At 29.3% G+C, this 72,089-nt stretch overlaps 2 protein-coding genes across 2 annotated transcripts; both read left to right on the plus strand.

Annotated features, from left to right (window-relative positions):
• The first annotated feature begins 33,553 nt into the window (after nt 1-33,553).
• On the plus strand, nt 33,554-34,276 carry LOC127241639 (uncharacterized). The gene is made up of 3 exons (XM_051260782.1): nt 33,554-33,616; nt 33,891-33,948; nt 34,131-34,276. Exons 1-3 carry the CDS (start codon nt 33,554-33,556, stop codon nt 34,274-34,276), a joined length of 267 nt encoding a protein of 88 aa, XP_051116739.1.
• A 4,101-nt stretch (nt 34,277-38,377) lies between these two features.
• LOC127241782 (glycine-rich cell wall structural protein-like) lies at nt 38,378-39,061 on the plus strand. The gene is made up of 2 exons (XM_051260993.1): nt 38,378-38,560; nt 38,673-39,061. The coding sequence occupies exons 1-2, from the start codon at nt 38,461-38,463 to the stop codon at nt 38,867-38,869; spliced, it is 297 nt and encodes a 98-aa protein (XP_051116950.1). The 5' UTR covers nt 38,378-38,460; the 3' UTR covers nt 38,870-39,061.
• The last annotated feature ends 33,028 nt before the right edge of the window (nt 39,062-72,089 follow it).

A 72,089-nucleotide genomic window follows, 5' to 3' on the forward strand; every position in this document is an offset into this window, starting at 1 on the left:
AAAACAACACTTATTGTTTCTAAAAGACTTTGTGCTCTCACAATACAAATAATTAATTAGATTGATTTATTATAAAAATATTGTGATTGAATATTTATAAATACATTATAAAAAAAACACGACATTATTATTTTTATAAGCTCTGATTGTACAATCTAATATTAGAATTTGTGCTCTTACGGTATAAAAAATTAATTATATTAATTTTTTTGGGCAACACCACAAACTACAACCCACACACCACATTGATCTCCCTCTTTCACGAAATACCTACAGATTTAATCAACACAAATGAAAAATCACAAAGTCACAGTTACTCTATCATCTTAGATAGGTTTACAGACCTTTTTGTTTCCTCACCAATCCGCATTCAATTCGCAGATCAAATACAGAAACAAGGAAACAAAACAAAAAAAACAGAAAGTAACTATTGAAACCGTTCTCAACAACGTTCAACCCTCTCTTTCATTTCTGTAAACTTATATTATCTCTACAGCTCATCTCACTTGCATCCTGGCTGTGAATCTGAGCTCAAATCCTATCAATCTCCACCTTTAGCTCATGATGAACATACTGTGATCCTCTTTTTAACCGACTCAATCGGTAACTTGACCAGTTTGCCTCAACTCTACCTTGAGCTGAAGCTGCAACACTTTTCAATCGTACTACACCAATCAATTTAAGGCACATCTAAAAATTTGAAGATGGAAGTGCCTTAGTGAAACTATCTGCAGGATTTACATCGGTATGAATTTTCAAAATCTTTACTTCTTCCTTTTCCACAAGGTCTCTCACAAAATACAACCTCACATCTATGTGTTTGGTTTTATCATGGTAACCTTGATACTTGGCCACGTGTATGGCACTCTGACTATTGCAATGCACTGTCACACTATTTTGTTTTACTCTAAACTCAGCTAAAAAACCTCTTAACCACAAGCTTTCTTAAATAACTTCAGTAAGGGCCATAAACTATGATTCTGTAGTTGAAAGTGCAACCACATTCTGGTGAGTGGTCTTCCAATTTATGGTTATACCATAAAGATTGAACACATATCCTGTCAATGACTTTCTTGTATCTGGATTTGATGCATAGTCTGCATTTACAAATCCGACTAGAGGCTCTGAAATTTCTTATGTCTTCTTTAACACTAAGCTCCTTCTGGTTCTGCCCCTCACATACTTTAGCACCCACTTAACTGCTTTCCAATGAAGCTTACCTGGATTGATCATAATTCTGGTGATAACACTCATAGCATGAGCAAGGTCCGGCCTAAAACAAACCATGGAATACATGAGACTCTGAACAGCACTAGAGTATGATATCTGTCATATACTTGCTTTCTGACTCTGTCTTAGGCTGATGATCTGCACTTAGCTTTAAACCTTGCTTAATTGGTGTACTTACTGACTTTGACAAGTTCATATTGTGTCTCAACAACACCCTTTCCAAATATGAAGTTTGAGAGAGTTTAGTGATACTCTGTACTCTGTTCCTCTGTATCTCAATTCCTAGGATTACCTTATATTCTCCTAAATCCTTCATACTAAACTAAGTTCTTAGTATGTCCTTAGTGTCCAATATTCCTTCCATAAAATTACTTGCTATGAGCATACCGTCCACATATAAAAGTAAAAATACAGATACCCTACTCTCATGCCTATAGTAAACACAACTATCATGGCAGCTTCTCTTGAAACCAGATGACGTGATATAGTGATCAAACCTCAAATTTCACTGTCTTAGTGATTGTTTTAACCCGTATAATGACTTCTGAAGTTTGCACGTTTTCTCTTCTACATCATTCACTTGAACCCCATCTGGAATTTGTGTAAAGATTTATTCTTTAAGGTTCCCATCTAGAAATATTGTATTAACACTCATTTGGTGCAATTCCCAGTCAAACTGTGTTACCAAAGCTAGTAGTAACCTTATGGAACAATGTTTAACTACGGGTGAAAAAATCTTTGTGTAATTCACTCATGTTTTCTGTGACAATCCTTTTGAAACTAGCCTCACTTTATATCTCACTTGATCCGATTTATCTACACCAAACTTCTTCTTGAATAGCCACTTACAACCAATCAGTCTCTGCCCCTTAGGTTTGTTTACAATCACCCAAGTTTGGTTCTTCAAGAGTGACTCAAGTTCCTCTTGAATTGCCACAATCCAATTTTCCTTCTCAGTGCATGTAACAGCTTCCATGTATATTTTCGGCTCATAATTCTCCACCTCAAGAGCAACAAATAGTGTAAAAGCCACTAAATCTCCTTCTCTATGCCTCAAAGGTGGGAAAATCTGCCTTATACTTCTGTCTCTTGCTAACTGATAAATACTTAGCTGTTATGCAGTACTAATAGGTGTTGGTGTATCAGTTTCTTGTAATAGCTGATTTGGAACCTCCATTATAACTTTTTCATGAGTCTCTTCAGATGACCCTTCTTTTATAACTCCATCTTGTATCTTCATAGGATATATACACTCATGGAAAGTTACATCTCTACTCACTATGAACCTTTGTTCTCTGCAAAGCCAAAGTTTATACCTCTTGACTCCTGGAGGATACCTTATGAAGACTAACTTAAGAGCCCTTAGCTCCAATTTTTCTTGCTTAACATGCACATAAGCCATACAACCTACTGACTTTAAATGATCATATGATGGAGACACTCAAGTCCACAACTCTTGAGGAGATTTGAAGTTCAAAATTGTGTTAGGGCATCTGTTAATCAGGTAAGCAGATGTATGAACCAATTCTCCCCAAAAGGACTTTGCCAGACCTGAGCTACTGAGAAATGATCTGACCCTATTAGTAAAGTCTGATTCATTCTCTCAGCTATTCTGTTTTGTTGGGGAGTTCCCAGAACAGTTTTATGTCTTGATATCCCCCTTGATTTACAGAATTCAAAAAACTTTTTTTAGAGGAACTCAAGTCCATTATCCATCTATAATGTTTGACTTTCTTCCTAGTTTTGTTTTCTACATTTACAAGGCACTCTTTGAACCTCATGAAAGCTTCATATTTTGTCTTTAGTAGATACACCCACAACTTCCTTGAGTAATCATCAATGAAAGTCATGAAATATTTTGCCCCTTCTTTTGTTAACACCTTGGATGGGCCCCAAAGATCCAAGTGAATGTGCTCTAGTATGCCTTTAGAAGTGCGAGTTGCCATGGGAAATGGCTTTCTTTTCGATTTCCCAAAAATACATTCCTCACACACTTCCATTCCAGAGGGTTTGCCATCTTTTAGCTTCCTTTGTTTAATCAGCTTTATCAAACCTTTTTCCCTTATATGGCCAAGTCTTGCATGCCAGATCATATTAAGATTCTTGCAGTTAGTCACATTACTTTCTACAGTGACTGAGTCCCTCAGTAAGTAGTATAATCCATCTTTTCTATCTCCTTGAATTACAACTTCATCTCTTTGTTGTACTGAAACCTTTCCATTCTTAAATTTTATGACATATCCTTTTGAATCCAAGGACCCAAGTGATAATAAGTTTCTCTTGAGTTCAAGAACACATCTAACTTGCCTTAGAGTCCTTATTCTGTCATCGTACATCCTTATCTTTACAGATTCAACCCCCTTAATGCTGCAGGTCTGATTATTACCCAATAAAAGTGATCTTTCATCTTTCATTTTTAAATTGAAAACCAACTCAGAACTGGTGTCACATGTAGAGAGCACCCAGAATCTATAATCCAATCTCCCTCAGCTTGCTTGAGTGTAGTACACAATGACATTGTTAACTCATAACCTTCTTCAAGCCTTGTGTTATTAATTTGGTTCACACTATGCATATTGTCCCTTTCTGCTGATAACTTTGCAACCATCTCTTTCCATTTTGGACATTGCCTCTTCAAGTGTCCCTTCTGATGGCAATGGAAGCAGTTAGAGTGTGAATTCTTATCGCCAAACTGATGTAGATTAGGCTTCTGATTCTCTTTTGTATTAAACTTTCTTTTCTGGAATTTGTTTGCGCCTGACTTGTTTGCGTACAAGCCTTCAACAACCACTTGGTTTAGATCTTTAGCACAAAGATTTCGTAGATCTTTTGATTTGATTGCCATCTAAACCTCATCTAAGGAGATGGTTTCCCTTGTTACATATAGGAGTGCATCAGTAAAAGGCTTAAAGGACTTAGGGAGTTGTGAGATTAATAGTAGAGCTTTATCTTCTTCTTGGATTTGAACACCTACACTTTCAACACTTGTAACAAACTTGTTGAATTCTTCAAGTTGTTTGAGAATTGGATGATCTTGTGTCATTTTGAATGTAAAGAGTCTTTTCTTGACATATAACCTATTCACAAGTGTTTTCTGGTTATATATTGACTCTAATCTTTCCCACACCCCTAGGGCTGTAGGTTCATTTAAAACTTCTCGCAAAGCTTGATCACTAAGACAGAACACTATGAAGCTTCTAGCCCTCTTGCTCATAGACATTGCATCTTCAACTTTCAGCTTCCCTTTATCCCCTTCAATCGATTGAACCGCTGACTCTAACCGCTGTTGGGTAAGAAGAACTAAAACTTTTTCCCTCAATATAATGAAATCTGTCGTATCTGAGAGTTTCTTCACATCAAATTTCATTGTAGACATGGTTGGCACAATCTGAACTCAATGACTCAACCTTCTTGTTGTTTTATCTTGAGTTGGGAGAGAGGAAGAGTGATTGTCTAGGTGTGTGAGAGGTTTCCCACAGACGGCGCCACTTGTTGGGCAATACCACAAACTACAACCCACACACCACATTAATCTTCCTATTTCACAGAATACCTACAGATCTAATCGACACAAAATGCACAAATCACAATCAATTGAACAACTAGAATGAAAAATCACAAAATCAAAGTTACTCTATCATCTTGGATAGGTTTACAGACCCTTGTTTTTGTGTTCTCATCAATCTGCATTCAATTCGCAGATCAAATACAAAAACAAACAAAACAAAACAAAAAACAGAAAGTAATCGTTGAAACCGTTCTCAATAACGTTCAATCCTCTCTTTCATTTCTGTAAACTCATATTATCTCTACAACTCATCTCACTTGCATCCTAAGTGTGAATCAAATCCTATCAAATTTATTATAAGAACAATATGATTGAATAGTTAAAGTATGACATGTATTTATAGAAAATATAATATTATTGTTTTTTTAAACTCTTTTTATACTCTTTAGTATGACGGTTTATATTCCCGCTAAAAGAAAAATCAATTATTTTAATTTATTATAAGAACATTTTGATTACGGACAATCGGATAAAACTACCTAAACTTATTTTGATATTTAAATTCAGTCCCCACTGAAACTTCACACACACTGCATTCCACACTTTATAATAAATATTAGTATTAACTCCCTACCCTAATTCCAATTACAATATTACCCTCATCTCCTTCAAATTTTATCATTACGATATTTCTCTCTCCTCATTAGGGCATTGTTGCACGAAGAGCTCTCGTTCAGCGTTCAACTTTCTGTTTTATTTGTGCGTGATCTATGACAATGTCGAATCCAAATTCCAACTTTAGGTTTATTTCACACGAGGAAACCACTGGTGAAAGGAAGTTTCGATTTTGAATGTTCTTTTGTTGTTGTAATTTTATTGGTTGATTAAAATGGTGTTGTTAGGTTCACGATCGATCCTACCCACGTTCCAATGAAGACGAAGATAGAAATTCCGGTATGATCGATCATCTTCACTATTATTTCACTAATCTTTTTGTGATTATGCTTTGTTCGAGATGATTTGCACAACATGTGGTATTTTTTTACAGTAGAGGATAGTATGTATAGAAAAAAAATTAAGGAGGCTGTTACGATTTCATGGGTAGTATGTGTCGCCATTTTCGCATAAAACTTTTTTCTGGTGGAGCATACCTATATTTATTAATCTTATACCTATGTTGTCTGATATTATATGCTTTATTTTTAAAGAAAATTCCTTGGTTTGGTTTATATGTACTACGAATATTCATGTATGAACCTTGGTATATATTCCATATGCTTTTAGATTGTATGTTCATAACATCTTGTTGCTATGCAGTCGTGTTTGTCGAAAATAATGAAAATTGGGAATAGTTTTGTTGGAGGTTAAGGTTGTTTCTTCACGTTGATATTTAGTAAAATCGGAAAGAATATATTTTTTAGATAGACACTCAGAACTTCTAAAATTTATTCCCGTCGTATTTTTCGGAGCCACCACGTATATTGTCTCTGGCACTTAGTGGACAACTTCCACACACATGTATATGTAGAATGTATGTTTCATTTTTTATGATATGTGTAACAAGATAATTACATTTCTTCTATGGAATGCAGAGATATCCGATGCACCACAAGAAACAATGGACGTCCGTTTTCAACAAAGTTACTTACGAAGAACCCATTAACCCGGTGCCGACTCATGATATGGATGTGGCACAGAACAACCCCCAGCTAAAAATAATTCCTCCTACAACATCTATCCAACCAACTCGGCCAAAATAATACGGTTTAAATCACAACAGGTAAAACAATCTAAAAAATATGGTCGTTGTGGTCGCCAAGGACAGAACCGACAAAGTTGCATGGAGGATTTAGCTTAGCAATTTTTGATTTCTCATGATATGATTGGAATTTCTTTTTATTTTTTTATGATTGTACATTAAACGGAATTGTTTGTACGAGACCAATATTGAATGATTTCAAAATTAGATGATATTCCTCTTTTATTCCTCATTGTACACAACTAATATGTGTGGTATGTTCATTACGAATTAATTGCAAATTATTTGTATTATGGGGTATATGGATTCACAACAAAAATACATTAAAGTTATTGTAGATGTATAAAATCTGATCAAGAATAACAATTATCAACAACAACAATACACTAGATATAGAGCTTGACTTATTAAATTCAACGTAATAATTGAGGTCATTTGTGTCCCCAAAATACTCCTTACGATATAACATGACCACAATGTGTTTCCGTCATTTATCTTAAATTACATTAACATTGAATCATGTGTAGGCATTTAATTTTTTCGACGGAGTTTTTATAATGACAATGCAAGTATTTGACGATGTTTGAGAAGTATATTCATTAATACCAAAGGTATATATAGTACGAGTAAGCAATCGCATCTTTTTGTATGGAAGTATTCATATTTGAGTGCAAGTATTATTAATGTGAACATGGGTATTCAACCAACATGGCCAAAATTTGTCAATGATTGTTTTTAGATCAAAAAACTACGAGATGATTACATCATATCCACTTTCTGCGCAGTGTGCAGTAAGAAATTCTTCTGAGATGACATACAAAAAAAATCTATCAATGCATTCAATGGTGGATGAAGAATGTCACTTACGATATATATGAAATAAAATATGTTGAGATGATCCATAATAGTAGATATATTGAAGTCACTGCATAAATGATTATCTAACACGTTCTTTATAATGTGATTGTCCGTCCAAGCATTTCTGATAGTAAGAAGTAACACCCAAAGAGAGTAAATGGACTAAAAGGTATAGAAAATATTAATTGTGAGACATATTGGACTTTCCACAATGTAGCGAATATATTAGTCATTGATGTGGACTTGTCATCGGTCCATCGGTGTTTTTAGGACAATTTTATGAGTACACATATTCTCAATATACACCGATTCTGAGTAAAATTACTTAGAGATCACATTCCTTCATACGAGTAGATTCAATTAGTTAAGAGGTATATAAATTAAATATGAAGGTACAAATATCACCATAGGGGTATATGATCTCGCTCTAGGGATTTTTCAACACTCAATTATGGAATTTTCCTAACTGAAGTATATTATTTACTTTTATAGGTACTTGTTCCCCTCCAGTATATCTGCGCAGTGATTTGGGTGCCGAGAAACGTATAGAGGTATAAATTAGAAATTTTGGATTACCTATAATTAATAGAGATGTATACATGACCAGGATGTAAGCATATATAAGCAACCTTTTAAAATATCATTCGTTAGTTTAAAATAGTTGGTGATCAACAAAGTCTACTTTAAAATATAACATCAACGGTTAAGTACCCCTATTTAACCACAAATCTAAGGTATCCATCAATCCAACTCTAACAAATTGCATCCTAAACATTCAGATTGGACTAGACAGACCTTCCGATGCCCTTTACTAAAATTCTTGCAGGAATTTTAGCCCTCAAGTCTTGGCCTCATCGAATTCGGGTGCCAGCCGCCCGGTAGATAACGGTCTTTATTGTCTAAAGCGTAGCTCTCAGCTATGCATACAAGTGCGTACAGTCGAGACTCTTACCTTGGCATATGTACAGTCTCTTAAGTTTAGTCATCTTTATATAAAACAAATGTATAGATAATCTAGAGGTAAGATCTTTGTATTCTTTTTCGGGTCTGCCATTATTTCAACAAAAATATGTCTTCATGAGTATACCCAACACAAACACAAGTTTATGGCATACGAAAAATAAGTAATCTTCAATTTGAGACATATAAATCAACAATCAAGGCACACCAAAGGCAATGAGAGACACTCGAAAATAATATAAAGAACAAACAAAAATTTTATTAATCGACAAAATAGATACATTCATAACCCTAAACCCTAACCAACTTCATGAAAAAGGCATCGTCCAACACCTTAATACTTAAAAAATCACCCGAAAAAAAATACTTTGTCTACTGTATTTGAAGAAAACAAGAAGCTCCGCCCACCTCACATCTCAACTATTTTACTATAAATATAAATTTAGAAAAATGCAAATAAATGTACTTTTAAAGACAATAAGATCATATAAAATTTATACACATAAAAATAACTCATATTTGACCCGATGGTACAATACAATATCAAAGTAAAATGACCCGTTACAAATCTTGTACAAACTCAACTGAGACACAAATAAAATAAAAATCCAAGTACACCATGGACTAAAAAACTTGATCTTACAAAAAATATAAACTTTAACTTATTTTTCAAACTCCGCTTTGAGGTGGATGTTTTTTTCGACATCTCGAGCGGGAACGGAGCTCTGGCCGGTGAGTGGAGACTTCCAACGACGGTAAGAGTTTATACGATGAGGCTTGACGGCAATTACTTTGACGGGGGGTTTCGACAGAAAATGGTAGTTTGATAAGAGATGAGTTTTAAAAAAATAACCAAGCTACAACTTTAGATGATGGGTTTTATTAGAATTTTTTTTTTTAATTTCTGTAACAGATTTCAATATATAAATAAATAATTCCAGGCATATGATTTGACATTTTCTTTGTACGGTGGGATAATTTTGGAGTATGTAATTAAATAATGTAGGTCTATATAAAATTAACAGAAGTACGTACAATATTCGTAACATTATATTGTGATTTCAGGTGTAAAATGAGTACTAAGGAGTTAAGTGTAACTTGAAATTAAAAGTAGGGAGTGCAGTGCACTATGAAAATCAAAAGGGACTAAATTTAAATGTGTCTTAGCTCAGAGGAATTTTAATCCAAGTGACCATTTCGAGTATATAAGAGAAAATATATTCATAAAAAACACGGCACAATTATTTTCATACTTTTCTGGTATCTATTTAAACACCATACCATATAATAATAATAATGAAATCGGACTTTTAACTATTTAATACTGTAATAATCAGCACCGACGCGTTGGTGTTATTTACACGTTGTATATAGATAAGGCAGCAAAATGGAAACGCATTTAAGGTCTATAGTTGTATAAGTTTGACTGATGAAGACATTCATTATACGATAGAAGACCAATGTCGCTGTCAATTTTATATGTTACTAGTTGTTGTATCTACGTGGCATACATTGCCACGTGTTTTTATAATATATTACTCTCCCATCAGAGATTATTTTTATTTTTATTTATCCATTCTACAAAGACGCCTTCTTTTTACTTTGTAAATTTATCAATTTTGAATAAATTTAATAATTAAACTTTTACGTGTTGATTCATTCCAATTTCCTTTTTTTTTTATCGATTAACAAATATTTTTATTTATTTTTAAAATTTTTCATAAAAACTATTTTATGATAATAAATAAATTTTTTATTTATTTATATTATATTAAATTTTACTTTTTACAAAATTATATCAATATTTTATATATTTTTTTTAACATATAATATTAAAAATACTTAAACATATTTTAAAAAATTAATTATGAAATAATTAATCATCACTATCTAAAAAAACTAATCTATATTGTCTAAATGCGCGTGCCCAAACGAAAAGAGGAAGTATTATAAAAGGAACGAGCAAAAATTAAATATTTCAAGAAAAATAAATTTAATTTAATTTTAAAATTATTATTCACTTGGTCATTTATACTTAATACTTTTTAGCGTATTTTATAACTAGGATGAACTTATTATTTTTATATTAAATTATATACAGATTTAATATTTTTATAAAATAATATTTATAATTTGATATATATAAAATATATTACTCGTATTACATAAATTTGAAAAATGATATATATAATAAAAATTTTTAAAAATTAATATATAAAAAGTAATAATAATAAAATAGATAATTAAATATATTCTAGATAAAATAAGAATGAAAACTACTATAATAAAAATAAAAATTTATATATTAAAATTTATCATAATTTTGTATATGAATTTTTTAAATATTTTTTAAAAATACATATACAATAATAATAAATATATGCAAATCAAAATAAAATTTCTATATATTAAAAATTATTATAGATATGAATTTTCTAAATATTCTTTTAAATTAAAATAGTCAAAATTTAAACATAACGTACAATTGTTTTTTAAAAAATAATTAGAATATAATGCTAAAAAATAAAACAATTAGAAAAAAGTACATAACAATTACTAGAAAATAAAAATAACATCGTAGATAATTAAAAATAATGTACAGAATAAAAAAAATAGAAATGCTAAAATAAAATAAATTTTTTATATATTAAAAATCAATTTAATTTTATAAATGAATTTTCAAATAAAAAAAATTCAAATTTGAACTCATTTTAAAAGTTGAAAACGATATTCCATCTATCCACAAAAAGTATGTTCATTTTATTTATAAATTACATAGTTTTTCGCAGATAGAGCAAACTAGTATTAGAATATAATATTTAAAAGAGCAAATATCATTGTTAGTCCCATTGAAATTCTAACATTTTCATTTTTTGTCCTATTCAAAAAAATTATAAAAAATAGTTTAATACAAAATATAAATCATTAATTTTAGTCTCATCGTTTAAATTTTAACGAATTGTGCTGACGTGGCTGTAAACAAAAGTTGAAATAACAGTTGAATCAAATCGAACACGATCATGTTAAACCTTAGAATTATTTTTATCATGGCAGAATTAAACACGGGCGTGTTTATCGGTATTCTAAGATCACAGAACATATGTTTCATGTTAGATAAAATATATGTATAGATAGATGATATAGATAGATAGATAGATAGATAGATAGGTACAAGTAGGTAGCTAGGCTAGTGTTTGTTTGGGGGATTGGATTGGATTTACACTATTCATCCAATTTTTTTTTCCCCCCCAAAAAAAATATCAAATCAAACACCTATTTTTTATTTTTTATATTATACTAAAAATCAATTTTACATTCAAAATATCACATCACAACTTATTTATATCACATCATACAACTATTCAAATTCAAAATTTTTACTATTTAAATCCCAACTCAAAATCCAAATCCCTAAACAAACACAAACGATCTAAAAATATTAATTTTACAAAAATTAGTAAGTACTTAGTGTGTTATTATTCTTTTTTTTTTTCTAAATAATATTAAATAAAATATTCATTTTTTGTATTATACTATTAAAATTTAATTTTATATTAAAAATATTATATAATATATATATTTATATCACATTATGCAAGTACTTCAGCTATTATCTAAATTTATTTTTACTTTTTTTTATTGTCATTTATATTTATTCCTATTTTATTTTAGTAAAAGTATATCATTTTTTTTTTTTATTTACCAAAAAGTGTAAAATTTTCTATATTTTTTTTTAAACTTATGTACGATCAAGATTAGCACACAATTAAATGATGATGTATTATATTAATTCAATTTTTTTTAAAAGAAATTCAAAATCCAAACCTCCAGTATAACAGATCCACAAATCGTTCATCGAATTCGTCATGTTCTATCCAATGAAATGCAATCCCATTTATTATTTATTTATTTTTCTAAAAACCACATAAAAAAAAAAACCCTCCAAAAAGCCTGTTAGTGTTGAAAAAGTTTTTCTCTTATTCACTTATTTTTTTTCTTGGGTATATATACGAGTGTGTGAATAAAAGATTATAGCCATTTTTATTGACGGTCACAAATTCTAAATATAAATTTTAGAATACGGGCGTGTTTATACCAAACACGGTCAAACACGGTCGTATTCGAACTGATTTACCCGTCACTTTAGCTTTCGTTAAAGTCATATCAGCATAAACCGTTAAAATTTAAATAATGAAACCAAAATTGATAATTTATATTTTATGTGAGACTAATTTTGATAATTTTTTTTAATGAGACAAAAATAAAAATTTTAATTTTAAAGAGACTAATAATATTTTTTGATTTATTCAAAATCAAATTAATTTTTTTAAAAAATACATAAGATTGAAATTACAAATATAAATATATATATATATTAGTATAATGTTTTGTATGAAATTCTTACCATATTTTTCAAATTAAAATACTCAGAATTTGGACACAATCTACAAAATTTATAAATATACTAATTATAATATTTAGAACCAAACCAATTAGAAAAAAAATACATATACATAAAAATTAAAAATTAATTAGTAAAAATAAAAAGAACACAATGGACAATTTTAAAAAATATGGACATAATATTAATTATAATTAATTAATTAAATAAAAAAACAAAATATCATACATGATGATTTTCATCATTTATTTATCTCTTATTTATTTATTTATTTATTTATTTTTCTTCTTTTCATTCTCCTCTTTCTTCCTTATTGATTCATTCATAATAAAAATAGAAATTTAAAATATTTTGATTTGAACATAACATATAAGATTAAAAGAATATCGTAATATTATACTCTAAACTGTAATAGTTTTTTTTTTAAATTTATATACATTGTATTCTTTATTTATTTCTACCTTTTCGGCGATTTCTTTTTCTGCATCACGGTATAAACACTACAAGAAAAAATCATTTTTGTAACAGAATTTTTTTGTCTCTGAATTTACTTTTTCCGTTACTAATGACATTAGAGACAGAATTAGTAATGGAATTACGTTAGCTACGTGAAGTTTAGGGACGGAATTCCGTTACAAATATATTATTTTTTTGTAGTGAAATATTAGAGTTTATCGGTAGAACACTACAATAAAATAATATATTTGTAACGGAATTCCGTCCCTAAAGTTCATGTAGCTAACGTAATTCCATTCCTAATTTCGTCTCTAATGTCATTAGTAACGGAAAAAATAGATTTAAAGATAAAAAAGTTTTGTTACAAAAATAATTTTTTCTTGTAGTGGAAACAAAAAAAAAATAAAAAAAATACATAATAATAAGAATAATAGAACCAATATAATAGGATGGTTAATTTCTCTATAATCAAGTCTAAAATTATAAAAATTAAACAAAATATTTTACTAAAAGAATTTCTCTATATATATTAATAGAAAAACACAATCTTCTTTTTTTGCAAGAATATGAAGAACGATAACAAATAATATTCGCAAATAAAATATGAAAAAAATACGATAAATTTTAATGTGGAAAACCTTTCATCATAAAGAAAATAATTATGAATCAACCGGATCAAAAAAATGATCAAATTGTATATAAGATCTCTTCAAGTACATATAAATACGTATCAATCATCACTCAATCAACCAACTAAAATCACAAAATTAAGATCAAGAAAACGAACCTAAAAAATCTTTCACGTTCTGTAAAATTCTGGTTGAACTACGAATATCCAATCACAAATCCTATCGTTGGATTGAAACAACAACTAATCACAAATATTCCCTGAAACTTTTTGATTGATCCCACCGATAACAAAGTTGAAATCAATGTTTTCCAAATCTATGCAGTCTCGGATGTAAATTATTTTCTCATTTTTTATTTTTTTATTTTTATTTTTTTGTGAACATTTTTTAAGTTGATTATTTCATTTAATCTCTTCAACTATGATCAATCCAATCCTAATATTTTATTAGATTAAGCTTTCTATAATTTAAATTTACCCAATCTAGCCCTGTATCATTCTAACAAACCCTAATTCTATTAGCCTAGTTTTTTTTTCAATAAATTTTAGTTATCTAAAATAATTTTATATTTATTTAAAACTATTAAAATATTAAAAATAAATTCTGAAAATTTGTAGTGCACGAATTAAGTCTCTTGTCAAATATAGATATGATATGATGTATTTTTTATTTTTTTAATTCAATAATAAAAAAATATATTTGTATTTTTTATGACAACGAGTACGAGATAATAAATGTCTTCCGGGACGAGTGCAACACGCAAGTGTCATCTTCTGTACATCCTTTACATGGGACAAGTCAATCTTTTCCAATACATTAAATGTCCAACATGTTTGACCTAGCCAAAGGTGGCTATTTGGTCACACAGCTACTGCGACAACCTGATTGATGTATGCTTATTACCAAAACAGCGAAAAAGAGTTTTGGCTTTTTGCTAAATATAACAATCTCTCTCTTTTTGGCAAAGAGACAAGGCATACTAAGCAGCAAGACAGAGTACTACCCACACACATTCAAACATATAGGTATGAGAAAGAAAAGTTCAATCAAGTTATTACAAGCCATCAATAACACATGCCACAGACGGCTTGGACAAATCAAGTGAGTGTTTCTACAACCAACAATTCAAAAAATATCACCATAATAAACCAGGTAGAATAAAACATGAACCAATAAACATCAGGCTCTCCCCCTTAACACCTGCTCCCCTTGGCTTGCTTTAGCTGCACTCCCCTTTGCATTGCAGCCATAGCCAAAAAGAGTTGGGTCAGGGCTACGCCTCATCATCAACAACATCGTCATCATCTTGGATTTTCTCCAATTCCTCTCCAGGGGCACCAGAACGGGGCAATAGTCGCAAGGCCTGAGAAATTCTCCTCTTTTGCTCAATCAAGGCGGCAGAAAACACAGTATGCTCCTTCATCACATCCTAGAGAAATTCCTTACGGGCAAGTCTGCCTTTAGCATCTAAAGGGGCACTATGCAAAAAATCGTTGTGGTGTTGTTTCAGATTGGATTGAGCCAGGCAAGATTGGATAACAAACACGTCTTCCTTCGGCTCAGGGTGAATTCCGTAGGACAAGAGATACAAACTAATCAAACCCGAGTAGGGCAATCGAGTCCACTCCACTTGCGAATCCAAACAAAAATCTATCATCTTCTTGACCACCAAAAATTCAAAATTAATCAATTCAAAATAATTTTCAATGGAATAAATTAATGTACCCATGTCATGGTTGATGGTAATGTTGTTTATAGTCGGGTATACATTGCATCCACAAAATCAGAATAAACATTGATACTTCATAGTAAACATAGTTGTAGTTACTCCAGAACGGCAAAAAATAACAACATTCCTAGATGAAATTGTCTGTGCAATCTCCCTTTTTGACTTCCTAAGCAATTTGAACAACAACTTATCCACATCGTTGGCAGACAGTAATAAACAGTGGATTGAGCACTACGGGACTGAGCTCCAACATCTTTCCACACATGTAAACTTTATAGTACCAAAGAGAGGTTGGATCCAACAATTTGCCACTTAGATTACCGTAAAACATCTTCACTAATCTTGGACAATAATGGTCAAGACCATTTTTCCAAAACAACAAATGATGTTCCTCCAGAAAAGCTTGGAACCCAATTTCTGTATATGCTTTGCGAACAAATTGAGCTTCAACAATAAAGGTTCTACCGGCAAGGATTTCAAGTGCATACCTTCGTCCGGAGGCATAATAATGTCTTATTTAGGGCTTTTTCTTCCCGAACTCCAACAGGAGCTTTCGAGTTCTGAAGTCTCTGTTTCGGTGGATGAGACGGCTCCGGTTGAGGATCGGCTCTCGATGATCATCGGAACTTCCCTTCCAAAGACGGTCCAGAGCATAGGACAAACTAACAGAATCAAGGTCCATATCTTTCTCATTGCTTTCATCATATCGAACTCCGACCTTCTCTTGATGCTTAATGTGAACATCATCTCCGACTCCTTTAGCAGTCATAGCCTCAAGTTCCTCACCAACATCACCGGTCTCATTCAGCTCACCTTCCGCACCGGCGGGATGGGTCTCTTTTGGGTTATCATTTCCAGGCACAACTCCAGTCACATGCTCAGGAATCTGCTCACTTTCAGCTTCAGTAGAAACAGGGGCATCCTCTGCAGTTGTATATCATTTGCACCACCATTAGTTGGAACAACATCTCCTTCAGCACCAACAACAACCTCTTATGCATGTCCTTCTTCCTCACCAGTAACTTCTTCAACAATTTCATCAATGATCCTATCAATTTCATCTTGAGTACCCGTATTTCCAGTTTCCATCGTTGCTTTTTGGTTGAGATCGATTTGGGAAACAATAACATTTTATTCAATATACCCTTCAACTCCCTCATATATAGGACGATCTCCAGAGGTTATGAAAGTAGTTTCCTCTTCATGAACAACAGTGGTTTCTTGAACCTCAACCTCACGAACAGGTTATTCTATACTTCCACATTAATTGATGGTTCAAGAACTAGAATAGTGTGTTCAGTTCTTTATTTCCTTTCTTATAAGCACCAGACTTCTTCTTCAATGATATCTTTGGCTTAACATCTCAGGATGCACCTCCCGAACGAGTTTTCACCAATTTTGAATTTTGAGAGAAAGTTTTTCACAATTTCGAAATTTTTGGGAGAAATGAGGGATGATACACACAATTTCTAACCCTAATTGATATAGACACAGGGTGTATCAAAACCCTTTACACGCCACCATAACACACTCAATCAGAACAAACGCGTGAGTGTGTCAGAGGGTAGTGTCAATATCGATATCTTTGCCCAAGGTGCGCAGATTGCATAATTTATAAAGCCTATATAATTCCTTTCCAATAAAATCAAGCCACGTTTTTCTCCTTTCTTTTAAATATCCAATATTCCAAAATATATCCAAATAAAATCCCATGAATATTGGACATAATTCCTTCAACAATTTGAATTAGTTAAGGTATGAACACATACCTAATTTCCTTCTCGATTTTTCATACCGTTCGGAACCCAAGGCTTTTGTGAAGATATCTACCTTTTGAAAATCAGTTCTAATACGCAATAATTTGCACACTTCAGCTTCCACGAGCTCTCGAATAAATGGTATCAAATCTCTATATATTTTTTTTGACCATGTTGGACTGGATTTTTTGAGATATTAACTGCACTGGTGTCGTCACACCACAGTACAAACAACTCATTCTCAATCCCATAATCAGTCAACTTCTGCTTAATCCATAATAAATACGTATAACAGTTTTCAGCTGCTACATACTCCGCTTCAGCAGTAGATAAAACAATCGAACTTTGCTTCATTGAACTCCAACCTATCAAATTCTCACCAATGTAGAAACATCCTCCCGTCGTACTCTTTCGGTCATCATAGCATCTGGTCCAATCGGAATCAGTGAATCCAATTAGATCAAGTGATGATATCTTATAATACCATAATCGACGTTCCATGAATATACCTCAAGATTCGTTCTGCTGCCTTCAAGTGGGATTCCATTGGGGATGATTGAAATCGAGCACAAACACCAACATTAAATGCGATGTCGGGTCTACTAGCAGTGAGATACAATATACTTCCAATAATAATCTTGTAGAGCTTCTGATCGACAATTTTTTCTTTCAGTATCCTTAGACAACTTGTCTTGTTGTCACTTAGAACTCTGCATCCCAAACTTTTTAATCATGTTCTTTGCATACTTAGTTTGATTCGAAAATATGCCATTGCGCCATTGCTTGATTTGCAGACCTAGGAAGTATGTCAGCTCTCCAATCTTGCTCATCTCAAATTTTGAATGCATGAACTCAACTAATTAATCCTTCAACTTCTTTGTCGTAGATATAAACACTATATCATCAACACAAACTTGAGCAATCATAACATCAATACTTTTGTGTTTGATGAATAATGTCTTGTCTTTGGATCCTCTGGTGTATTCCTTTCCAATCAAGAAGGTAGACAATTGATCATACCAAGTATGGGGTGTTTGTGTCAATCCATACAAAGTTCTCCCCAATCGGTAGACATGATTCGGATAAAAGGGATCCTTAAATCCTTTAAGTTGTTCCACATATATTTCCTCATTGATCCAACTATTCAAAAATGCAGTTTTGATATCCATTTGAAATTTAAAAAAAGAAAAAAAAAAGTCCAAGTAATCATAAAATTGAAAGAATTAATCTTACGGCTCTCCCAACGGTGGCAAACATCTCATTACAAGAAACAATCTGAGTATATCCTCTCTGCAACCAGCCGAGTCTTATTCCTTGTAATATTATGTTTCTCATCAGATTTGTTCTTGAATATTCATTTCGTTCTAATGACATTGATGTCATCTGGTTGTTTCATCAACGTCCATATTTTATTTCTTTCAAACTGATTCAACTTATCTTTCATACCATTGATCCAATGCTCATCTTTTAGCACTTCTTCAACATTCTTTGGCTTAATGGTAGACACAAAGCAATTATATCAGTTCATCATGCATAGCACTGATGTAATTTACCTATTATTATGCAATATAAATATATGAATTTGGTATGTAAAAATTAATATTTATAAAATCAAATTATAATATAATTAAAGGTAAACTATTTTTTGGTTTTGTATTTGACCCCTTTTATCATTTTAGTACTTTAACATTGTGTTCGTTTGTAGGATTTTGCCAAAATCTTACTATTCATCAAATTTTTTTCCCCCAAAAACATCAAATCAAACACTTTTTATTTTTTATATTATACTAAAAATTAATTTTACATTCAAAATATCACATCAATACCTATTTATATCACATTATACGACTTACAATTCAAAATCTAAACTCCCAAACAAACACAACCGCAGTTGACCATATTTGAAAATAGTCCCGTAAGTAAAAAAATTTCACTAAAATGGTTCTTCGGTTTTAAACTCGCCACGCTATCCCGTTGTTGCTGACGTGGCGCTGACACGACTGACATGTCATCGCCACATACATGCCACGTCAACGACATGTGAATATTTTTTTTTTTATTTTACAAAATGACGTGGCAAACTATTTTTTAAGTCCCATATATGACCATTATCATTTTTAGGACTTTAAATGGACTTTGTCTAAAAATAGTTCTACAAGTAAAATTTGTTCGTTAAAATGGTCATCCGATGTGGAATCTACATGGCGATGACATGTCAGCTGCTTCAGCACCGCGTCAGCACCACATCAGCAACAGCGGGCCAGTGTGGCGAGTCCAACACCGGAGGACCATTTTAGCGAAAATTTTACTTACGGGACTATTTTCAGAGATGGTTCATTTAAAGTTCTTAATGATAAAGGTACAGGACTAAAAAAATAATTTACCCTAGAAATAATTAAAAAAAAAAATTAGAGGTCAATGGTGTTTAAATCATTTTGTTGAATATCAAATGAAAAACAAAACGTTTATATCAAATGAATAAATAAATCAAGTACAATCCGCTTATTAAGATATATATATATATATATGGGGGAAGGTTACAGTGCTGATTTGGAAAAATCAGTACGGTGTTGATTTTCAAAATCAAAATTAGCACTCATAAAATACAAAAACAACACAAATCTTTATTAAAAACAGCACGTGTTGTTTGTAATAATGATATTTGTTGTTTGTCTATAATTACACGTATGTTGTACAAGTATATCATGTACCGAAATGAACTGCTGCATGTTGTATGAAACTATATGATGTGTTGTTAATTCATGTAATGTGTTTATATTATAGAAATATAAATGATGTGTTGTCACTAACATTACCAAGAGTTTGTATAAAATAAAATATATACTTCGACTGCGAAGGAATTTGAGTGCTGATGTAGCTAACCAACGAAATTAATTCGTAGTATTGTGTCTCACATTGTTTGCTAGTTATTTGTGTGTTGTTAATTCATATGCTATCCTTGTATTATATTAGTATAAATGATTTGTTAACTAACATTAGTATGTGATTTCGTTGTCATATATTTATATCTCAATAATAATAATACTAATCTAATAGTTAGGACTTTGGGTCATTTTTTTAAAAAAAAATAAAAAATGGATTGAAGTGTTATTGACGAGGGGTTCAACTTTAATTTTTTCATGTCCGTGGTGAGTTATGGATTTTAAGATTTTAAATTCAGCCAAATATATGGTGGGTTACAAGTTTAATAAATAAATAAATAAATCATTTCGAAATTAGCTCTATTTCGAATTTGTTTAAATTAATAATTATAAAATCAATGTATTATATATTTTTATAATTATTTATATTCTCTTATAAATTTTTACTTTTACCATATTTATTAACAATTTTATTTTTTTTAAGAATTTTAACCATGCTTAATTTTGTTCAATGGATCCTCTTCCCAAAAATAAATTTTATCATCATATTCTCACACACATAATATATATATACACTACTCACGTGTGTGGGGATAGAGGGATATAGTGTGTTTACTTGTGTATGTATAATATAAACACACGTGTGTGAGGATATATAGGGAGATAGAGTGTATTAATGGATAGAGAATCCGGTCTATTGTTTAAGTTACTATTCTTCCGTTGTCATTTTAATCATAATGCCGATATCATTACGGTCGAAACATATATTACCACTTCGATCGGTGATTGAGATTTTTAAAATTAAAATATTTAATATCTAAGGAAATGAAACTTTGTCTGTTCAAAAACTCATTCTTTCACTATGTTTAAACGTTTGCTTCAACTTTTCTATTATATTATTTGCAAAACTTTTTAATGTGAATCTTTTTCTTCATTAATTTTGTAGGCTTCGTTACAACGAAGGTTAGTTCATCATCACCTAACCCATTGTCTGACTTTCAATTCCTTTCATCACATTTATATGAAATTAATTTTCATTTTCTGTCATAAAAATTAATAGATAGGCTTATAGAGACCCTACAAATTCATTCGACTTTAAGGCTGCTTTTCGTTACTAAATGAGTTTTAAATTGGAAGTTTGATAATATATGTGGTTTATTTCAATAATAGTCAATTCATGATAATATATATATATAGTTAAAAGAAATTAAAATGTTTTTTAATAATTTAAATACTACACTTCAATAAAACCTATACACTAAATATCATTGTGTAAAGAATTAAGTTTATATATAACACAAATAAATACAAAAATATAAATATTTTATTTATGGTTAACATAAATGAATTTTATAAAAGTATAAAATATTTTAAATGTATATGAAAATATTAATTTTTATTAAATAAATAAATAAAAATAAAAAAGTTTTGAATTAACTGTAATATAATATTTAGGATAAAAAGTTAAAAATACAGTGGCCACAGAATTTGGGAAATTTCCTAAATAAATGATGCACTAGTATGAAACAGAATCCCACTTTCCAACAAATAAAATTTAATTTGCACATGAAGATATCATATGCCCAAAATCGAAGGCAAGGGAATAAGATTCAAAAGCATATAAATCTTTTTCAATTCGACATTATTGATCGTTATCAACAATATCTCAGTTAAAATCAATTAAGATATATCCTAACTAACTGCTACTTACTACAATAGTTACAATGGCTTCATTTATATGTATAGATCTTATGAATCATTTATATACTATTTTACATACTTATGTTTAGATGAAATAGATACTCACTTACTTTGGCAATTAAGAATTTCACGATTTTAGATCTATAATTATAATACTTTGGCAATTAAGAATTTTACAATTTTAGATCTATAATTATAACCAAATATACTATGTCTTACGCCCTCAAGATTTAGACGATATCCCCAAATATGTTATTCATTCAAATCCTACAAAATTTATCAATCCAATAGCATCTCATTGGTCTTTCAATTATGATTTCTACTACCACATGACCTCAAAATACATAATTTGTCTCCCGTGTCTCGTCTCGTGTTTTCTCACTACCAACAACACTTCTGTGTATGTTAGTCACACCAGTCTTGTGTTTTTCCTTTTCCTATACCTTCATGACTTATACAACATTTTTGACTTTACATTAAATCTTATTTCTATTGGTTAATTAGTTGAACAAAGTTTTAATGTTATCTTTATCTCTTTTAGCGTGCAGATTCAAAATTTAGAGATAGATTAGATTCTCGAAGTGGGCTATAAGATAGGGCAGTTATTTGAACTTGTTTCTTTCCGTGCCCCTCATTCTTATCCATTTCTACAACTCTCACCTCTGACCAATCTATCTTCCAATGACATCTTTGCTTTGATCGTGTGTTTTCCAATATATTTTAGTTTGTGCATATAAAGATCTTTTAAGTCAATATTCCTTTTTTTGAAAAAAAAAATACTTTTTATTTGTCCATTTATTAACACTTTTCTTTTAATACACTATGATATTTTGTATCCCTTATTGTCGCGCCGTTAAATGTTTTTGATATTATGTTATAATTTTTTATGAAACTTTATGATTTACTTAAGTCTATTTTTTGAAAAATTATTCTGAAATACCCATTATATATATGTTTAGTTTGTTAAGATGATTTGCACCAAATTCTCATGTCCTGTTAATATCATGTTACTAGTAATAGTTGTGAGTATAGTGACTCGACTCTTATAAAGTTTCTCTCTGCTCCGAATACATTGTAGTTTAGTGGTCCTATCCTTATACCTCCTAAAAAAATGGGATGATAGAAGGCAAACACATTGGCAAACAAATTCACATTATCAATATTGTTCATGTTCCTCATTTTCTTTTCTGTTTTTTTTTTTTTTTTTGCTAACTGTCTTGATCATTTTTTGGGGAAAGTAGTCTTGAATGTTGTTTACAGTATTAAGTTATTATTCTCTTTTGTTGTGTATGATGTCAGTCCTTTCAAGTGATTGTATGGATAGTCCCCTAGTTATAATATGCTATATTTCTTTGGTTGTGTGTTCTTTGTTCTTTTTCCACCTCATGAGCCGAACAAACTGCATCCTATGGCTTGTCTATGTTGTTTTATGGGATATGAGATAGAATACAAAGGTTTTAGGTGTTTGAATCGTCTCTCTAATAGGATACCTATCTTAATCTTTGACATGTTTTTGGAATATATTTTCTTCTTCACCTTATCAAAATTTTACATTTCGTTTCATTTGTCTCTTATGTTCCATCAAATATTTTTTGCTAACACTTTTACCTCCTTTAATTCACAGTTCATTGATCGATCTTATTTTCCTTCGTCTCTTGAATTTGATTAGCATGCATCCTTCGTATGTTTTTTTCCTGAGTCCACTCCTAATCATTGTCGCTCCGCTAATATAAGTAGACCTACACTTACCATCTTGACTATCATTGTTATTATGTTATTTTATCTTATAATGAGTCTAGATCATTTCAGGAGGTGAGTATTATTAATCTATTGTAGCAACAAGCTATGGTTGAGAACTTGTAGGCTTCTCAAAAACACCTAGTTGGGGTTTTGTGGATCCTCTTTCTAACAAGACACTTATATGGTGAAAATGAGTTTATAAGATCATAACATAGTTTAAGGATTCTATTGAGCACTACAAAGTTCATTTGGTGGCTAAAGGATACTCACAAGAATAGTCAACTATGACGAGACCTTTGCTCATATTGCTCGAATTAGAATTGTTCCTTATCTCTTTGTAGTTGATGCAATTTGTCGTTGGTATGTTCTTCAGTCGGATGTAAAAAATTCCTTGCATGGCACTTTACTGAAAAGGTTTATATGATTTTTCCTCTAGGTTTCTCCTCATTTATGAAGGTTTGTCACGTATGTCGAACTTTATATAAGTTGAAACGGACACCCCGTGCTTGGTATGCCTCATTAATTTCTGCCTTGTTGAAGTTCGATTTCAATGCAAGTGGTCCTGATTTTGGTTTACTTAATCTTCTGTCATATTCAATTGTTAGTTTGTTGGTTCATTTTGATTATATGATCATCACGGGGATGATGTCTCTGAAATTTATGATCTACATGCGTAACTACATCAACATTTTGAGATGAAAAGTTTAGGTTTAGTTTGCTATTATTCGGTGCTTGAGGTCTCTAACTCTTCTTATGGGTTTTACTTCTAAAGCTAAAGGTCTCTAACTCTTCTTATGGGTTTTACTTCTAAAGCTAAGTATGCATACAATCTTATTACTCAGGCTGGTGTCACTGATTGTTTAACAACCTCTACACAACATTCTTACACAATACGATTTACTCTGTATGATGGTTCTCCTTTTGTCAATGCTACACTATATTTTTAGCTTGGTGGGAGTTTGATCTATTTGTTAACATTAAGCTTAATATAGCTCTTCATAGCTGCTTCAATGGCCACTCATCTCTCTACAATCTTACATATCCTTCACTATGTAAATGGTATTATCTTACATGATTTACATTTCTTGACTTGTTTTTCATTGATAGTTAGCGGCTACTTTGATGCCCAGTCGATCTTACCGATCGTCATTCCACTACTAGGTTCTACTTCATTCTAGACGATTCTCTCATCTCTTGGTGCACAAAATAATAGAATTTTGTTTCTAGATCGAGCTTTGAGTTTGAATATCATGCCCTCGCTAACTCTACAACAGAGCTATTGTGATTGCATCGGTTACTCACTAATCGTCGTATGCATTAGCCCTCTTCTACCGCTTTTTATTTTGATAGCCAGAGTTTTACGAAGATGGTCCATAATAATAGATCCATTATTGTACCAAATATTTTGAGCTTGAGTGAAATTTCCAAATATGTTAAGCTTGAGTGTCATTTCTTTCGACAAAATATTTCTCATTGGATTATGCCACTATTTCCCGTTTCCGTTGCAAATCAAAATATGAATATATAATTAATTCTCCTCTTCTTGACCGTTTCGGGTTGTTATTAGACAAGCTGGATTGATCTTCACTTTCCATCCTTGAATTCAAGGAGGGTTTTAGTTATATTGTTATTACATTATTTGTATTATTATTAATTTAGGCCTAACAAATATAGGCTCAGTTCATCTTATTTTATATTGGTGTATATATTCATTTTAGATAATACAATTCATATTTTCTCTTAAAAAATTCTCAAATTGGACTACAGCTACAATCCTGAATTTAATTAAATAGTACCCAATAAACTCACAAAAAGCACACAGCATATCATTTATATTAATATAATACAAACATAACACATAAACTAACAACATGTAATATAGACTCAGACTCCACATACAATAGTTCATTTTAGCATATGACATACTCTTATACAACACACGCTGTAATTATGAACAAACAACACATATCTTTATTACAAATAGCACATGTTATATATAGTAAAGACATGTGCTATTTTTATATTTTATGCCCTTCCACTCAAATTGAGATAGGAGGTGTATTCATTCTTGATTTTTTAGGATTTTATTGGACTTTTAAAATTTGAATGTATTCTTGATTTTTTAAGATTCAATCTAAATTTTTAAAAGCTTTTTAAAATTTGGAAGTATTCAATTTAGACTTTTAAAGTTTTTTAAAATTTAGAAGTTTTCAATTCATACATTTAAAAGTCCTTTAAAAGTTTATGAATTTTATTGAATTTTAAAGGAAAATTATGAAAAAAATTATACACTGTAAAATCTCGCTAATCATGAGAAATTTTGATGGATTCTTAAAAATATGTTATTATTATTATATTTATTAGAAATGATAAATATTATGTTAATATTTATGTAAAATTTTAATAAAATAATAATAATTTCAAATTATACTAGTGAAAAATGATAATAATTTTAAAAAATAAAATATAATAGCAAATTATACTAAAATTTTTGAAAATATATATTTTTAATTGAAAATTTTAATTTACTAATTCTTATTTTCTGTTGTATAAAAAAAATATGTAAATAAATTTTAATTAAAAACGATTAGGCAATGAAATATTATTCTTCTCCATATCCATTATATCTCATTATCATTTTACATTAAATTTTTATATTAATAATACATATACACATATAAAAAAATTATGTTGTAATTACCACAAATTAATATAATAAATGATAACATAATTAAAATTATAAAATTTAAAATATTAATATATAAAAATATTATTCTTTTATAATTATTACACGTTATTAATAATATATAATATATATTTATATATATATATTTTATTTTACATTTATGTAATATTGCCTATTATATAATATATATAACTTATAAAATATGTTTGCAAACCTAATAAAATCGCTGCCGCTGCCAGTCATTTTACATAATCAGTCGCTATGTTGTCATTGCTTTTGTGCACTATTTTGTTTTCTCCTCTTTGTGTCAATTACATTAACTTCTTTTAGCGTTGATTGATGCATCGATTTTTTTTCGTTCTTCACACTCCTCTACTGTTCCAGTAAGATTTAGATATTTTTATTTTCTAAATAAATAAATAAAAGTTAAACAACATATTACAATTCGAACCAACAGTGTACGATTTCGAGAACATAAAAACTGAAATTGAACTGGGCAAAAATCAATTTCGGTTCAGTATTTGAAATCCAAAAACCAATGCAGGTTTGAAACTTAAGGCAAATTTATTTACGATTCAATAAATACTGAAACCAAAATCAAACCATGAAAAATTGATTTTGCTTTATATTGTGGATCGGTTTTATTTGTATTTAATGCACATGTTAATCTGTTTTGATATTTTATAATTTGTTAATTATATATTTTATGTTTGTCAAATATCTTATGCGGTATTCAATTCAATATTGTTACACTATTTTCTATATTTTTTACGTGGTTTATTATGTAGAAATGATAAGAAGGAGATATCTACTTTTTATTTAATGACTTAATTATTTAATTAAATAATACCCAATAAACTCACAAAAAGCACAAGATATTACTATTGACAACATATCATTTATATTAATATAATATAAACATAACACATAAGCTAACATCATATAATATAGACTCAGACTCCACATACAATAATTCATTTTAACACATGACATACTCTTATACAACATACTCTATAATTATGAACAAACAACACATATCTTTATTACAAATAATACATGTTGTATAAAATAAAGACATGTGCTATTTTTATATTTTATGCCCTTCTACTCAAATTGAGATAGGGGGATGTATTCTTTTAAAATCTGGAGGTATTCAATTCATACATTTAAAAGTCTTTTAAAAATTTATGAATTTTATTGGATTTTAAATGAAAGTTATGAAAAAAAAGTGTACACTCTGATCAAGAGAGATTTGATGGATTCTTAAAAATATGTTATTATTATTATTATATTTATTAGAAGTGATAAATATTATGATAGTATTATGTAATATTTTAATAAAATAATAATAATTTCAAAATAGACTAGTGAAAAATGATAATAATTATAAAAAATAAAATATAATAGCAAATTATACCAAATTTTTTGGAAATATATATTTTTAATTGAAAATTTTAATTTATTAATTCTTATTTTATGTTGCATAAAAAATATGTAAATAAATTTTAATTAAAAACAATATGGAGAGGATTTGAAGCCGAATTCCTTAGGCAATGAAATATTATTCTTCTCTATATCCATTATATCTCATCGTCATTTTACATTAAATTTGTTACATTAATAATACATATACACATATAAAAAAATTATGTTAAAATTTAAACAAATTAATATAATAAATGATAACATAATTAAAATTATAAAATTTAAAATATTAATATATAAAAATATTATTCTTTTATATTAATTACACGTTATTAATAATATACAATATATAGTTATATATATTTTATTTTACATTAATGTAATATTGCCTATTATATTATATATATACACTACCAAAAAAATGGCTATTTGTAGCGGCTTGAAAACCGCTACAAATGGCCATTTTTCGTTATAAAAAGCTATTTGTAACGATTTTGTACCGGATTTTGGTCGGTGCATATACTCGAGTTACAAAAAGTCTATGTACCGACATTTTCTGTAACAAAAAGTAAACGGTCAACGCGCGTGAGAAATCTTTTTGTAACGGTTTTTGTAACACTAACAATGTTTTTTTATTTATTTGTAGCGGATGTTTCTCATAATAAATGTGTCGTTACAATAAATGTTCATGCATTTGTAATGACTTTTGTTACGGTATAATTTTTGTTACAATAAACTGATTGTCAGAAAAATATTTTAAATGACATTCATAATTTTTTGTAGTGGTATTTGTAACGAACACAATCTCGCAACAAAAAGAGTATCCTTATTTTTTTAGTAATAACAAAAAAATAGTATCGGAACCGAAAAACATAACTAGTTCGCAATACAACCATTAGTAGCACAAAGTACGCACTCTCTAGGAACATAATTAGTTCGCAATACAACCAACAAATACAATTCAAAGGCAAAGCATAGCAACAAACACATAAAAGGAAACAACATATGCAAGTTCAACCTATGTAAAGGACTTAGTCAGTATCAATCCACAAACAAAAGTTATTATCATAGAATTACAAATAACGCTGCATCGCCCCATGCAGCGTCAAAGTGAATATACAAGGCAGTTACGCGTGACGAACGAGCTGCCAACATAGTGAAAAATTATATAAGAATTTACTTGCGAGTTGGTTAAGTTATAATCTAATAGAAAGTTATAAAAATGGTTACGTACATCCTTGAATGTCTAGTCGATTGGCTTGATGTGGACAACTCACAGAGTGTTTGCACTTCAGATATCGTTCGTGAATTAACGCAGCCTCCGGAACGGTAGCAGCTGTGAAAAAAATCTTTACTATATTAATGGAATAACCTACGTACATATAAAGACAACATGTGCATATCATCAAAAACAAAATGCAACTCACAAAATTTTGGTTATCTTAAAGCGGATGATCGATACTGCAGCATTAATAAATATACAAAACAATCATGAGCTAAGAGATGGTCACATGTGGCTTCAAATGCATACCGAGAAAGTATATAAAACTATATATTATCCAGAAGAAATGCTTGCAAGCTTCTAGATTTCCTGCATTAATCAAAAACATAACCTATAATTATTTTTTACAAAATTGATGGAATGAATAAGAGAAGAGGCGAGGACAACAGAAAAAATGCAACAAAATTATTCTCACTTAGAAGTTATGACCTCTCTTTATTACCAAACCCAAAAGTGTTGGCATAAAACAGTTAACCAAAGGTAGCATCCTACCGAACTGGAGCCCTTGACTATAATGCATATAGGAGAAACCACTCAAACACATTCATTAGTTGAATAATCCAACTATAAAAAAAAATATCGCAATACTGAATAATAGACAATGAAATTATAATTCTACCTTCTTTCAGCATATTATAGATGGACACAATATCACCACCAGCTGCAAATGCCTTGTCTCTCTACCTTTCAAAATTTTCCAACCATATGTTAGGCGAAAACAAGAACATAAAATACAAGTGACTTGGGAGGTAAAAAGACAATCTTCAAAACTACAAACTCAACATCCGGGTCCTCTTCCCAACTTCTGTACAACGTCTGAAGCCTGTCTACCTGTGATGCACATAGATTTAAATATCATGTACTCATGAGAGCGAAGTATTGAATTGATTATTAAGTAGCATTTCAGTATTCAAGATATCTCAAACTTTACCGTAAGCAAATATATTATATTTTCTGATAACTAAAAGAAAGTAATTTATAGATATAGTCAAGCCAAGGTTTTAGCTTAAAAAATACGGAACCATTTCTTTAACTATTGATGTAATTAATCGGCTTGATTCTTGAGCATATACATGATGTTATTCTCCAATGCATTCAACTGAGTTCTGAGCAATATAAATTGATTATGCTCAAGTCCAAGACAAACATGTTCAAACAATACAGGTAAATACCAAACTCCATAAATTTTGAGCAGACAAATTCCCACAAACAAAATAATGCAAAAGCAAACAATTCATTGTCAAGAATCACAAAATAAATCCATGCAGTAGATTGGATTTTCATAAATCAACCAACAAACTTAAAGACCCACAAATTAGAAATAGATGCATGTAGCTCCTTTCACTTGGCCTAGCTCATGATATAAAAACAGGTCATTATAATGATTACCCATTACACTCAATGTGAAGAAACTTATGAAATCATCAATACAAGCAATCCATAAAGTTAGTGAATAATTTCTATTGTACAACCAATTGACAAATAATAAGTTGGACTTCAGCTAGCGATAAGTTCAGACATGGTTACTTCAACAAATGAAGAAAAGTCAATCTCCACAACTGAATTGTCAAAACACAAGCTTGATTACACTTTTGCTTTACTACCTATATGAAAGTAATATTTCCTAGTGATTTTGATAATTTTCATACCTGAAATAATGTCAATTATAGCCATACTGCCGTGATTAATCAAATCTGTAAGAAAAAATTTGCTATGATTAATCAAGTATTGATGTCTGCGCCCTTGTAGAAATCCAGTAATGATTATAGAATAAATCTGTTGGTAGATAACAATGCATAATTAACAGGAATAAAACATCACTTTTTTAATTGAATTTGTTGATACATCATAAGAAAACAGTCGAGGCAGTGCTTTCTTGCTTAGCAGAAACGTCTCCCTATATACCAGACGAACAGAAGCATGGCATCATGCATTACAAGTCATCGAGAGAGTTTAGAGAAAATAACAAAGAAATAATGTTTAAAAAGTGAAATTTTAGTAAATAATAGCTAATTCATACACGATAACATATTCTACACCACAAATCCACACTTCCAAAGAGCGAAAAAACGGAAGCAAATTAAATCTGGAACAAAGTAAAATAAATTCATGAGCGGAACTTCAATCAAAATTGCTCAAGTTTAGCTCAAATTCCTGTTCCAAATTAGATACAAACCTCATATACATAACCCATATCATATGCAAGGATAAACAAATAAAATGAAGAATATGAGTCATGAAATCCATAATTCATTACAAAACCTAACTGAATATGTCACAATATTATTACCAACTGAGATGCTCTCTTTGAATAGTTATCTTTTGATGCTATACAAACTTCTAAGCAATGAGTAATACATCCACTAAAATAGCCAAATAAATTTGATGCAATTGTACTGCAGTGCAAAGATCATATTTACAATCTTAAGCAGATCGAATAAGTAAAAACAACAACATGTGTAAATAAACAACAAAGACACAAGGATTTTCTTATCAACCCTTTTGAATCCATGAAAAAAATGTATATGAAATTAATTTTCCTAAATCAATTCACCAGCAGATAATAATAATAATAATAATAATAATAATAATAATAATAATAATAATAATAATAATAATAATAATAATAATAATAATAAAACTTCCAAGATGTAGAACAAATAATAATAAATTACGGATGCATTGGAAAAGAATGGCCATAAGGGGGTTGAACTAACTCATCATCCTTGCTAACAACAAATGCATAACACCCCGGTGGGCTCTCATCATCAAGTTTCTATAAATGTCACATTGTTGTAAACAACCAATGCATCAAGAAAAAGTAAACATATTGTTTTTCTTTGAAGAAAATACACCTCAGTTTAGCAGCAGTGAGTAATGGCACTTGGAAGCTATAGTTGTCTTATCATCATGTTACTTCTTGGCATAAAAGGAAAGTGGTAGCAAGCAGAGGGCGCTCGTCTGCTGCTGGAGACAGGTTTGCCTAAGATTCCAAAATTTGAATTACCTAACCCATATATTCCAGCTTTACCAAATGGTGAGCAATCGTCCAATTATCAATAGCATCAATTCATAACACCAATAGCATCAACCCAAACAATATACACCAAAACTGAATTAGAATCGAACTAATCCTAAAACCTAAATTCACATCAAATTCATGGAATTCAACAAATTCAAATCCAACTTGCAATCTCAAACACTAATCACAATAGCCCTAGTGAAAATTTTCCAACAATTGAATTAAAAGTATTAGAACAAAGAGATGAGAAATATTACCCAATCAAGGATTAAAGATTAGGTCGGTGGTCTTCGGCGGTTTACGGAGCGGCTGGAGGCACGGAAAGCGAGGTCACAACGGCATGAGGTAGCTAGGCACGGGGGCTAGCGGTTTGGGCAATGCGGCTGCATCGCTGATGGAGAGGAAGACGCTGGTCAGATGTCGAATGCGGTAGCTTGGGTTGAGCGCGACGGTAGGCGGCGTCGCTGGTCGGTGGAACACAAAGAGGAGTCGCAAGGCTTTGTGTAACTTATAAAATATGTTTACAAACCTAATAAACTCGTTGCTGCCGCTTGTCATTTTACATAATCAGTCGCTACTGCTGACATTGCTTTTGTGCACCATTTTGTTTTCTCCTCTTTGTGTCAATTGCACTAACTTCTTTTGGTGTCGATTGGTGCATCGATTTTTTTTCATTCTTCACACTTCTCTAGTGTTCCAGTAATATTTAGATATTTTTATTTTCTAAATAAATAAATAAATGTTAAACAACATATTTCAATTCGAACCGACAGTTTACGATTTCGAGAACATAAAAATTGAAATTGAACTATGCAAAAATCAATTTCGGTTCAGTATTTGAAATCCGAAAACCATTGTAGGTTTGAAACTGAAGGGAAAATTATTTATGATTCAATAAATAATAAAACCAAAATCAAACCATGAAAAAATTGATTTTGCTTTCATGTTGTTGATCGGTTGCATTTGTATTTACTGCACATGTTAATCTGTTTTGATATTTTATAATTTGTTAATTATATATTTTATATTTGTAAAATATCTTATGTCGTATTCAATTCAATATTGTTACACTATTTACTATATTTTTTATGTGGTCTATTATGTAGAAATTATAAGAAGGAGATATCTATTTTTTATTTAATTACTTAACAATTTATTTGCAATGTGTCTAGTTATATGTTTTATAAGAAAACAAATTAAAGTATTAAATTATTTATGTATATATCTTAATAAGCTACTTTGTATCGTTAATATAGTATATTATTATGAGGGATTATCAACAAGGCTCAAAATGAAAAACACCATACGAACAGTGGACTAAGGAACAAAGCGATTTATTGTTAGAACTCATTGTTGATGTTGCGACTCGGGGATGGCGTGATAATAACGGTGTTTGTTTCCAAAGCAACATTGGAAAAAAGAATACTTCTTATTCTTAATGAAAGACTTCATTGTAATAAAACGTATAGCAATTACCGAAGCCGCCTCAAATGGTTTCAAAACCGTTGGATATCCTATTCAAATCTTATGAAGTTTAGCTCTGGTTTGAGGTATGACAAAACCACTAAAAAGTTTACAGCTTCAGATGAAGTATGAGATGGGCACTTAGAGGTAAATTTTTTAAACATCATATTATAATAATATTATAGCATTAATTTATTATAATAAAGATGCGTGCTTGCACTATGGGGAATGTTCTGATTATGAGGACTTGGTTCTTGCGGTAAGAAATGGTGTTGTTGTTGGAAAAAAAAATCTATTGGATTGGGTAGTGCTACTAATGCAAGAATATTAGGAGATGATGAAAATAGAAATGTACGTATAGAGGATTTGAATTATGATGCTGAAAATGAAATGTATGTAGGACTATTTGAAAATGATCCATCATATCGTTCTACACCATGTTCAGAGTTACATGAAGTGTCTGAGCTTCAAATCAAAGAAGAGGTCAACCCAAAAGAAGTAGAGCTCAGTGTGAAGCAAATCTTGTTCTACTGAAAATATTCTTCAGAAAGAGCTCGTAGGAGACATTAAAAAACTAACAAGCATTTTTTAAGGAGTTCATAATCTCTTAGAGAAAGAGAATAAACATATACAACTTGAGATGCTATCAAAGAGATCCCAAATTTGAAAGAAGACATTCGTCTGAAAGCATTTGACTTTCTTGACACCAAGTCAGAAAAAGATAGATTTTTTAAGATGATTATCGAAGAAATAGCTAATTGGATAGCTTACAAGATTAGAGAGTAATGATTATTTAAATAATATACTAGATAATATGCTATACTTTATTGAGATTTTGTTAAGAATTTTTTTTATAATCACTATTATGTTTAAATTCTTTTTAAGACTTTTCTTTTGTTGACATATTTGAAATTAATAAACTTCATATTTTTTTTTATTAGTTAAGTCATATATTTCTTTAAATTGTATACATTTGAATATAGGAATTTCTAAATTTGCGTTAAAAAGATATATTTGTTTAATTTATAATATGTGGTTTAATTTATTTTACTTACCATCTATTTTTATATAAAGCATGAAAATTTGTGAAACACGGAAGAAGAAATTGAAGAAGAAGAGATTGAAGAAGAAATTGAAGCGGATTTGGAGATGTAGTTTTACGAAAATGTAAGGCTCCTAACGGTAAACTGTTTTTTTAGTCCTGTAACTGGACCCCCTTATCATTTTAGTCCTGTAAGTAGAGCCTGTCGCAAACTAGTCCCATAAGTGAAAAATTTTCGCTGTTTTAGTCCTCCGGCGCCAGAGACGCCCGCGTGGCTCGCCGGAGGTGACGTGTTCGCCAGGTCAGCGACACCTGGCGCTGACCTGGCGGACACGTGGATTTTTTTTATTTTTTTTATTTTTTAAAATTTTTTTTAAAACTTATTTTTAATTTTATTTATATACTTTTAATTTTTTAATTTGATTTAATTTTAAAAAAATTAAAAAAAGTGAAAAAAATAAATAAATCCACGTGTCCGCCAGGTGACGCTGACCTGGCGGGACACCTGGCGGACAAGTCACCTCCGGCGAGCCACGCGGGTGTCTCCGGCGCCGGAGGACTAAAACAGCGAAAATTTTTCACTTATGGGACTAGTTTGCGACATGCTCCACTTACGGGACTAAAATGATAAGAGGGTCCAGTTACGGGACTAAAAAAACAGTTTACCCGGCTCCTAATGTTGGCAATTAACGTGGTGATTATTTTATTAGGAAAAATTACTATAACATCTCAACATATTAGAGCTCATTTAAAGCGACGACCAATTACAAAAAATGAATATTATTTTTTACGTGATAAGATTGAAGGAGATCCACAAAGTTTTCGACAGTTGTATATGATATATCCAGATGCATTTCTAAAGTTATACACTATCATCAGAGAGAAAACTTATTTGGAAGATACCAAATACATATCTGTAGAAGAAATAGTGGCAACATTCTTGATCATTGTAGGACACAACGATCGATATGGTAATGTTCGGAAAAGATTTGGTCGTTCGCATTTTGCTACAAATCGAAACTTCAACAAAACCTTAAAGGCGTTGAACACTATAGTACCATAATTGATGATTCAGCCATCTACAGGGTGTCTGCTAAAATTCAAGAAAATACAAGATTTAACCATTTCGTTAAGGTATGAATCTTTTTAATAATATTATATATAACCTAAATTTAATATTGTAGTATTTTTTTTTAAAATAAGTTTTCATTTATTTCAGGATTGCATCGGAGCTATCGATGGAACTCATATTCCGGCAAAGGTAATAGGTCTTGAAGTAAGCAGTTTTCATAATCGTCATGGTGTTCAATCAAAAATATCTTAGCTGCTTGTAATTTTGATTTGCAGTTTATATATGTGCTTAGTGGTTGGGAAGAGTTAACACATGATTCAACACTTTTAAATGATGCAACATGAAGAAATGGACTTCAAGTGCCTCAAGATAACATATTTTTTTATTATATATCTATATATTTTTTAAATAGTGACAAACTAACTATTTTTTAATATTAATTTTTAGGTAAATATTTTTTTGGGGATTGTGTATTTCCTAACCGACGTCAATTTTTAGCTCCATTACGTGGTGTTCGATATCATTTAAAAGATTTTGGTGGTCAAGGTCGTCATCCCAAAAATGCAAGTGAGTTATTCAATCTTCGTCATGCATCATTAAAAAATGTGATTGAGAGAATTTTTGATATTTTTAAATCGCGATTTATAATTTTTAAAACCGTTCGTCCATTCTCATTTCAAACACAAGCAGAGTTAGTGTTTGCTTGTGTATGAAGATGAAGATTCTCCGCATCTTGATGTGAAAAATGACAATTTAAAATTTCTTTCTCAAAGTGAATTACAATAAAGAATGGAAGCTAATACATATAGAATGAGTATTGCTAATACTATATGGGAAATGAGGTCGGGGTATAATGGTGATGGAAATAAAGATGACGAGAATGAAGATGAAAATAATGAATAATTTAATGTATTTTTTTTACTATTACATTTTTTTGTATTTTTATTCCATTATTTGAATTTTTTATTTACAAATGTGTTTTTTTTTTATATAAATTTATACAAATTATATATATCAATAAAAATAATTATTTCAAAATTTATAAAATTCATATAAATCTATAAACAATCCAATCAAATTTATAAAAATCCATTTAAACCAATAAATAAAATCCACGTATACCATGTGGATTTAGAAAATCACATAAATTTATAAATTTTTTAAAATCCAATAAAATCCTATAAAATGTAAAATGAATACACCATTCTTATACAACACACGTTGTAATTATGTACAAATAATATATTTCTTTATTTCAAATAGCACATATTGTATATAATAAAGATATCTGTTATTTTTATATTTTACGCCCTTCCACTAAAATTGAAATAGTAAAAAATATGAGAAATTACCTATTAAATATGAAAAATTTTATTATCAATAAAATTATAAGAAGTTATAGAGTTGAAATCCTAAATTTGAAAAGAAATAAGCCCAAAATAAGGATAATGATATATATATACATATCTACAAACTTAAAAATTTAGTTTCCTTGGTTTAAATTTGAAATTGAGTTTTTTATTTTACTCTTGGTTCAGAAAGTTTTTAATTTGATTTTTTCTAAAAGAATTATATTTTTATTAAAAATTATGTATTTGGTATTTTTATTAAAAATTATGTTGGTTGAATAATGAATTTTTTTTTTCATATGAAATCAAAAACAAAAAAGCTGATTTGATACCCTTAATAATACGGGATGTCTAAAAAATGTTGAAATAACTATGTGAATTTTATAATTTCAAACACAAATATAAAAAGACAGAATATATATATATATATATATATGTATGTTATCATCAAATGAAAAGGTGCTAACATTGCGCCAAAACAATCTAGGAATTCTAGAAATAAGATTAATACAACTTGTCATTAACAAAATAAGAGAAGCCGTCTAACTCCCAAAATCATTCATATATAAGCCATTCCCGACGCGACGCCTCCAGGTCCAACTGCCACATATGGTTCGCCTAGTGTGACTTGTCTGTCGGGCTTAGTTTGCAGAGTATTAGATCCGGTCGGAAGTTTACCCGGTATCACTTTCGGGTAGCGGCTGCGGGTTCCCACGTTATTAAAAAAAAAAAAAAGACTTGCGTTGTATTATTATCATTATTATTACAACCGGTGCCCCACGTCACATGTTCATGTTCTTTAATTTTAATTAATTTGATTAGTTATCTTAATCTTTAATGACTTGTATTATAGTATAATTACTTTTATTAATATATTTATTAGTTATATTTACTAATTATATCGTTTATAAAATTCATTATTTATAGTATACATGATAGAATATCGGGGATGGAGGGAGTATTATTTATCAAATGGTCGGTTGGTCTACAATCCAAAAGCCCATAACGGCAAAGTTAAAGCTTATTAACACACAAGCTTAATGTTGTGAATAACCTTCTATACCTCATACTACACTACCCTAACAAAGTATGATTCCAAATTAATTAATTCATGTCGAGCTTCATGCAAAACTTAAAATGTTAATCATATGAAATCAGAAACAAATATAATTAACTCAACACAGTTGAGATTAAAAGTTACTAAACTCATTCATCTTTTTTCTTAGTAGACACTATATATAGCTAGTGAAGTAACTTGATACTGAATAATGCAATGAACTATTTAATTTTCTTGTTCATAACAATATTGTGTGGGCTCCTTATCATTCATTGCACACCACAACAGCCAAAAACTATTGTCCCTACTCTCCACTCTCATCTCATCATCTTCTAAAAATTATTTGCCTATAAATGGAACCCCAAATGAAGCACATTTTCCATCCAAGATCGAATATCTACTACAAAGTATTCATATATTATTACACTTGCAAGTCTTAAGAAATCAACAATGGCTTCTAAATCTATTATTTTCCTTGTGCTTTTCTTGGCTGCATTTGTCCTCATTGTCTCGGAAGCGACGGCACGGGATTCGGCTGAAACCGACTCAGGTGAGTATATTAGGGTTAAGATTTCTTTTGATCGATACATTGAGACTATATATATTAATTAGTGAAGTAAGTATAAATCAGATTTATGTTTAAATGTTATTGAAACTCTCAGGTAAGGAGAAAACAGACCAGTGGGGAGGGTATGGAGGGCGTGGCGGCGGGGGTTACGGTGGCTACCGTGGTGGATATGGAGGAGGATACCCTCGGCGCGGAGGCTGGGGTGGTGGCTGCCGCTATCGCTGCGGCTACCGCTGCTGCAGTGCCGCCGAGAAAGCGGAGTTTGATGCTCAAGCCAAGCCACAGAACTAAGATGAAACCCAAATCTGTGCCAAACTATTATGCTTTTTAAAATTGTAGAAGAGAAGAACTTGGTGTGTGAATCTTGAATAAGGTAAACCACAGGTGGATCTGTATGTTTATGGTCATCCATGCATCAATCTTGTGTCTTCACTTTGTAATGTTACACTTCTTTTAATTTCATCAAGTTTGAGAGGCTGCTCATTATTGTATGTTCATTTCCTTATATATAAATACCTACATTTATATATATATATATATATATATATATGTATATAAGGGTTGCAGATCATGTGTTTATACGTCTAGTTAGTATAATGCTGATTTGACCAAATCAACATATGTTGTGTTATAAAATAATATATATTGAATTATAATATAATATATATTGTATTATAAATATGTTAAAATATGTATAAATATATCATAATCAACCCTATGACATATGCAGATCCGGTTAAATCAGTATTATACTGACTTGACCGGATTAACAGCTTACCCATGCCCATATATAATGGTTGATATTAGTATGCTGAATCATCATATTCTGCATGGTGCTGACAGCACATCAAATATAATTAGACAATATATAATCAAATAAACATGTAATACAAAATTTATGTTAATATAATATAAATATAGCATATAAACTTATAGTAAATGATAACGATTCACACAAGGAATGTCATAGTTCAACACATTATATAAAAGCATGCACAACACCATACATAAATGACATATGCTAATGATATACATAACACAAGTTATTTCAACAGCAACTACGCGTTGTGTATATCTTTATAATGTGCTTATTGAAATTAGTCAGCATAATGTTGTGTTTTCCGGAGTTAAGTTAATAAGGGTTGTATGAAATGTACATACAATAATGAAGGCCTAAAATAAGAGAGATTATTAAATCATAAAATATTAAGACGGCAAAATATGTGGTACCAAATCATCCTGGCCTTATCGGACAAATGGTTCAGTATTTTTTTTCTTTATAACGTGAGAATCTACGGTCGCTATCTTTTGGGTGCACTCTGGATAAACTTTTGACCGAATCTAATAGTTTACAAATTAGGCCTGATAAAGCAAGTCATACTAACCATGTGTGGCAGACAAGATGTGGAGGCGTCGGGATTTGAACCTATGACCTCACAGTCACGAGTTCATCCCCACACTACAAAGTTATCCCTTACCGGAGAAAGGATTAATATTTTTTTATGACCGGATAATGCCGGTGTCTTTTATTTTGAGACAAATTATTTCGTGAGAGTTTGTGCACAAGGTTCAAATAAATAGTAATGGGTGCATTAATGTTACCCCACAATATATATATATATATATATATGTATGTATGGGTGATGTGATAAGGGCAATAATTGGCTTCCGCGAGCAATATATATATACTTAATGCATACAAAGTCATATTCATCAAATCTATTTGATAGATATGTACAATTCAATGCAAAACTACGAATAAGCTAATATATTCAACCATGTTATTATTAACGTTGTTAGTAAGACATGTATATATTTATATTTTGGGTGTTAAAATAAATATGTTTGTATTTTAAGTAGGAAAAGATTTAGGAAGATCTTTTAGCCTTATCTTATATGAAAGAAGATCCGGTGCTGAAGTTGTTTTTAAATTCAGCAGTGCTGATTCTTATAAAATTATATATATATCTTTATATTAAATTTTTAGTTATTAGATATTAAATGAGATTAAGGTATGAGATTAATCCCAAACATGCTGATTTATGTATTTCAGCATAGTATCTATGCCGATCTTATAATTTGTAAAAATTTTATATATTCATGATGGATGAGACAAAAAATGAGATTCAATATCGTTTTTTAACCTTTAGAATTTTATTATAGTATCAAAGCATGATTTTCTACTGTGTTTTTATCATGAGTGACAAAGGAAAAAAGAAATAGAAGAAAGCAATGATGTTTAGAGAAAAATGATATCTCCATTTTTTCTCAAGTCTTGTGATAATCCTAGATTGTTCCTTACTAATGTTGTCATGAAATGAAATAATACGAAGAGTTGTCTTGATCCCTTCGTATAGCACTTTGGGTATGAGAAAATTTGAATTTGTCAATGGAACAATTCCTCAACCTAGTGATGCATCCTTAGATCTTGAAGATTGGTGGACAAACAACTCACTTATTATATAGCATGGATGATAAACACTCTTGAAAAAAAATTACGCTCGATTATATATGATGTCAAGGTTGCAAGCAAACTTTGAAAGATATTCCAGATAGGTTCTCTAATTTAATGGACCTTGGATTCAACAATTTTGGTATAAACTTGAAAATACAAGGTAAAAAGATTTGAACATTGTGACTTATTTTGAAAAGTGACCGGTGGCAGCGGAGCAGAGGTGAGCAGTGAGATGCCAGTGATGGACGAGCGAGCGGGACATGAGCGGTTGGCACAATGTATATATTTATATATATATTGAGCGGTAGGGAGTGAAGGAGATGTATTGTGTCTGAACTGTGCGTTACTTAATTGATAGGTTTTTTTGGATGAGATGAGCGAGCGGTGTTGGTGTTTAAGTGGACATACGAAAGCGGGGAGAGGAGATGATGTAAATATATAAACCATATTATAGAGAATTCTTATCACTGGTATTTGACCTTAAGGGATTTACAACAAAACTTCAATGACACCCAGAATCGGAACCTTATAAGAAAGAAACCCTACTATCACTAGGGATTTTTGCGACCTAATAGACCACCGTCTATGCCCCATTAATTATCCCAAATTCTGCATCATTAGTGGCTTTACCCTTCTATTACCTTTTTTTCATCAAATTTGAATTTAAATCAGTAGTTAAGCAGGTCGACAAGGCTCTCACGTACTTAACTACATTGAATTACCTTGAAAATGTTTGTGAAAAATGACAAGGCTTGGATAATCAATTTCTCTGTGCTCTAAACCAGTGAAGTGAAATTCTTTAAAATTAGGATTTATATAAGTGTGAAAAAGTTTGGAAGAAGTGAAAATGAAGAATTGAATGATATTTCATTACTTACTAGTAAAGTTGGAAATTCTAATTCTAAAAAACTGTACTTAAAGCAATAAACTACACTAAGTAAGCAGTAAAGTAGTGGCCAAGGGAGAAGGGGATTTCCCACCCCCTTGGCCATTCCTGTGGAGAACTCCCTTACAGAGTTAGAGCTCTCTGGAAATAGGAAGATAGCTAGAATGGATGAAAATAATTGCTAGTATACTCCAGTCAAAGTATATTTACATACAGATATTTGGCCCTATTTATAGCAGGTAGAAGTAGCGGTTACAAGCAGTTACAAAGTAGTTTCAACCGCTAGGCAGTTAGGTAGTTAATGACGGTTGTTCTGTTGAAGCAGTTGCTGGTCATAACTCCTAGTGTGCTTGCTCTGCTTGCATGGGTTTGTAAGGGCGCAGATCTTCCTCGCTTGCCGGATGACTAGAGGGCATCAGCGCAGTTAAGCGGGCTTGCTTGTGATGGCTGTTAGTGGAATGGTTGTACCGCTGCAGTTGGGACACTTAGGCAATATTTGAGTTGAGCTACCGTCGCTCTACAGTGGTGGGTATCTGGAGTGTCGCTTGCAAGCGGTAGAGGCTGCCGCTTGCCTCTCTTGCCTTAGTTTTTCTAGGCGATGGAATCACCGCTTGCAAGCGGAAATAATTGTCGCTTGTGGCATCTGCCTCAGCTTTTCTGGCTCCAAAACACTGCTTAAAAGGGCAAAAATTTTTAATAATCTCAACAAAACAACTCTGGATCATGCCAAGCGATATAGATCAATAAAGTATGCCATTAACCCGTTATTGTGATAGTTTTTATACAGAAATTCAAGTAATACGTAGTTTTGTCAAGCAAATAATATGTTTATATTTAGAGTCATCACCAATGTGAATTGTTTAAAATTAATTATGTGATTTTCCAGTGGTGTCTGCCCCTAGTTGCTACTTGAACAAACGCAATTACGGACACCTAATTCAGTTTAGCAGTCAATCTTCAATTCAATTGAAATATTCGGCTGAAATACACAACTAAAATAAAGATTATAAATCAAAGAAATCAGAAAGCACATAAATACTTAGGAACCAAAGAAATATCATAAATCAAAACAAGTCTAATCTCCCAAATCCATACAAAGTTGTTTTTCACTCCTAAACTATGAAAGATAGATCTACTCGCTAATCATAGGAGGAAGAACAAAGAAAGCAAAGATAAACATCGCCTGAGAATGATGTTGGTAGGGGTAGAACTCGAAATCTTGCCCTTGCGCGGTTTCTCCCTGGGACTGTTCTGCACGATGTTCTCGTCCTTGGCATGTAAAGTGTGGTATATGGCGCCTCCCCCTTCTTTCTTTCCTTTATATCTGTCCTAATTTTGTCACAATTGGACTTTGGACCTTTTAATCAATTCTTCAGGTCATGGGTTTTTTTGTTCTCTTTTCCCTCAAATTCTACCGATTTTATTATTTTTCTGTTGCAAATCATAAATAAATAATATATACTCAAATCAGGTAAAATCTAATCAAAATTAATCAAATATCACAAATAATATGAATATTTAACGCATGCGATTTCTGGCTATCATTTATCCATATGTTTGTTATTTATTATCTAATAAATCTGAATTTATTAGATTATTTGTTATTCTAACAAAATTTAATTAATTATTCAAATTTATTATTGAAAAATAAAATAAAACTTCAAAATTACGTGAATGCATGAATTATAATATTTTGTCAAATATATATACGTACTAGTGTGTAATCTGTGCTAAGTACATGTTTTTTTTATATTAAATTATATACTAACTTAATAATTTTTATAAATAATATATATATTTTTTCTATACAATTATATACTTATATTGTTATATATAAAATAAATTGTTTAAATCAAATCAATTTAATATACTTTTGAAAATATATATTTATATACAATTGCATTAATAATAATACAGTTATCAAATTAAAAAAAAAAACTAATTAAGTAAAATGAAATAATAAAGGGTAAATTGTCCCGTAATTGGACCCTCTTATCATTTTAGTTCCGTAAGTGGAGTCTGTCGCAAACTAGTCCCATAAGTGAAAAATTTTTGCTGTTTTAGTCCTTCGACGCCGGAGACGCCCGCGTGGCTCGCCGGAGGTGACGTGTCTGCCAAGTGTCCCGCCAGGTCAGCGACACTTGGCGGACACGTGGATTTATTTTATTTTTTTAAAGCGACACCTGGCGGACACGTAGATTTATTTTATTTTTTTAAATTGGATTAAATAAAAAAAATAAAAAATACAAATAAAATTAAAAATAAATTAAAAATAATTTTTAAATAAATAAAAAAATAAAATAAATAAAAAATAAAAAAATCCACGTGTCCGCCAGGTCAGCGACACCTGGCGGACACGTCACCTCCGGCAAGCCACGCGAGCGTCTCCGACGCCGGAGGACTAAAACAGCGAAAATTTTTCACTTATGGAACTACTTTGCGACAGACTCCACTTACGGGACTAAAATGATAAGGAGGTCCATTTACGGAACTAAAAAAAACAGGTTAGCCAATAATAAAAGATGAAAGAACTTAATATATACATATATTTACACAAAATTCACTCTATTTAACAAAAAAAAATTTTTTTTTATATCAATTACATAATTTTTCATACTTAATACTATGTGTCTCAAATTTAAAAATATAAACCAAACACAGTCTTAATATTTGTTTAGTTTTTATGTATTTTTATTAAAATTATTTTTTATCTTCTAAAATAAAGTTTTTATTAGGCGTAAAAAAATTATATATACATATTAAATAACTCATACAAAATAGAATTTAATCACAATAAATTTATAAAATATAATAAATATAAATTAGAAATTAAAAATATTATTAGGATAATAAAATTATTTTCATTGTTATTTTTTATGAAAAAAATTTCCCATCATTTTTCTATCTTTAAATAACAAAACGAAAATCGAATGAAAAAATGAAAAATCATAATATATAAAATAATAAATTAAACTAATAATAATTAAACTAATATATAATCAAACTAACTCATAAAATTTACAAATATAATTAAAAATTAAAGTAAACACATTTATTTTCTTCTCTATTTGTTTTTTAGATTTTTTCTATTCATCACTTTGAATTTAAAAAACAAAAATAAAATTATTATATAAAAAAATTATATTTAAATAACATATATATTTCAATTTAAATTAAAAATTCAACATATCTTTATCATAATAGTATTATTTTTCTTTCATGTTTTTTATCTAGACTTTTGTACATTTTTTGGTTTATTAATTTAAAAAAAAAATTACAAAAGAATTGTATTTAAATAAAATAATTAATAGTGATAATATAGTATCTAGTATATTTATTAAATATAGGAATAATATAAATTATATTCTTATCAATGTATGTTTTTTTATTATAGCGGGCAACGATTGGGTGACTTTCCGGCAACACCTTCAAATAATGAATTAAAAAGTAAGATATATAGTATTGAAATAATAACAATAAAAATAATAATGACATATCTACAAAGCGAGAAAAAAATCAAAATTATGATTTGAAAATCAAATCGTTAATACAGATGCACACAATAACATTGTTGATTTGGTATTCATTATCTTCTTGTATACATTTCAGCATCTTTTTGCATTTTTTTTCTAAAAAAATATAAAATAATCACTTAAAAGAAAATAAAAATATTTAAAAAAAATCTATAATATAAGTACAAGAGAAACAATTATATACATCAAAAAAATTTATTCACTTATATCTACTACTACTATTTATTATTAAATTATAATTATAAAATATAATAAAAATATAGAATAATTTTAAATAAAAATCAAAAAGACCAAAATATAACCCCAATTCAATTACATCTTGTTTTTTTATTTTTTTTCTTTCCCTCACGTTCTCTTACTCCCCTATTTCTTCTTCTCTTACCCTCACGATTTTGCCCGCTAAAACCTTTTTATTTCTTCTTCTTTCCCTTTATAATTATTTTTTTTAAAAAAAAAACTTTAAAAAATTGGACCGCTGCATCATCATTCATCGACTTTATCCTTCTTCTTTCATTTTATCATTTTTTTTTTCTTTTCCTTCATCTTCTTCTTTACCAACATATAAGAAAATTGAAAAAGAATAAAATTAAAAATAAAAAATAAGTAGAGAAAGAAAAAGAAGAGAGTAGTAGAAAGTCTGAATAATATGAAGTGGAGTTCGCTGTTTTTCTCAAACCTTAATTATATCAATATTTTAGTTATTTATTATCTCGATAAATCTGAATTTTATTAGATTATTTTTTATTCTAATAAATTCTAATTAATTATTCAAACTCAATATTAAAAAAAATAATAATAAAATTTCAAAATTATGAGAACTCGAAATTATAATGTCTTGTCATGTATATATATATATATATGATAGTATATGATATGATATATATATATAAGATAAGATTTGTATTATATTCTTTTATCTAATTATGTGAATTATTATTTCTAAGTAATAATTATTTGACATGTTATTAGTAATTTTATTTATATGCATCAAATTTATCTTATATATATATATATATATATATACATTGTATTTGACAGTATAGGCATAATATACAAGCAACTTTTAATTATTTATTTAAAAGAATATTTGAAATCCATTTATAGCATAGATCAATGATTTATAAGATTATCCATATCCATGACCTCAAATTTGAGTTTCTCTATGTTTTTCGTTTTTCTTCCCTATCATATTCTCTATCTCTCACATCAACGAATAAATTTGTTTTATTTTACATTCACATCAAAGAAACTCCTTTAAAAAAAATTTAAATTCACTTTTCTTCACATCATAAAATTAATTAATTTTAAAATAATTTAAATAATAATAAATTATTTATTTAATATATTCATTTAACATTTATTTATTATAGTAAAATAATTATTTAATAAATTAACTAAAAATATGTATTCAATAGCAGTATTATTTTAGGAAAAAAAATAAAACTTTATATAATATAAAAATATAAATATATTTATATAATTTAAATAAAATAGATAAAATAAAAACACTAATATTTGTCATATGACTCAGTTTAATTGAAACACGTCACAATACTAAACAAAAGCAATTCTAATTTAGAATTACTACGCAGAGAAGCGCGCTCCTTCGTTTGTGTTTCCAACTTATATTTTCATTATTTTAAGAAAAATTGACGTATAGTGGAGAAACTCTCCGATGCCGATGTTCTGTGAACTTTAATTTAGTCATCCATGTCAATGTCATACACTTTAAAAGAATCATGGTTTGTCGCCATCTAGTTATTCTCATTCGGAAAAAATAGAACAATCCATTCTAAATCCCACAAACTAAACATAGACTTTGTAGATTTGGCCTTTTTCCCCGAAATAGACATACCGGCGACAATTGCGGATTTAGATGACTCGAGGTAGTGACGGAAGAAGCACAAACGGAATGACTAGAGACGACTGAAACAAATGGGATTGGCAATGATGAGAGCTACTCAAAAGAAATGTAATGAATGGTGCATTAAAATGTTACTAGAATTTAGAGAAAATATAGTTAAAATTAATGGTGTGTTTGTTTTGTATGTTGATATTTTTTATGTGAGATATGGAGAATTGTATGGATACCATAAAAAATAAAAAAATATATATAATATATTAATTTTTTTGAAAAATATATTAAAATCGTTTATTAAAAGAACAAAGGCTTAAGCTTTGGGATTATAATAAATATTATTTAATATTATTAAATCATAATTTCGAAATCATATATAATACATACATGGTAAGATTTTTTTAATAAAAAATTATGTATGTCGAAATTAATATAGTAATCATCCCAAAAATTGTCATAAGTCAAATTTTCCTTCAATAAAATTTTAATTGTCAAAATTTAATAGTGCATATTTCATCAACGAAAAGCATATCAATAAATTATGTGATGTATATATATATTTGTTGATAGCATATATATTAACAGAGTGCTGTCAAAGTGGAAAATTCTATCCATATCAGAATAATAATTAATGATATAATAATATATTAAAATACTATTATATTTTTAATTAATTAAATTTTTTTCCCAAAAAGCTTTTTTTTTTTTTAATACTATAAAAATATTTTTTCATTAAAAATAGAGTTTATATATTTCTCTTTTATTTCACCTTTTATTATTAGTATAAAAAATTAATTAAAATGTTTTTGTTAATAAAATATCAATAATTAATTTTTTATTTTATTTCTTCTATTTAAATTCACAATTTTCTTGTCCTTTTTGGGCAAATGAATATGGATATCAACATAGTTACATTAAAATATTAATACTATAAAAAATATTTTTTCATTAAAAATAGTGTTTATATATTTCTCTTTTATTTCACCTTTTATTATTAGTATAAAAAATTATTTGAAATGTTTTTTTGTTAATAAAATATCAATAATTAATTTTTTATTTTATTTCTTCTATTTAAATTCACAATTTTCTTGTTCTTTTTGGGCAACTGAATATGAATATCAACATAGTTACATTAAAATATTGGAATGTAAAAGTTTGAAGAAGTATGAATAAAATGTTGAAAATATTGTGCTGGTCGGGGACCTATTTTTGTCTCTATCCTTAGACATATACGGCTTTATGAGAGGTGGAAACTTCCACCATCATTAAACACCCTCAATTTATTGCATAGCGGCCGAAAATCTCATCTCTTAATTGATCATTATTTAGTAACTCCAACTTTTTTATGATCTTTGCATAACTCTCAAGCTTCTTCAAATAATTAGCTCAATTAACATTTGGAATCCCCATAAGTAGAGCTGAGCATTTGGACGGTTTGGTTCGAATCAAACAGAACTTTCAAATTCGATCGGTTTTCGATTCCTAAAAATTAGAACAGAAACTGAACGAAAGATGTCAAAAACTGAACTAAAGTTTGATTTCGGTTCAATTTAAATTTGAACAAAATGATCTTTTGATAATTAATTCATCAATCTGCAATTTCTGGAGATGTCTGGGCATTGGAAGGATATCTCATTTTCATAATAATTCATGTTTTTAAAAATAAAATCAACCAATTCATAATAATTCAAGAAAACAACTACAACAAAAGTCAAATGCTTCATCATTAAGTTCCAAAAAACAGTACCATGTCCACAGTTAAGTTTTAGAAATAAAACAAGTCCTCCAAATAATAGTAAAAAAGAACAAACCAAACTATATACTCTATCAATAACGTCATAAACAAATCTTCACAATCCACTTATCCCAACAATTCGTAGGCTTTCATCCCTGCATAAATAAGTTCATGGATTTTGAATAAGTTTATACAAACTTTTCTAATTGTTTGTCTTTCTAACAACATTAACTAAAAATTAATATGTTTGGGTACAAACTTTGGGAAGATTACATTATACTATATAATAAAATATAAGAGGGGAGGGGGGTTCAAATATAAACAAGATAATATCAAATTTGTTCCATGGTAAATTAAGAGCAACTCTTTTGATGGAGATCAATGTTTGAACGAAGTATGAAAACACACTTCATCTAAAAGAATCTAAAAATAAATTTGATTTACAAGACACGTTGATTCCTTAAAAAAAACAAAAAAATCTTTACTTCTTTGGCTCGTCATTAAAACTAGCAACACCTAAAAAGAGAAAATAGACAACTTATTAATATGGTTATATTTAAATAAGAATGAAAGATATACTAATATTCCATCATATTGATATTAGTATAAAATATCAATATGAATGAGATAATTAACTTCTTCAATAGTTGTTAACATATCCAAATCTTCCTCCACATTGAATACTTTAGTATTTCTCAACCAATCTTCACTACAAACAAGTGCTTCAATTATTTTAGAAGTTAATGAACTCCTGAAAAGGTCGAGAACAAGGCCGCATAAACTAAATGCAAATGTGGAAGCCACAGTGAAGATATAGATGGCTAAAATATCACGAGCTATTGAACTAAGAATATGAAATCTTTGACAGTTCAAGTTTCACCTCAACACATCAAAATCAGCATAAATAACTTCCCTTGATCTTTTCAAATATTTTTCAAGTTCAGATTTATTTTAAACACTTCCAACAAGAAGTTCAAATGTTTTTAATATTGCTTCCGTGATAGAGTATTGTTTGTTTTATATCATTTCAATTCATGAATTTCCATTGATCTTAAACTTGATTATCTATATTGAGATTCGGATTGAATGACATTATTATATTCATCAAACAAGTCATACGAAACATCTCTATTTTTTTTTTTTTTTTTTAGTTGTAATCCACTGACTTATTTGTACATGTTTTCTATGCAAATTTAAGATAAGCTAACTTGCATTGTGAATAAAGAATTACAGCAATGAAAAGTAGGATATTGATTTTATCTGGATTTTTCCAATATTTATCCTATTTAGCCTTCATTCTTATAGTCATAGCAGTAAAGTTCTGATTTTCATGAGATTTTCATTGTTGTAACATCCCTTTAACCTCAGATATTTCAGGAAAAAACTCTACTAGTGCTCTCACATTATCTCAATTATCATTATTCGGAATACCATGATTAGATGTAAGCTCAAACAAATAAATTGGATATTGCCTACCAAATCGCTCAAATGCATTTTGAAACTTTTGCGTAGTTTGCAACATTAAATATGTTATCTAGTACAAACATCAAGGCATAACAATGTTTTGCTTTCAATCTCTTCAACTTCAGCATATCTTTTAAACTTTTTCAATCTTATTGGTGACTACCTAATGAACCTCACTGCATTCCGAACTCAAATCACATATTGATTGAACTCTTTCAAATCATCATTAACAATCAAATTCACAATGTGGGCAACACATCACATGTGAAGAAATTTACTTCCAACTATTCCACATTTTCAATCCAATATTTGTCTTTTCAAGTACTCAATGGAAATATCATTAGATGATGCATTATCCACGGTGATAGAAAAACTTCTATACAATTTCCAATCCCTTAAACAAGTTTCTGTGAGCTTACCAATATCATCACCCTTGTGACTTATGACAAAAACTCAAAAAATAATTCCTCAACATCCGATTTTCATCAACATAGTGCGCATCTGTTCATTGTTAGAGCAACCCTTAAAGATATCTTTTGAAACAATTCTTCAACTTATTTCTCATCATAGACATACAAAAACAATCTCTACAAATTGAAGTATTTAAATCCTTCATTCTCTACAAATTTAAAACACAATTCATCCACAATCACCATAAAGTTCAATGTCTTTCTTATAATTTCCTCATCAAATCTCCAACAACTAAATTTACCTTTCCCATTGGTAATACTACAAGACGAGGTTGGCTTGATTTTACTCTGGGATCACATTTTCGAATACGAGCTCTTGCCGAGCTTGTCCCATTATTTTTTTTAATGTGCAGCATATTGTTTACCATAATATTTGCATTTTCATCATTTCCCTTTTTTGTCTTAAATTTAATAAAATGGTTCCACACATCAGAGATTGGAGCAATTCCTTTCCTTGTCAATAATTGCATTTCATTTTATGGTTGGATTAGAACATATACCAACTTTTTTTATTGGACAAGTTGAGGTATTTTTTACCATTAAATTTAGAGATCCAATATCGTTGCGTAGTTATTCTCAAGTTCTCAACTTACATTAACTCATAATTTAAAATATAAATAAAACAATAAATAACAGTTTGTTCGTAAACAAGAATATCACAAATAAAAAATAAGAAGATCATGAGTGAAGTTAAAGATTCAAGAATATGCCTAATGGAAAAAAGAATAAAATAGCAATTGTGTTGTTAATTAAATTAAAGGTGTTAAAAATATATCTTCTTGGTTTCAAAACAATCTTGGCAATTAGAAGTTTAGAACAAGAGCTTTAGATGGCAAACACAGTCATGCAGTTGTGTTTTTCTTTGACGGAAATAAAAGTAGATAACAACGTCTATCAATCAATTTGTGTAGATATCTAGGCTGAATAGATAAGCACATCCGTCCAAATTTCATCAAGTGTCGGTGTCAGCCTCCTCCACCACCATTTCGTGTGAAAGTTTGAAAAGTAGAGAAAAGATGAAGAAAAAAATCGATGAATGGTGGGGAGAAAAAAGTCGTTAATAACTTGATGTGAGAAGCAGAACGGCGGCAAAAACGAGAAAACTTTGAAGTTTAAACTGCAAAACTGGATTTGAAAGTTTGTTGAGAAAATGAGAGATATTTTTTTTTAGGGAATTAGGGTTACTAGGTTAGTTGGTTACAAAATGCCAAAGCCCAAATTGGTCAAAATGTCAAATGCACAAATAATTTTGTTTAAAAATTATAATATATATAATATATAAATTTTATTTTATTTAAAGTTCGGTTTCTTTGGTTTTTTGTTTTAAAATTAAAAATTATAACCGAATCAAACTTGAAATTTAAAAATTCTTATTTTGACATAACTGAACCGATTAATCGAACATACCAAATCATAAAAAGTTTCAATTTTTTCACTTTGAAATGACTAATACTCACTCCTATCCATAACCCTTGCGTAGTCATGGTTAATGAAATCTTTTATCACTTCCAACTCTTCAATTATTGACTTTAATCCTTATTAATGTCTAAGCAACAACCATAACTCTAAATTTATTTAATATAATCTCTCATAACCATCGATGTCTCTTTTCTTTCACCATAATTTCTGAAAGGCTGCGGATTTTCAGAAGCAAAATGGGCATTCCGCACCTACTTTGGACGACATTTTTACTGGGCTTCAGCTGTTTGAACTCCATCTCCTTACCATAGACCTCTTCTTCAATATTTGGTCTCAACTCTCTACTTGGTATTTATAGATCTGTTCATACAATTGGGTTTTTCCATCCGGTTAGACTTTATTTCTTCATTTTTGGGCTTTTTTCAAGTTATATTTTTAGGCCCAATAATTTTTTTTATTTTTATTTGAAAAATTCATCCATGTCGTTTTTGGCATTGGTTAATTTAATGTCTCTTTTAAAAAAAAAAAAAAGAACTATTTAGCAATTTGAAGTTTGCTATAAATTTTATTTATATATGTATTGATATTCGATGTTTTAATTCATTCTCTATATAACAATTATTATTCTCTATAAAAATAAACTCTTAAATAGTTTGTTAAATCAAAGAATATTGTCACCAAAATATTCAACTATTACCCATATATATATATTTTCTTTAGTATTAGATATTTTAACATACACAATTAAATATTGTACTTCCTCCATCACAATTCAAAATATCATTTTTACCATTTTTATTTGTCTATTTCAAAAGATTCATTGTATTTAGAAAAAGTAAGCATATATTAATATCAAACTACCCTTAACTTTTACTTAAATTACAAATATATAATTACACGTACAAGGAAAAATATGTCAAAAATTGTTACACACTTTCATTCACTAATAAAATACTATTATTTTTTAATTTACTATAAAACTCCAAATAACCCATTTGATTTGGGACAAATGGAGTATATACTAGTATTTGTTTTGTCTAAAAAATTTTAAAATAATTTGTTAAATAAAAATCATCTAAAAACTATCATCAAAATTATAAATTAAGTAGAATCATTCAATTTTTTCATATTAATATTTTAAAATAATTTTTTAAATAAAAATCGATCCAAAAAAATAAAATCAATTTTATAAATTAAGTAGAATCATTCAAATTTTCATGTTATCTAACAGGATTCATAATTTTTATTAATAACTATTCATAATACAAATTTTTAAAATATATATATTATCCCAACCGATTATAGTCAAGAAAATATGATACATATAGAGAATTATGAAATTATATCTAATATATTAAATTTGTAGCCGTAATATGCCTAGAAATTTGTATATATATATATATATATATTAAATATCAATTTAATTTTTTTTTTCAGAAAATAACATCAAATTTATAAATTAAGTAGAATCATTCAATTTTCTCATGTTATCTAAATGGATTCATAATTTTTCTTAAAACTATTCATAATACTAATTTAAAATGTATATTTTTTATATTATCCCAACCAATTATAAACAACTAAATATAATACATATAGATAATTATGAAATTATACCTAATATATTAAATGGTAGCCGTAATATGCTTAAAATTTGTTTATATATTAAATATCAATTTAGTTTTTATTTTAGTTTTGAAAATTTGTTGTGTCTTGAAATTTGTATACTTATTAAATATCAATTTAATCTTAATTTTGGTTTTGAAAATTTGTGCACAAACATTAAGTTTATACTATATGTGATTTGAATTATATGTGAATATGAAAGGTTTACAGGCATTTTCTTAAATCAAAAATAAAAATTTTAAACTAGATCTAAAAATTCGGTTTTTTTATCAATTACATAATTTTATTTTATTTTTTTTGTAAAAATAATAATTGGTACTTCAAGCAAACAATTCATCCTTAAAAAAGAATAGATAGTGCCAACATTTTCAAAATATTTAAAGAACATGAAGGATCGTTCTAAAATACAACATACTAATTTAAATATATATATATATATAAGAGCTATTGAAATTGTTGTATTATATTGTAGAAAACAATATGTAGGCCAAATTCTTCTTGAAGAAAAGTCATTCATTAATGTTTACTATTTGTATTTGTATTTAAAGGTTGTCAAGGATAAGAAGAATAAATATATCCATATTGTTGTTCCTTCTGATTCTACCATTATACTACTAAAGTTTTTGCCAATGGTGCTAATATTTCATAAAAATTTATTCGAAAAAATTTTGGAATATGTCAACTTTTATCTTTAATTAAAAAAAAAAAAAAGAAAAGAATGTTTAACTGCTATTCTTTTTACTTTTTTGAACTATGTATCATTTCCTTATTATTATGAATAAGGGTGCGTTTAGGAATTAGTTGTTAACTGTTAGTTTTTAATTGATTCAATTAGTCGTTAGCTTTTAATTGATTCAATTAGTCGTTAGCTTTTAGTTGATTCAATTAGTTGTTAGCTCATTTTATTAGCTTGTTTGACTAGTGGGTTGTATTAGCATAAAAGTGTTTGGTAAAGTAACTGTTTGATATTAGTTGTTTATACATGAAATGACAATTAAAGACATTTTACTTGGTTGTAGTTTGAAATTGAGCGTTTGATTTGAATTTTAACTTAAATAGTATTTTGATATAATATTTGTAAGAAAAATAACATATTTTTAGGGTTTAGGGTTTACTATTTGCTGATGGATACCTACAAGTCAATTGCATAATTGCCCACTTTTGATTGAGTCTTGTTTTTATTTTTGTAATAGCATCGACCTTTAATGGGAACAATCTCGTGTGTATAGGATGTCGGACTGTATTAGAACATACACAACGACTCTTATGAAAAAAACTTCGATAAAGTGGCGTGGATTTGATGTGTCTCTTTTCAACTTTTCATTGAATAAATAAATGGACAATAGTTTTCATGTGATTAGAATGCATTCGACGGCTTCTTCTTGGCTTCGCCTGCACCATGCATAGTTGTTGCCACCTTTTTTTAACATTGTAAACAAAGCCACTGCGGATTAATTTTTATAGCAATGGAGTAGAAAAACATCGATTTACAATGGAAGGCTTCCTTAATAAAGCCACTACATATGCTCAAAACTTCTGATTTTTCGGTTATGGCCGGAGTACTTGTATATTTATATTTCCGTATTAATATACTCTTCATTAAAATAAAATAAAATAATGCGTTTTGAAATGAATTGAAGAGCCACATAATTATATCTTTGAAAAATTTGGTTGAACACATATCTTACTTAATGCTAAAAGCATAACCTAACCCAATGAATCATCATATTTTTCGTGTTCAAAAAATCAAATTTAAATTCGTATTTTCCTCCGAAGATCGGGTTTATAATATTAATATTAATAAAAGTATTTTTGTTATATTATCATTATAAAATATAATATTAATCTAAGGCATATCTAACTCTAATGTTCAAATAGAACTCTTACCAATATTTTTGAATTATTATTAATATAATCTTTTATTAAAAAAAGGATAAACATATATGATACATCTAAATAAAATCACATTTGTAATCTGTAAATTCTTTTGAATAAAATTAAAATTAGAAAAAAGTAGAAAATGAAAAAAAAAAAAAAAGAACAAATATTAAATAGTCGGTCCCAATTGTAATTTGCAAATTTTAATTAGACCAAAATCGAAACCGTCAAATTGGAACTAACAGTTTTGATTTTGACAAATCGAACCAATGGTTCAAATTGTTTGGACAAGTCTAATCAGGCTAATAGGCAGTGTTATAATGCATAGTATTTTTGTTCTTCGCATGGCTCCAGTTAATCATAAATATATACCAAATCAACATTCCTCTATAACCTTTCAACAAAAGTTTAGAGAATTAAACTTGTCTCCTATTATCAAACGGTCGATTACAAATCAAACAAAAAATAAAAACATAAAATAAACGATATCAAAGTACTAACTGTTTGGAAATTCACGAAAAGTTAATCGATTCAAAAGAAATAATAAATTTTATAAACAGAAATACAAAAATCTAAATCGTAAAACATAATTTCCACAGCATGTTAATATATTTTTAAAAATAAAAATACACAGTTATTAGAAAATATAATATAAAAATAGCAAAAAATTAATAAGCTAATTTAGGGTGTGTTTGTTTGGGGGATTGGATTGGATTTACACTATCCAATTTTTTTCTTAAAAAAACATCAAGTCAAATATCTATTTTTCATTTTTTATATTATACTAAAAATCAATTTTACATTCAAAACATCACATCAACATCTATTTATATCACATCATACAACTATTCAAATTCAAAATTTTTACTATTCAAATTCCAACTCAAAATTGATTGTAATGTATTTATTTTGAATGATTAATATAATTATTTTGATTAAATATTAAAAAATAAGAAAAATATATATATGACTGAGATAATAATAATAATAATATAGAAGATATAAATAGTATACTAATTGATAAATTAATTATAATGTGTTAATTACAGTAATTAATATAATTATTTAGATTGAAAAAAAGTTTTGAAACAACATAACCTACCAACATCTTATATATATTATGGGGGTGGATCCGGTGCAATCAGCACCATGTTGATTAATTTTCGATATTCAATTTTATTTGATTAAAATCGGTCTAGATTAAATAAGGGTATGATAATCTTTTTAATTAAATTTTTAGAAAGATCTAAATTAATCTAGGGTTAATTTTTCTATTCTCGTTTCTTCCCCATCCTCTTCCAATTCCGACCGCCGGCGCCCTACAATCGCCAACCGTCGTAGCCCTTTAGCGACACCTCCGATAACAGACAATCTCTCCCTTTTTTCTTTTGCTCTCTCTACCACATCCTCTTCCGCCGATTACAATCACTCCTCCATCTCTTCCATCCTTTCCGGAAACCGTTACGCCTCATCAGCAATCACCTTTTCTGCTTTCGACCGGCACCGCCGAAGTAAAAAGAAGGGGTATCAATATTCAGATTCTGTTTGTACTCGTACATGGCTGTGCGTATTTGTAGTCCAGTGTGCTTAACATTTCAATTGAAAAATGTTTATTAATTGATTTGTAGTTGCTAACTCATAGAATCTAGAATAATAGTAGAAATCAAGTAATAATATGTTCTTTGTTACATGTAGTACATGGTTCAGGTTGAGATTAAAAATAATTTTGCCCAAAAAATTGAAAAGAGGGTGAGGACGAGGGAGAACAAAATATAGACTCTGATGAATGAATAGATTGTTGAATTTGATAGATTGAATATGAATATATTGAATGGAGTATGGAATTAAGGGATGTGTTTTGAAATAATTAATTGAATTTAAATAAAAATGAATTGTAATTGTTCAACTTTGATGTTATTAACTTTGTAGAACTCGTGAATATGTTGCACAATAATATTAGACGCTAAAAAAAATCAAACAATATGTATTGAATTTTAAAATACTATCATACGATTTAGAAAATGTTAGTCCTGTATTTAACTCATCAATTTTCATGCTTTATAGTATAATATGAAATATTTTCTTATTCACACGTAAATGCTGAATCGAACTAAACGGAATGGTGTTGAAATATATTTTCTCGTGAGAAGGAAATGACGAAAGAGAAAAGCAAGGCAGAGTCAGTTATATGAATGAAAAAAATTATTCTTATACCCCTAAATTAATATAAGTCATTAAATTAATTTTTATAATCTAATGACTATTAATGAATCAGCATGGTAGCACCTAATCCCACCCTATATATTATAGAGACAATTATTCACATGTTAATATATTTACTAAATTTGATATATATGGAAAAAATGAAAAATGGTCCCAATGAAAATAAAATCAATCAATTTTGGTCCCGTTATAAAAATTCATTATTTTTTGTTCCATTATAAAAAAATAAAAATAATCACTTTTGGTCGTATCGTTAGAAAAGCTAATGTCAATGCTGACATGAATGTAAAAAATCTGATGTGACATCCAACTAGAATCAACACGGTAAGAGGTCAAATAATTTTATAACAAATACGATCGTATAGAATATAAAAATCAGATAAATATTGGTGAGTGCTTGCTACCTGTACTATAATTCATTTTCGTGCTGGTAGCAAGCACTCACCAATATTTAATTACGAAAATGAATCATTGCACAGGTAACAAGCACTCACCAATATTTGTCTGTTATAAAAAAATTACTCTTATATAAGGACAATTGGGTGACCCTGATTAATTAATTAAGTGGCCTATCTTTTAAAGGGTATTAATTAGTTTTTTAAGGTGTACTTATGCATTTATTGGAGATTTTTCAAAAATAAATAAATTATATATTATTCTCACCATCTCATTTAAAATGATGTCTTTTGTTTGGATTTGAGAATTTATATAATATGAATTAGTTACTTGATGATGGTGTGAAATAGATGTATATTATATATTTATTAAAAAAAAAAATTCAAAATATGTGTTTAAATATTTTTAAATTATATCTCAATAAAAATATATACAAATTAATATATTTGTAAAGAATATAATTTTATATAATACAAATAAATAAAAAAAAATATTTATTTATTTATATTTACATAAATTAGTTTTATAAAAAAAAATTAGATAGTTTAAATGTAGATAAAATATTTGTTAATTAAGAGAAATATAAAAATAAAAGAGCTTTAAGTGGGTCTACGTGCAATAGGTTATATATTTAGTTGAATTGATTTATATATGTTCATTATGTTTAAGATTAATAAACTTACAAAAAGTAGAACGATGTCATCTTACGGACAAAAAAAAAAAAGTCATCTGTTGTGAGATGGAATGAGTATTTTTTCCTTTAAAAATATCAAATTAATTATTTTTGTAATTTTTATTATATTAAAATATAATTTTTTAAATATTGTTTCAATATTTATTTATTACTATCATGTAATTCGTGCTATGTATGAATTATTTTTATATTAAATTACATATTGATTTAATATTTTTTATAAGTAATAGTTATAGTTATTTTATATATAAAATATATTATTCGAATCAAATCAATTTGAAAAATAGCATATACAATAAAATTTAAAAAATAATAATAATTTGTAAAAAGAAAAATAACAAAATAGAAAATAAAAAATATTTATAGTTATTTTATATATAAAATATATTATTCGAATCAAATCAATTTTAAAAATAGCATACACAATAAAATTTAAAAAATAATAATAATTTGTAAAAAGAAAAATAACAAAATAGAAAATAAAAAATATTTATAGTTATTTTATATATAAAATATATTATTCGAATCAAATCAATTTTAAAAATAGCATACACAATAAAATTTAAGAAATAATAATAATTTGTAAAAAGTAAAATAACAAAATAAAAAAATGCATACACAATAAAGATGAAATTACTATAATATAAATAATAATTTTATATCTCAAACTTATTATAATTTTTTTTTATTGATTTTTCAAATATTCTTACAAATGCAAAACTCAAAACTTTGAATATAGTTTACAAAGTTGAAAAAATGATACATCATATGTTCATGAAAAATATGCTCATTTTTTCAATAATTTATATAGAAAATGAATATATTTTTTGCGGACGGAGAAAATATTAGAATATAATATTCAAAGTTAAAGTCAATTAAAAATAACTAATTAAAACGAAATTACTAAAATAATAAAATTTTTATATAGTAAATATAATTTTTTGTATATATTTTTAAATATATATTTATTTCAAATCAAAATACAGAAAATTTGGACATAATCTTCAAACTGTTTTTAAAATCCTGAACTTTTTTATCATTTGAGTCCTTTAACTGTAGGCTTATATAATAATCTTGTAACTAGAAAATTTTTGCACGTATAGTCCTCCGGAGCTAGAAATATCTGCGTGGCACTTACATGGCATACCAAATGATACATGTTCATCAGAGCAGCACCATCAGACAGACACTTAGATAATTTCTATTTTTTATTTTATTTTTCAAAATTTAAAAAAAAAATATATTCGTAGGCGAAGAAAGTGTTTTGTGAGAATTAATCCTTTACTCCATATAAATAAAAAAAGAATAATAATAAAATTTTATATTTTACCTATTGTGTCTATATTGCCATTTTCGTCTCATATCTTAAGTTTCTTTCATTGTTTGGAAAAAAAAAAATTAAAACATTTTAATTCTCTTCTAAATTGTTGAATTTTAGCCAAGATCCGACCCGCGACACAATTGTTCTCAATCAGATCCAGGCCGTCTATTCTAGGGTTCTAATCCTAGCCATCCGTTACATTGATATATATATATATATATTATTGCCCTTCTCATTTGCATTAGCAGCCACTGATATTCTTTTCTCTCTCAAAAAGGGTTCTCTATGCGATCGTTCTTCCCCTTCTTCTGGTGTATTTTCGACGTGTGTTCTCCGGCGATATTCACAGTTATTTAGTTAGGCTTTTGTTCAGTAGGACATTGGGAAGTGTTTGGCGAGGTTCATATGGTCTAATTCATCAAACCGTGATGTTCTATTTTGAGGGTTTGAGTTTTTTCTTTTTTGGGTAGGAGATAGGCTTGTCGGTTGTCTGTTGGCGGTTGCCGGAGCAGCTCTTTCTTCCTATCGGTTTCTTTATTCGATAAAGTTAACCGATTTTTATATCTGAGCCACATTAGTGTGTTCTTTGTGTTACGCTTTATTTGTGTTATTTAATAAAGTTCTTTTTTTTGTTCTTTCACACTTGTTTCCGATTTAGTATTTTCGATCCTAAAATTAACGGTGGTATCAGAGCTAATAGGTTTTTGTTAAAATCGAAAACTCAAGTTATTGGGTGTTCTTTGGTTGTTCCTCAAAAGATTTGTTGTGTTTCGTTAATTCTGAATCAGTGCTTGAAAAATCAGTTTGGTCGAGAAAATTATTTTTTTGGATTCGAAAAAGATAGGATCAGATTTTAATTCATTCTTTTTCTTTTTCACTGGAAGTAACATTTTTTTTAAATAAAATTGTGCAACTTGTTCTGCTCTCATTTTGGTCTGTATTAAACTAACATTTGTTGTGATTTTTCAGAGCACGACTTAGACAGACCTCAAAGAATCGGCACTGCGTGTGAACTCATTGGTAGTTAAGGTTTTTCATAAATTTTTTAAAAAACTATTGGTATAAAGCTTAACCCTTCCCTTTTATGTGATATTTGTGTCTTTTATGTGAATTTGAAACCCGTTGTGATTTAGTTACTGCTGATTGCAAATTTAGGAATCTTGATTGTGTGATATTTGATTCATATGATTTACTTTACTGCAACAGTGGGCTGTTGGTTGTAGCCATAGATTGATTGTTGTGTGAATATCCCTATCTGTGACTTTTTGTTGTGGTTTTAAATTGTTTTGGAGAAAAAAGTTTGTCTTGTGTTTTTGTGCAGTGATTATTGTGTGATATTGCTTGTTCGTTTTTTGCTATTTGTTGTGTTAATTGTTCTTGGGTGTAAGGACTTTGAAAATTTCCCTATTTTTTTTGTATTTTTTTCAAATCTGAATATTTTTTTTCAATAAAATCTGTCTTTTCAAAATGTCTCAAAATCATCTTCTAAGTTTAATTCACTTTGATGAAATAACATATTTTTTCTATATAGAATAAGAAAATGAAAGGTTTTTTTATTACTCAAATATTTCTTTAAGGCAATTGATGGAAATTATGCTGCGATTGTTTCTGAAGAACATAAAGCATAAATAGATGAGCAAGCACATTCCTTTGTAATCATGAATCTTGTTGATTTTGTGATTAAAAAAATTGGAATAGTTAAAACTGTAAAAGATTTGTGGGAAAGATTAGACCAATTATATACTAGAACTTCTTTGCCAAATAAATTGTATTTGTTGGAAATATTTTTTTAGATTTAAACTTGACTTGTAAAAGAGCATTGATGAAAATTTAGACAATTTTCAGAAATTAATACAAGACATAAAGTTGACTAGGGATACTACTATTGATATCCACAGTCTTATTTTCTTGTTAAATGATATACCTACTTCTTATTCAGACATAACTTTGAATGTTGTCATAAATGGTTTGACAAGTAAAGAATTGGATTTAGCTATTAATAAAAGTCATAAGTCTTCATCCGGTAAAGTCATGTATACTAAAGGTAGGTCACCTCATAGGTAGAGCTGTTAACGAGCCGAGCCGAGTCGAATTTTCAGTGTTCGTGTTCGTTCGTTAAGCTTAACGAACAAGGCTCGTGTTCGTTCGTTAAGCTTTCGAGCTTGTTGGTAGTGTTCAAGCTCGGCTCGTTAAAAATTTTAATTTTTGAGCTCGTGTTCGTGTTCGACTCGATAGGGCTCGATTAAGCTCGTTTGGGCTCGTCGATTGAGCTCGATTAAGCTCGTTCGAGCTTGTTTGTCTCACTTGTTTTTTTAAAAAAAAAATAATAATAAAACCTGCAAAAATTGTAATTCAAGAATAAAAGCAAAATAAATAACCATCCACTAAAAATTTAACAACACGAACTTAATTCAACAAAATCCAACACAATTTAACTCAAACTTAATCCAACATAATAAAACACAATCCAACACAAACTTCATCCAACACAATACAACACAAACTTAATCCAACACAATCCAACATAAACTTAACCCAACACAATCCAAAACAAACTTAAATGAAAATACAATCTTTCCAAACATAACATCATGATACGCTATTCAACCATGGATGCATCAAATGATCGTATCTTTTCACGTTGAAAATCTGCAAATATTTGTATATATATATATATGTTAGTATATCTAAATATAAATTAAGTACAATAATAGAATAAAATAAGTACCCGAATATGAAATTAAGATACGCCATCAAACCATAGGTAGAAAATGCGTACCAAGAATAAGCTACCAAACCGCTAATTCATCAATGAATTATGCCTTTAGCTTTGAAAATCTCCAAAAATAATAATTACAAATATCAATGCATGTAAAATAAAATTAAATGGCTAATTACAAATATAAAATATAAATTTAAAAATGATATATTGAATTACAATACATTATTTATTTCAATTATTCAACCTGGAAGATCAATTTCTTTGTAGTTAGAAAACTCCTTAGCAACCAACTCTTCCTGTAATAGAATTCAAAATTATATCAATTTAATTTAACTTAGAAAAATTAGAAAATAAGAAAAGTATTACCTTTTTAAAGAGTATTTCTTAAGACCATGCAAATTTCTAATCCAATCATTGCCACAAAGTAACATTTGCACCCTATCAACCGACATAGAAGCCCGACGATCCTCAATAACTCTACCACCGGCGCTAAACGTAGACTCAGAGGCCACTGTGATTAGAGAAATAGATAATATATCACTTGTCATCCTTACCAATACTCAAAACCTCAATCTTTCTCCTTTCCACCAACCCAAAACATCCAGGTTTGCATTGGCATCACAATCATATCTACTTTCACTCAAATAAACATCCAAATCAGATTTTTGTGGCGGGGCTTTATTAGACTTACTCACGTGCATATGAAACTTTGTTTTTCCGGTTAAAACTTCATTTCCAACCCCACTAGATCCCAAAGAGTTAGAAGTTGAAGACTCTCCGATTTCAGAATGTTTACGCTTCGATACAATCGGAGGCCTCTCTTCGGAAGTGTAACTCGTGACATACTCATCATAAAGATCATACAAAATCTTCTTGATCTCACCCATGTAAATTGAAGCTTCATCCTCACCATAAATTATTGGAAAAGTAAAATCAATAAGCTCCATTTTATATTTTGAATCTAAAATAGCACCCAAAGATATCAACACATTACTGTCTCCCCAATACTTGTCAAATTTCTCTTCCATTCTTAATGACATAGACCTCATATGAGAAGAATGATACGTGCATTTCTCATTAAGAAGCTCTTTAATCCGATACAACTCAGGGAGGAAAATATTAACCATTGGATATTCAGATCCAGAAATCATATTTGTAATCTCATAAAAAAACTCCTAAAAATTGGCAAACATCTTCCACTTGGCTCCACTCAAGTTCAGTCGGCACATAACGAAATCCAACATCAATATCAGCATATCTATAAAGCACATCTTTAAACTTTAAAGCTGAAGCTAACATCATATAAGTGTCATTCCATCGTGTTGGACAATCAAGAAATAACTTCTTCGGAGACAAATAGAGTTATTTTTTTATCTTGTTAAATTCAATGAGACGCGCTTCAGAATTACACAAATACTTTATTCCATCCCGAACACAATCAACCAAAGACCCAATCTCATTAAGACCATCTTGCACCAACAAATTCAGGATGTGTGCACAACAACGAACGTGAAATATCTTTCCCCCAATACTTAATTGTTTTCTCAACAACAAATCATCTTTCAATCTCTTCACACATACATCATTGTAAGAAGCATTATCAACTGTAATACTAGACACTTTATTTTCAATTTCTCAATCAATAAAACATCTACTAAGTGCATCAACAATAATAACACCAGTATGCTGAGGTGGAACATTACAAAAATTAAACACTCTCTTTTGTAATACCCAATTGTTATCTATAAAGTGTCCAGTCACCACCATATATTGAAACTTTTGGTTCGACTTCCACAAGTCAGTTGTAAGACTAATTCTTGTAACACCCTTTAACATTGATTTCAACTTCTTTTTTTCAGATTCAAAAGTAGTCATGCAATCCTTCTTCACAATATGTCTACTAATCTTTTAATAAAATGGATAAATAGCTTTAAAAAACTTGTTGAAAATAGCATGCTCCATATCAGAAAAGGATATTCATGAGCTAAAATCATATGGGATGCAAGCTCTCGTACATTAGCATGATCGTACAGATAATTCGCAATCAAAGTTATCCCTTCCGAATGAGATTCGGTAGTGAAAGAAAGAATCTTCTGTTCCAAAGGCAATGATGTCTTAATGCAACTATCCAGATGACGTTTGTAAGTAGTCGTTCCTCCCGGATTTCTTGAGAAAATCCCTTTACAATGACTGTATTGCACTTTTAGTGACCCATTAGGTTGAGATATTTTTTTTCATATGTTGCCACACAAACGATTTCTTAGCTTGACTTTTTTTTTTTTATAATCCTCCCTATTTTCTTCTATGTTTTTTTCTTTATCCTTTTGATGGCTATCAGCAAAAATCTCCAACTCCACGTCGTCGTGCATTTCATCATCTTCACCTTCATCAATGGGAACTTGTTCAACAAGAGGATCAACATAATCCATGGCATGAGCAGTAGATGAACCTTGTTGGGATTGACTTTAAGACATAGCTACAATTACAAATATGAAAAATATTAGAAACTCTTATAGAAATTGAAAATTATGATGACCAAATTGAATATTATTAAAATAGATACAGTAATTTGGATATATAGTCATGATAATCAAATTGAATATTTATTTAAATATTTATATATAGATTTGTTAGCTGTAAATCAGTAATATTTCTTTATAACGAAAAAAAAAGTCAAAACAGAGATCCGTTGAGGTGAAATTCAATACATATATATATATATGTTCATATGTATTCAGAATTTCAAAGAAAGCGGTAAAGCTCCTAAATCGATAAATAAATGTATGTGAAAATAAATATAAATTTACCTGTTGGAGCTCGGAATGGGAGGAGGCGGGGAGGTGGGCTGCGGACGGCGGGCTGTGGACGGTGGAAAGGTGGAAGAAAAGGCAGGCGAAAGCGGCGTTACTGTCGCGCAGACTGGAGTATTGGCGGGAGCTGGCGGCAGGACAATGGGCTCGCAAAGGCGGCGACTGTTGACGGCAGCGAACGGTGGAGGAAAACAATGGTTGTGCGCTGTGGAGGAAAACAACTGTGAAAGGAAGAAGTAGCCCGACGCTAACTCTTCGATAGATCTCTTGCTGGAAGTATCGAATCGGAGTTTCCTTAGGTAGCCACCGACCATGGCGGCGACGATATGATAAGTGAGCGATGGAGCGACTACTATTAACGAGTGAGGGTGAGAAAGAAAGTAAAGAACAGAAAAGAGCGGCGGAAGAAGTGAGGGTGAGAAAGAAAGTAAAGAACAGAGAGGAGCGGCGGAAGAAGTTGTTGGGGAAGTGGAAATTAGGGTTTGATAAATGACAAGTATATTATTTTATTTATAATATATATATGTGTGATATTTTATGTATTAATCTAAAGAAAGAAAGTAAAGAACAGAGAGGAGGGCGGACGAAGTTGTTAGGAGGGGGGAAAGTGAAGAGAGGACTCAGAGGAGGACGTTTATTTAATATTATTTTTTTTATTGAAATTAGAATTTAAAATTATTTTTAATTTAAAATTATTTTTTAAATTTTTATATATATTTAATTTATGTATAAACTAAAATTAAAATTTAGAATTTATTTATTTATTTATTTTAAATCGATACTTTATTTATTTATAAATTATAACATTTATATAAAATAATATATTATTTTAACGAACGTTTGCGATGTTTGCAAACAGGGCTCGGGCTTGTTCGTTAACTAAACGAGCCTATTTATGTTATTCAATTTAGCTCGTTAACGTTTGCGAACGAGCTTTAACCGAGTCGAACCGAACTGTGTTCACAAACGGCTCGATTCGTTTAACAGCTCTACTCATAGAAAAGGCAATGCAAATCAAAAGGGTAACAATAAGAATTTCCAAAATAATAATAATAATAATAAAGGGAAGAAGAATTATAGTGGTAAGTCTAGGTCTAAGTCTAGGAACCCCGAAAAAAAGTGTTTTGGTTGTGGAGAAGTTGGGCATTATATGAAACAATGTACTAAAATAGTTGGGTTTAGTAACAAACAATAATCTAATGAGCATGTTAATTACACTTCTGATTTTTAGAACTTTGGTGACGTGTATATAGTGAGATCTGATTGTTGTAATGTGAATTCGATGTGTATAAATGAGTGGGTAATTGATTCAGCATGTACTTATCATATGACACCCTTAAGAAAAGTTTTTTCAAACTAAAAAATATTAAATAATTGCATAGTTTCTATGATAAATGATAAAATTTGTAGAGTTGAAGGTGTTGGTACTGTTTGTCTTAAATTTGAAATCACTTTTATGTTAGTTTTAAATAATGCGAGACATATGTCTGATTTGTGCAATAATTTGTTGCCTTGTATGGGTTTGGAAGACATATGGCTGGAAGCTAAATGAGGAAATGGTTTTATGAAAATTTTAAAAAGGCTCTTTAGTTGTTTTCAAAGTTGAAAGGAAAAATAACTTGTATGTCACTAAGGTGGAGCTTGTTTTAGATTCTGATTTTTCAAATAAAGTATGTGATGATAAAATTGAATTGTTGCATAAAAGACTCATGCATATAAATGCAAAAGGTTTAGAAATTTTACACAAAAATGGTTATTTTGGAAAAGATAGAATTTCTTGTTTACCTTTTTGTGATGAATGTATATATGGAAAACAACATAGAGTCCAATTTCCTAATAGTTCAACTCCTAAATTGATTAAATCATCTCATATATTGGAATATATACGTGCTGATGTGTGGGGCCCTTCTAGTGAGCCCACACATGGTGGTAATAAGTACTTTTTTTCTATTATTGATAACTTTTTAAGAAAATTTGGGTATTTTTTATGAAGAACAAATCTCATGTTTTCAAAATATTTAAAGAATGAAAAGTTTTGATTGAAAATCAAATCGTACAGAAATTAAGTTTTTAAGGATTGATATTAGCCTTAAATTTTGTAATTAATAGTTAGATTCTTTGTGTATTGAGCATGATATTATTAGGCACAAAACAGTCCCTTATACACCCTAATAACAAAATGGGGTGATTGAGAGGATGAATAAAACTCTTTTAGAAAGAGTTAGAAGTTGTTGGCTTTATCAGGTTTGCCCAAAATGTTTTGGGTAGAGGCTGTTATAACAGCAGTCTATTTAGTAAATAGGTCTCCATCGGTTCCATTGAATGAGAATTGTCTTGAATCCGTGTGGTTAGGAAAGCCTATTGACTTGTCAAATTTAAGGGTGTTTGGTTGTGCTGCGTTTGCTCATGTTCTATATGATAAATTAGAACCTAGAGCAGAAAATTGTATTTTTCTTGGTTATCCTGAAAGTGTTAAAGACTATAGGTAATGGATTAAAAGTCGTCCTGGTTTAAAATAAATGTAAGTCGTGATATTATATATAATGAGCTTGAAATGCCTTGTTTGATGAATGTGTTACCTGTTCAACTTCTGAAATTGATAATATTCAAAATAAGGTGGAGTTTGATGGTTTTTCATTTAAAAATGATAAAAAAGGCAATTCGGAAAATTTTGAAAATTTTGAAACAAATTTTAATCAAGCTGAAACAGTTTCTCAATCTGAAAATGTGGGTACCAGTTCTGATCCTGTTGTATTTGATAATCAATGTGTTTGATTTTCACAAGAAAATATGTGTGATCCTTTAAGTGATAATTTGAATCAAAGTATTTCGAATAGACCCAAAAGGATTATTAAACAACCTGTTAAATTTAATTATTTTGATTTGACTTCATATGCTTTTAGTGTGTTTGACCGTTCTTCTCTCAATCGCTCTTTAGTATTCGGAAGTGGAAAGCGACCTACGGAAGTCTTCTCACTTGGAATAGAGCTCACCATCTATTTCAATTTGTTGAAAAAAGGAGAGGTTCATTCAAATCAAGTACGAAGGTTATTCTGTGAGTTTATAGTTTACATGGAAACAAGCAAATAACTGATAGTTGTCTGATACACTTGATGGTAAAGAACCAAAGTCATATAAAGAAGAAATCAATTCAAAATATAAAAATAAGTGGATTAAAGCTATGAATGATGAAATAAAGTCCTTAAATGATAATAACACTTGAATTTTAGTTACCAAACCTGAAAGTTATTTTTTGGTGGATTATAAATGGATTTTTAAGGTGAGAAGAGAGAAAAATAACATTAGATTTAAAGCTAGACTAGTAGCTAAATGTTTTACCCAAAAAGAGGATGTTGATTATAATGAAAAAATTTTCCGGTTGTAAAGTTTTCTACAGTTCGAGTCATACTTGCTTTGGTTGCTCATTTTAATTAGAATCTAAAATAAATAGATGTTAAAACTGTTTTTTACACGGTGACTTAGATGAAAAATTTATATGAAACAGCCCGATGGTTTTATTGACAAAAACAAACCCGATTTTGTATGTTTATTAAAGAAATCTCTTTATGGCCTAAAACAATCACCTAGACAATGGAATTTAAAGTTTGATAATTGTATGAAATGTTTAAACTTTAATAGAAGTCAATTTGATCATTGTTTGTACTTTCAATAAGTGAATGATAAGCTTGTTTTCTTGCTGATTTATGTTGATGATATGCTCTTAATCAGTTCTGATGTGACTGTTATAAATCAAATTAATAAATATTTGAGGGATCAATTTGATATAAAAATTTTAGGTGATGCAAAAGTTATTTTAGGCATGCATATAGAGAGAAAATATGAAAAATCTGTTTTATTTTTAAATCGGGTCTCCTATGCAAAAGAGGTGGTTAAGCAGTTTAATATGACTGATTACAAATTGATTAGTGTGCCATTAGCTTCACATTTTTCTTTAAGTAAAAGTCAGTCACCTAAAACACATGCTGATTTTGAATATATGAAAAATGTGTCATATTCAAATGCAATAGGTTTGGTTATGTACCTTATGGTTAGTACTAGGCCTGATATTGCTTATTTTGTGAGATGTTTAAATCAATTTATGTCAAATCCCGGCGTGGAACATTGGTATCCTTTAAAGTGGCTTTTGAAATATTTGTGTGGCACAATGAATTTGGATTTGAAATACTCTAAATCTGATTGTGGTGTGATTTTGAAAGGTTATGTTGATTCAAATTATGCGAATGATAAAGATAGTAAAAAGTCGATTATTTCTTATGTGTTTACTTTGTGTGGATTTTTTATTAGTTAGAAATCGCAATTACAACACATTGTTGCATTATCTACGACTGAATATGAATATATTGCTACTACTGAAACCTTGAAAGAGGCGTTGTGGTTAAAGGAGCTGGTATCTGAAATTGGTATGTTATCGAGTGGTATTGTAGTGTATTCGGATAGTCAATCAGACATTAAAATTTGCAAGAATCTTGTTTTTCACGATCGAACAAAACATATACATGTTAGGTTTCATTTTATTCGTGATATAGTTGGTAGAGGTCTTGTAAAGTTCGAGAAAATTCCTTTGGAATTCAATCCGGCTTGTATGGGTATCAAATCGCTACCTGTTTCTAAATTTGAGCCATGTTTAGATATTTTGAATTTTTATACTTTTATTAGTTTTTCAAATTCTATTTTTTAAACGTGTACTTACAGTATGGTTGAGTAATAGGTGTGGTTGTGATGATCTTTATCCCTGTGAATCTCGACCAAAAGGTGGAGAAATGTTGAATTTTGGCCAAGATCCGACCCGTCTAGCGATGACCCGACCCGCGGCCTAATTTTCTCCAATCATATCCCAGCCGTCAATCATAAGGTTCTAATCCAAACCATCTGTTACATTGATACATATATTGTTGCCCCTCTCATTTGATGTAGCAGTCACTGATATTCTTTCTCTCTAAAAAAAAGTTCTCAGCGAGATCGTTCTTCATTTTCTAATTGTGTATTTCTGACGTGTGTTTTCCGGCGATATTCACTTATTTAGTTAGGCATTTGTTCTGTGGGGACATTGAGAGGTGTTTTGCGAGGTTTATACGGTCCGATTTCATCTAAATCGTGTTGTTCTATTTCGAGGGTTTGGGTTTCTTCCTTTTGGGTAGGAGATAGGATCGTCGCTTGTCTGTTGACGGTCGCCGGAGTAGCTCTTCCTTCCCATCAGTTTGTTTGTTCGATAACGTTAACCGATTTTTTAATCTGAGTCTCATTATTGTGTTCTTTGTGTTCCATTTATGTTACGTTTTGTTTGTGTTCTTTAATAAATTTTTTTTTTTTTTTGTTTTTTATAAATTTATTTTTACCCTAAAACTAACATAAATTTTTTAATTTATAATTTTTAAATTTTAATTAAATAAATTAATTATTTTAATTTATAATTATTTATATTATAAAATAATTATTTTTACTAATCCAACTTTTTTTTTTTTTTTGATCGGAACTAATCCAACTTTTTGATAACTCAAAAAATGTGTAATGTAAAGTAAAAATGGTAAGAAATGCATTAAATAGCGTTGAAAGATGTGGGGCAAGACAAGATCGCAATCCATCCATTCACTCGGGAGACCGTGTCAATGCATGCACTCACTCCAGACTCTGTCAACACATGCTTTTGTTTATACAGATTTTTTTAATTTTTATTGTTTATTAATATTAATTTTTTTAAAAAATTATCTATTAGATTTATTTTATTTTGAAAAAAAACAAAATAAAACAAAACACCCTAACGAATATCTATTTTTTTTTTTTTTGTCAAAACTTTTTTCTTTTATCTAAATAAAACCCTAGTATTTTGTTTTAAATACTATCTCCGTTCAGCCACAAAGTATATAACGAAGTTTTATTGTATTGATTTTTAAGTATTAATTATTTTATTCTAAATATAGTCTTAATAAAAAAAATTGACAAAAATACATCTAAAGGTTATAATACAAATATAATAATATATTTAAAATAATTATATAAATA

Source organism: Andrographis paniculata, unplaced genomic scaffold (assembly GCF_009805555.1).
Source record: "Andrographis paniculata isolate CXL003 unplaced genomic scaffold, ASM980555v1 Contig83END, whole genome shotgun sequence".
Classification (NCBI taxonomy): domain Eukaryota; kingdom Viridiplantae; phylum Streptophyta; class Magnoliopsida; order Lamiales; family Acanthaceae; genus Andrographis; species Andrographis paniculata.

What these genes read in the sequence shown, in the direction of transcription:
- LOC127241639 (XM_051260782.1), top strand. Translation starts at nt 33,554, where the DNA reads ATGAAGTTTAGCTCTGGTTTGAGGTATGACAAAACCACTAAAAAGTTT. An exon ending in AGTTTACAGCTTCAGATGAA is followed by an intron (nt 33,617 to 33,890) that starts GTATGAGATGGG and finishes AAATGTATGTAG; the next exon opens with GACTATTTGAAAATGATCCA. An exon ending in TGTTCAGAGTTACATGAAGT is followed by an intron (nt 33,949 to 34,130) that starts GTCTGAGCTTCA and finishes ATACAACTTGAG; the next exon opens with ATGCTATCAAAGAGATCCCA.
- LOC127241782 (XM_051260993.1), top strand. Translation starts at nt 38,461, where the DNA reads ATGGCTTCTAAATCTATTATTTTCCTTGTGCTTTTCTTGGCTGCATTT. An exon ending in TTCGGCTGAAACCGACTCAG is followed by an intron (nt 38,561 to 38,672) that starts GTGAGTATATTA and finishes TGAAACTCTCAG; the next exon opens with GTAAGGAGAAAACAGACCAG.